Source organism: Hirundo rustica, chromosome 3, assembly GCF_015227805.2.
Source record: "Hirundo rustica isolate bHirRus1 chromosome 3, bHirRus1.pri.v3, whole genome shotgun sequence".
Lineage (NCBI taxonomy): Eukaryota > Metazoa > Chordata > Aves > Passeriformes > Hirundinidae > Hirundo > Hirundo rustica.
In genome coordinates, this window is record NC_053452.1 from 64,702,974 (window position 1) to 64,775,062 (window position 72,089).

Consider the following 72,089-nt stretch of genomic DNA (forward strand, 5'->3'; position numbering starts at 1 on the left):
CTTATGAACTTCATTTGAAAAGACTTTGCAGTTTGGTTCATCTTGAACAGAACAGAATTAGCCTCTGATAAGATTGCAGCTGCCCAGAATGTGCTGATATAAAAGATCCATAATTTGGTGTGTCTGAATGAAATCAGGCCACTCTGTGTAACTCCAGCTTTGGAGCTGAATGGGGTTGAAGGGCAAAGAGGATCAAGTATTGTGAAGGAGGAAATCTTAAAGGACAGGTCTAGTAACCATGAAGCTTTGGGAAAATGGTTGTTTTAGTGCTTAACAGAGAAGGTGAATCACAGGAAGAGGTGTGTTTGGGGGACGTCCAGGACATGTAATTTTTTTATTTTTTAATTTGTACCAGGATGAGAGTGCCACTAATTCGATTGCACTCTTTGCCTCTGTCTTAAGTAGAATAAGCTGTCCACAACACACAGATTTGTTTGTATATGTTCACCTTGTGTGTGAGTTCCTGGGCAGGGTTAATTGGGAATAATCAGACCACCTATCGTTCTGACTTCCCATATAATTTAATTAGGTTTTCTTTTTCTCTTGTACGTCAGAAGCCTTTTATGGTCTAAGACCTTTGATGCAAGAAAAGAAATCCGTGATTGCTAAGGCATGCTTTGGAATTTCCTAGTGTGTTCATTCCAGCGGTGCAATTTTATCCCATTTACTAACAAAGGGTCTTTAGCCTGGGTTTGAGCAGCTACACAGCACAGAGGTATGTTTGTATGTAGCTGTTACTGTTTTCAAGTCTTCCAGTGTTAGATGTCAATAAATGGGTTTCAATCCCGGCACCATTCCTACCTCTGAGCCCAACAGACCAGAAATTTGGAGAAAAGCCTTTGCTTTAACTAAAATTTCAGAGTCACCTGGTGTGTGTCCAGACCTTACCTTGGTTACTTTCATGACATTTCAGAGGTGCAGAGGTTGAGGACTCTGTAGACATCTGTAAGGTTGATTGTTGGCTGCTCAGAGGAGCTCCAGGTATGGAGCATTATCAGGTACTGCACACCCACAGTTTGTGAGGGCAGACTGGATAGAAAATGGGGCAAGCATCCCTCAGACACGTCAGCAGTACTAGAAAACATCTGCAATGGTTCTTTGTTCAAGTGAAGAGCATTTACTACTCCTTGTGGGAACAGATCATCAGGGAGGAAGTTCTTCATCATAAGGGGCACTTTGAGAAGATTTTTGAATATGCTGTAGTTGATTTTCAGGGTGGTTCTTGGAGGCCCAAGTTAGCCTAATGCTATTCTTCTGAAGTTTATAGAAAGCATATTCAGTGAACTGGGACAACATGATATATTGATTTTGTTCATGTGTTTCTCTTTATGGTGACTGACGCTGGGATTGTGGTGATACAGTGCCAAAGAGCATTAATCTCCTAGTATCTTTTTTGTTCTTGTTCCTTCATGTTAGATCCTAGCTGTAGATATAGCTGGAAAATGGCTGTCAGAATGGAATACGATAGGGAGTTGCTGGAAAGGAGCCATTGCTGTGCCTTGTTACAGATTCAGAGAAAAAACTTTCAAAGAGCATTCATCCAGCATTCCTACAACCCAAGTGTGTGGCACTCCTCATACTGTTTGGAAGAAGGCATCTTCCTACTTCACTTTTTAAACTGACTATAAGGAAATGAAACAAATGGAGGTTACTTTTTAATTTTCCTGGATGGAATCAGAATAAAAAAGTACCTTTTGCTTAGTAAGAGCTATTAAAACTCAGTAAATAAAATAAAGTGCAATGAGGAGTAAAAGGATCTGTTTATTTGTCAGTGATTCGATTGATTTGTTATAAGAAACTGAAATAAAACTGAGAACCCACTTAGAGAGTCAGGGCATTTAATTGTTCAAAAAAATCAACTGTTAATCATGAAATACACACATCCTGTAAAGGACTCTGATTCTATTTGCTGTGTGTGTAGCTCCATCTCTGAGAGCATGAGATAAATTCAAGTGAAAGCAGTGCCTCTGACCGGAGAGTTTTGATCCAGGTGTAAAAAGGCATCCAGAGTTATCATCTGTATCTGTTTCCTTGCTGATGCCTCTCACAGGGATGAGACTGCTCTCTCAGACTGCTGTATGACTGCAGGCTCAGGTAAATAACAGTTTAATTACTCAGTTTTTGGTTTGTTGATCAATGTCATTGATCTAGAACATGATTTCAGTAACTATGTATATCTACCGGGTTGCTAGACATATGCTCATGGGCTGAACTCTGTTCTGTTCACCTAAGATAACAGCATAATATCAATCTGTAATTAATACACTGACTTAGATAAAAAATAAATCCTGTTCCTTGCACTGTTAGGAATCATTCTTTACTTGGAAATTTCATGAGTAATTTTGTAAATCTTGTGTTGAATTATGCTCTCAGAAAGTAAAAAACAAGGTAAAATTTAAATTGCTTCCTAAATTATGCTCTTATGATAATACTGTAGTTAAAAAAATTTATGGAATGACTGGATAGTGTTGAAGGACTTAAATTCATTAATGTTTCATTTAGCAGTTTGGTTATTTCTGGTGTTCGGTTGTTTCATTACACACATGGCAGAATGCAGCTGCAATCTCCTTCCAAAGCAGTATGTTTGTCACTTTGGAAACCTCCTGGGAGCTGTGACTTCAGTATGCTTGGGTATGTGAATGGACAGAGCTGGCTATGGCTGAAGGTCTCTTTTCTTCACACTGCATTTAATGACACATCTATAATCTACTCAAATTTTTCAGAAGTGTCCCTTCTGCTCAGGGTGGCCGTGGAGGCACCGTTACCGACAGGAGGCTGAAATCTGCTTGCATTGTAGCTACTGCACATACAAACTGCTTTGTGCTTTTCACTGACAGGTTCTTCATAAGCCATGGCTCAGAGAAAAGTGCTGCAATTGACAGCTTCTCCCTTAATATTTGAAATACTCCTACAAGCAAAGTAGAAAATTACTCCGAGCTGAGTGAAGATACTTCTGCTGTGTCTGGCATGGCACATGCTCTTTTGAGTACCTTCATTTTGACAGGACATCCAGCTTGGACTGAGTGGTGGTGAAACCTGTTTAAGAATCAATAAATATTCCTAAGTTCAAATTAATGGTCCTTAATTAGTGGATATTTTTTCTTACTCTAAAACTGCTTTGAGCCCCAAAAGGAGGATTTGCCAATAAATAGGTTTTGTGTATGTATACTATATGGTGTATGTATGGTGGCAAGTTGTGTCAGAATATATGACAACAAACTCAGAATCTGCAGACTGATGGGGTTTTATTATTGTTTGCTGTAGAAAACTTCCCATCAAAAGACAGGAAATGCTTTGTTCTGTTTTGCTTTTACTATAAGAATGGATAAGGGTCAAAGGGCACAGATTGGATTTCAGGGAATGGAGCTCTTTTTCTACCTCCTGTGTGCTAGAGAGGCAAGGCCAGTTCTGGGTGGAGGCAAAGCAGTTAATCACCTGCAATAGCAAGCTCTTGACAAAATGACTCTGGATCTCTAATTCAGCTTATCTGTGTTAGAGATGGGGGAGATCAAGTTTGCTGGTGTCAGACAGTGCATCAGAATGTGAGTTTATTATTCTCCAGCCAGGAACAGTAGGATCACCCGTATTGGTGGAGTTCCCTGAGAAACCTGTCTCACCTCTCACCTACCAAGGCTGAAGGTATTATTCCAAGCAACTCAGTTTCAGCTGATGAGGTTCAGTTTTTGATAAGAAACTCTGAAAAATAACTCTGGCCTGGGATGATGTTTGGCTTCTCAAGTTGGATGTGACATGAGCATGAGCATATATCACATAGGATCACATTTAAAAAAAAAAATTAAAAGTTCTGTTCATAAATATTTTTTATATATCTGCCTTATAAATGCAGGCAAAAGAAGTTCACTGGGTATAGGCAACATGAACCACTATCCTGGTAAAGCACTTGTCACAATGCATTTTTTTTTATAACCAACGTGTCCGTATTCCACCCATAGTCATCACAATGCATTAATTTCAAAAATCTGAGTGTGTAAAGACTTTAAAATTGCTGTCTGAAAGCTGACTATAAAGTGACTAGTATGCATGTTTTTTCTCTGTTAGTATGTGTCCATTAAAATATTTTTCCAGAAGAATTCTGCAGAAAAAGAACTTTTTAAAATGGGAGTTGAGATTGTATTTCAAAAATTGTTCTTTTATTTTTGTTAAAAAAAAAAAAGAAGAAGAAAAGCAATCTCCGTCTTTCAAGTTGTTTATAGTAAAAATTCTAAATAATTTTCTAAGCACTGAAAAAAAATTGAACATAAACCCAAGTCTTTCCCTTATTTTAAAACAGAGGTCCACTTGCATGATTTTGAACGGCAGCATATTTTAGACACAGTTCAGGTGCACATCCAAGACGTCTCTGTTTTGGCAAATGGAAGAAATTAGTCAAGTGCTATTCAGCAAAGACTGTGTGGGCACTACGAGGATGCAGTGGCGTTCCCAGCCTCCCAACCTCATCTGGCAGCAGTACCCTCTGGAACCATTACCCTGTCCCATTTGTGAACTGTTCCAGGAGTTCCTTCTCTTCACCACTTTAAAGGGAGTGGGATGTGTCTCATTTCTCTCAGGTGGGTGAAGATTTTGTTAAATGGCTCACAGAGGAAGGATATTTGGCAGCCTTCTTTAAAATATTTTAGAGGTAATGATAACAACTGAGCTCCATCAGTTACTGGCCTTGGAGTAAAGGTTTTTCGTGGGTTTTTTTGCACATGGGTTGTTCTGAATCTCGCTTTACATACAAAATAAGCTTGGTTGAATCCTAATACACACATTTTGTTGAGACAGCTCAAGGTATTAGCAGAAATTCTGAACTGAGCAGGTCAAGATTCACATTTTTTGCTTTTTCTTCAGACAGGGAGAGCAGAGAAGACTGCAGAAGCCATCCTCTTTCCTTCAGCTGACTGAAATGCAGATTTCTTGATTGTGTGCAAAGGATATTGGTATGCTCTACAAATACTTTTATCTTCACTTGGGAGGGGATTCATACACAGATTTCTTATTGTTATGCAATTATGGAAATGAGCCCAAAGGATGCTTAATAGATTACTAAATAGCAGGGCTGAAATTGTGGTAGTAAGAGCACAATATTCTTACTAAGTCCACGCAGTCAGAGCAAAGCAATTATATTAATCCATTTTAAACATGTGCTCTAAAGCATGACATCACTGCACATTTTTGCACCAGGAGAAAGCAATCCTTTCCTGTCCAAAATCAAAGATATAACAGAAGGAACTGTTTCTAAACTGCACATCTGACATTACATGGCTTCATTTTTTGGAAATCATTGCAATAGCATGTTAGTAACTGTGGCAAAAAGGGCTTCAATCGATTTATTTACAGTAGAGATAGAAGTTTTAGTTTTCATAAAGAATTTTTCATATATTATCCAACTTTATAGCCTTGTCTGCTTTCCAGTCCATATTTATGAATTTATTTCAGGCTGCATCTGCTTATACATTTGGAAATAGGTTAATTATGAAGGATTTTATATTAGGAAATTACTTAAGAAAATAAGTCCTAATAAGGATATACCAGATCCTAAAGATGTCGAGGTGCTATCAGATATTTAAGCTCTATGCCCATATTAATTAAATGCTGTAACAGACCCAGAACAAATGAGGATGATCCAGTAAATATTTAGAGGTCATTCCCATGTTTGGTACTGAGCCTTATCTGCTGCAAATACAATGCCAGCAGTATGTCAGCAAGCAAATTCAAAACTAGCCTCCATCCATAAATATGGGCAGGATACATTCTTAAGTGGAAATCTCCCCACGGACTGATCATAAACTATGTTAAGTATACTTAGAAGTAAAATTCCCACCACCGTCCCAGCAAGTGAGTAGAAGGTTTGGATGATGGAATTTGCTCCCTGGATTCTTACACAAGAATAATGTGATTACATCTTAGTAGAAATTGTGAGTGTCCTGGGAACTATTTTAAATCAGATTTTACATGTTGAGGTTACTGAATGGAAAGCCATTTTATGCTATCTAAAGCAGAACAGTTATTCCTCCCAGTTTTGTGTTCAGTCATTCTGCTAGGTGCAATTATGTGCTGGTGAGCTACCACAGCTTTAAATGAAATGCCTTGATACTTTTATAAAATTTTCCAGATTATCAAAAGTTAATTGTAAGTGAACAATTTGCAATTGTTCACTGTTAAACTGACTTCTGCCCTAGATACAGAAACTAAAATTACTCAGATTTACTCAGGTTTAACGCCCTATATTATGCCTGCAGGAAATGATAAGATACAGTGGAATTATTCAAGATGCGGGGTAATCTTTAAGCAAAAATATGGGGGCAGGATATAGGGGCAGGTTTTGTTGTTGTGGTGTTGTTTTTTGGTTTTTTTTTTTTTTTTTAAGCCTGATTCAAAGAGTATGCAGGCATATAATTTGGGGATGCAATGCAATTACCAGAAATAATTTAAAATGGGTTACTTCACTTGACTATGACTCTTTGAAGAATAAATAGTAATTGTTTTAAGTGCATAATTACTTTAATATTGGCTCCTTTCAGCAAGTTGCAGACTTCTAGATTAAGCTCTAAGTCCTGTGCATCTGTCCACTCAAATTCTGTTTATTCTTCAGGCTGTCATAGTTCCATTTTTAAACCCCTTGAAGCCCTTTGATGTGTTCCTGCACTTAAAAAGACTGGTGCAGACGTCCATGCCCGATCTTTGCTATGCTAACTTTTTTTCAACATAACTGAAGTCTGAGAACAAGTTAAAGTCATCATTAAGAAACTCTGTTAACAAGAAATACTGCCTTTTATAAATGTATTTGTGTCCACATAAAAATGGGTTTTTTTGCAAGGCCTTGCTTGTGAAGCTGCAGATATATTTCTGATTTTTAGAAGGAAACCCAGTGTTGGAACTTGGCTGTGTTTCTTTGGAAGGCAGAGACTGAGCTGAGCCGCAGAACAGCATGCTTTGATCTTACAGCTAAGTACCACGCTCTGACCCTGCTGGGGAACAGTGCTTGGGATTGAGGTAGCAGCTCCTTCTTGGACAGTGCCGTGAGTACCATCTTGTGGACTCTAAGCTCCTGACCACCAGTGGCATCAGCTGAGCTCACCTACACCACTGATTGTTTCACTTTTGCCTGATTTGCACAGGTTGGCAGCCATACTTTCAGCTGTCCTCAGCCACCAGAGAGACTTGTCTGGGCTAATACATCCAGAGTGTGTACGGAAATCCCACCTCTATGCAAACACTTAACCAAGTAAATATAGTTAGGGGCTGCCTTAAATTTTCTGTATGCCCTCTCTGTTTTTCAGAATCTCACCTCAGAGATGGCTCTGTAAGCCTCTTTTGACTGGTAAACTGTTGAGATCCTGGCTCCAGGGGAGTCGCATTGCCATGAAGCCAGCAGAGAAGGGCAGTCAAATCCCAAAGCTGAGAGAAAAGACATTCTCATAAGTAGTTCCAAGTTTCTGCCAGATCCCTAAAAACTATACAAATACCAGAGGATTTCAGAGAGTTACTCTGAGGTGAGGGTGAAAAGAAAAAATGCTTTTCCCATGGTTTATTTGGGAGAAAATTCTCTTTACATTTTTCTTCTCCTTGACCACGCTCATGTAATTGATATCTGTTAAGAAATCCACACTGTTTTCATAATGAACAATAAAACATGTTGAGCTCCATGTATTAGCCCAAATCTGATCTGAACCACTAATTTCTAGTTCCCTGCAATTTTCCTGCTCATTTCCATTGTCTTTTACTGCAACAAAAAATGGCAATACACAGAACCTACAGATGCTTTTTCTAAAGCATTTTCTAAGCCTTTATTTATACGAAAAGAGCATTTTTCTGGGGTAGTAAATACTAGTAGACATTAAGATTTCGAGGAAGCATGGAAGCATTTATTCTACTCTTTTCCTTTCAATTTAAAGGTGAATGTTGAATGCAAGTAAGTGTTATTAGCACACCATCAACACAGTTATTGTTTCTTGCCTTTTCCTTGCCTGCCCGTTTCTCAGAGCGGGTTTTACCTTTATGGGAGTTCTGCTAACCCTCTGTTTGGTCCGAAGGTGGCAGCATCTTACTTCCGTAGAAAGTCTCAGTCTTGTTCGGGTGGCTTGATCCTGGCGTAGTTTCTCTACACCAGACACTCTTTTAACTAAGCAAATGAAGGCATATTGTGTGCTTGCTTTCTGAAGAAAGAAGCTTTCAGTGTGAGATACAGCGTCCCCAGAAAGACTGCAAGCTGTTGTCTACGGGTAACCTGCAGTGTATGGTGGAAAAAGCAGTATCACTGAATACTTTGCTATTTGCAATTAAATGCTGTGGCAATACTGTTGCAGAAGCCCTGTGACTGCAGCTGTCACTCGGCCCTGGCAGTGTTACGGCATGCCTGCTGTGACAAAAACTGGGGTTGAGATGCTTTTTTGGGGTCTACTTTCAGCTGCACCATGCCCTCCAAAGCTCTTTGGGTTTTGGCTGCTCGGCATGTGGGTGTGTATGTGCCCCCACTGCCCTGGACAAGGCAATCTGGGCCAGTTACCTGGGCCACTTATACCTGGGTAAAGATTTTACAAACTTCTGTCCGAAGATGGTTTTGGGGTCATACTGGGGTCTGAGACAACACTGGCTCCCCCCACTCCTGTCATAAGCTTTCCTTATGATTCAGGCCACTTCCTTCAGGTCTGTGTGCCCCACTTGCCCAGTTTGGAGGAGAGATAACAGCAGGGTCACTCGCACACCTTTTTTCTGCCCTGCTGTCTTAGGCTGGAGGCTCTGGGGACAGGAAGCATCTTCCTGTCATTTGGCCACAGGCTAGCACTGGGACAGGAGCAAGGCTCCCCATCCAGACAGAGAAGGGCTGTCATTATCACTGGAGCATAAATAATGATTCAACATCCACTTAGCACCATTACAGCCCTGAGTGCAGCTTTCCACTAAGTGGGAGGCAGGGGGGAGGGAGGGGAAGTTTGTACAGCTGTGTGGTGCAGTCTGTGCACAGGGGAGAAGCTAGGTAGCTAATGGTTTCTCAGCCACTCTGGTAATTCTGTATTTGTAACAGCCCAACAGTAAATGAAAGAGATTCTCTAGCTGCAATACATCTTCCTGCTTTTGATTTTCTGATCTTTAAAAAAATCTATTCTTCTCACCCCCTCCCCCATCAAAATGACATCGTTGAAGACCTTCATAATGGTTGAATATATCTGAACGATAACTGCACTGATCATGCCAGCTCAACAAGGCTGAAACACACACAGCTTATGCTTCAAGCTCTGAGTGCAGAAGGAGAGCAAGCGGAGAATGTTTTGTGCCTCTGACCTCTCAAGTGTCATCTTCTTAGCAGCTCAGATCTCTCTTCGAAATTATTCTATTACTCATCTGGCTCCCTGACATCTGCTTTATCATTTCCTGTCCAGGCAGTAATCCAAGTAACCAAAATAAATATTTTTTTGATGAAGAACACCTTGTCTGTAAGCTTGCAGGGATGACAAACCACAGGAAATATTCCTGATTGTGTGAAGCTCCATCTTTGCAACTCGAAAATCCAGCCAAGAGAAGGAAAGTGTTTATAAGAAGTAGTTCTTTGCTGAGCTAAGAGTTTGTGGCATACCACATGTATTCCTACCAGTAACGAGTGGCAACGTCACTGATAGGAATATGCCACCGATTCCCACTCACCATTCTAAATTAGGATTGCACCCTTGGAAACAATAAAGTATGAGAGGATCAATGGTTTGTCTTGGGTGGTGAAGAATTGTCAGAACACTGTCATTGTAACTCAAGCTACAGGCAGTCAGAACATAAACTATACTGATAATTTTTACAGTGCGGTGACAATAACACCAGCTGGGCTCTGGTCTGTTGAGAGAGGCCCTATTGATGATCTCATTTGCTGAGACAAGTATAAATTCATTACTTCACTGGAGTTACTTGGAATATCAGTGAGCTCAGAATTTGGCTGACTATCCATTGCTGATTTCTAAAGCATAGCTTTACAGAATTAGCTTCTTATTCTAAAAATCTAGGACTGTGGCTATGCTATCTACCCCCACTTTGCACTATCTTTTAGTAACAGGATCCACAGATTACCTATTGAAACTAATAGAAAAGATTATATTTTCTCCAAAACTGTGAGGTGTCACCGAGACACACAAAGCAATCACACGCAGACAAGAGATTTTCGCAGAGGTTCCTCTGATCCAGCTCCCAGCTGAAAGAGCGGAGAGAAGAGGAGCCCCCTTTGTTTGTTTTTTTACTTTTTATACATTTGTGGGTCTAGCAGAAGATTGGCTTTTTGGGGTTTCCACCCCTCAGCCTCAGTGGCCAGACGAATTGTCAGTTACAATTGTTTTCAGGTTAGAAATATGCAAACAAAGGACAGAGAATGAAAAACAAAGGATTTGTTTATCTTATTTCTGTGGGAAAGGTAGAAAACTGCTCTAATATTCTACAGTATCTAAAAGATCTGACTCCATTTATGAAAATCAAAAGGCTAATAAAGAAACTCAGGAAAACCAGAGTAACAGTGAGGCAGTCCCAGGAATGCTTTGAGTCACAGAAATTATCCCTTGCAATCACAGATGACCATGCAATGAGCCTTTTGCTTGTGCAGAGCAATCCTGGAGACATACAGCTTTTCCTCCTGTAGACCTTCAAACACTTTATGAAGGCAGTTAAGCGTTATAACTACACATGCAAGACCTATTTAAATATCAATAGACCGCAGTAAATTGAGAATATGAAGTATACTAGCACATACTACTGGTGGCTGAATGCAGGACTGCTCATGATATTCTTGATGGATATGCCAGTAAGTCTTGCTACAATTCGACAGCTTATTGCTGTAAAAGCACACAGCAAATTAGATTCAGCCACAGTCCTGGGTGTGGAAATTGTAGTCAATATTATATGTCACAAACATGGCATATCTTCTAATGGGGATCCAGCAGGCATTGGGTGTATAAATTAAATACAATGTATTAGTCTTGATGATAATTAACCTTTTCAATTTTTTTCAATGTGAGCTCAGGTATAGGTTAACACAGGAAACAAAGGTCTTTGATAAAGTGGAAGAAATTTCTGGAGATTTCCTTGGCAACATACAGAGAGCAATTGACAGTCCCTTGTGACCGCTGTTCCACATGAACAGTTCAAGAGGGGAAGGCCATTTAGGTTTTTCATTGGAAGGATGAAAACTGATTCTGTTTGTTCCCTGTACTTTTATGGTATGTGGTGTCATCTTGCCCCCAAATAAAGGGGTCAGCTTTTCAGATGGGCAACGTTTTACAAAGTAATCATGGCACATGTGAAAATGATGACAGATGCACCACAGGCAATCAGGGAACTGATCTGGCTCACTTAATAATGAAAAAAGTTTTGATGATTCTGTAAACCTCCAAGATATAGGGCACATTTTGAGGTTTTTATTTCTGACCTTTACCACCAACTCTCTTCCTGCTAGCTACAGCAATCCACTGTTCTCGGTGTGTGAATGCAGCTTCTCTTGCTCACAAACTCATGGGATAGCTCTGTGGTCCAGTGCTCCCAGCCAGCAGCAGTCAGCAGAAATGGTTAGTGTGGTTGCATTGCTCAGCACTACACTTGAGCAGAGCTTGTTTGTTGTGTTAAGTGTGGCTGCAGTGGTGCTTGTGTTACACGGCATCACTGGTAGCTTCGGTTTGTGTGACTAACTTGTTCTCGTTTTTTACATTCGGCTCAGGACAATAGAAATCATCTGTAGGAGAGTGCCCAGTGAGACATGCTTAGTGGAGACAGATGATAATTTAACTAATGTTGAATTTAAAACTAGATCTGTTTCTGTCTAAATATGTATCCAAGTTTACGTGTATATATATATTGAAGTCAGTTTTACAAGGGGAATAAAAGTTTGGTCCCTTTTTTTAGATACCTCTGATTGTGGTAGATTCTACTTTTCTTGGTCATATTGATTGCACGTCTAAAGGACCCATGGATGTAGCTGTCCATCTGACATTGAAGCCAGAATATTTGTACAGGAAATTTTACTCAATCTTCCTAAAAAAAATGGTGAGACAGACAAATATGACTTTAAATACCCCAAGAGATTGTACTGCTTTGCTCTATTATGTTCCTCATCTTCTGCCAGCATGTCCACGAGAAGCAGAGAAAGTTTTATATGAAGTATAGTAGTGAGATGAGGGTGCTGGAAAGGAAACTTCACGCTTTAAATTCCACATGTCACCATTTCAGTGCCTGACCTTTGATAAGTCCCACAATGGCTGTGCAACTCAATTTTCTGTCCAGTGGCCTTGCCATTCATCTTCATTAGTTCCTGAAAGACCATGAACACTTTAGAATCTTTGTCTGGAAGAATTTAAGAAACACGTACCATTGTAGTATGGAATATAATAATAATAATAATAATAATAATAATAATAATAATAATAATAATTCATGCTTTATATTTGTTTTTGATTTCTTGTTTTCCTTCTGAACCAAAACCAAACCACTTTCATGTTTTTCCCTCCTCTCTTTTCCTTTCTCCTCAAGCTTTGTCTCGCTCCCTATCATCCAAAATGCCACTATCTCTATTGCTCTTAGAAGCAAAGCATGCATTCTGCTCTTGTTCTACAATTTCTCACATACTCCTATATGGAATTTATCTGGTAGCTAGATGCATTTGATAATCAGTGTGCAGGATTATGGTTTGCCACAACTAAGCTACTATCCATCTGGGGGCAATCAATGTGTTTCTGTACATTTGTTTGCCAATATTGTTTCTATAGATTCCTTTGCTCATACCCAGGTACTCTTTTATGTATATCATAGCTTTGCAATTATCTGAGGCAGAATATGGCAGTATGGCAGTATGGAAGTACCCTTGGAATGCTATTAGAGCACAAAAACTTATTCCCTTGTTGAGTCCTGTGCATGAATAAAAATTCCCTCTTTCAGTGCTCTACTCATATAAAACTGGAATTGGAAAGAACTGCTCTGTGTTCCCTATTGCAAAGCTGATGTTTCCTGATATTACTCTTTCTGTGGCTGTAGTTCTGGCATCCAGGATAGCAGAAACCCAGGGAAGAGTCTGATAAAATCATGGTGTCTGTCCTCAATGTGTTTTTCTGTTAGTAATTAAATTCCTAATTATTTAATATATTTTTTAAACAACTTTAAAGGAGTTTACTTGTGAATGGAAAATTCTGTAAATTCCAGGGAACTGTTGTAAAGTGGTTTTTCTCATAACTGAACAAAGGACTGGACTGTGTTAAAGCTATTCAGGTGAAATTAATGTTATTTGTTCCCTTTTAAAGAAGAAAGAGCTATAATTTTTTTTTTTAATCTACTTTATTTATTTGTAAACAGTGCTAGAGACTGTCAGTCTCCTCTGTGTAATACAAAGGTCTGTAATATAAACTGATAATATCATATTGATACATACAGATTCTACCCATACATATGAAAGCCATCAAATATCTTGGAAGTCTTTACGGTGATCTAAGACATAGAGTGGGTTTTCCAAAAATATCAATAAAGTTCTCTCTGAAATCAAATTGAACCACAGTTACATTTTCCCAGATACTTGTCTATAAAATCTTCTCCTGCACACACAAACAAGAGTTTAACCACCCAAACATGATGGCCACCTCTCTGACAACATAAAACACATGCTGTGCTTCTGGAGAATTTTTTACAAATATATTTGGTTTTGCATGTAGAAGTGTGAGAAATGGTGAAAGTGGCTCACAGATTCCACTTGATTTTTTAAGACAGTAGGGAGCAAGCCATTATGTAGAAGATTAATTACATATTCTCATAAAAATCCAGATGAATGCATAATTTTTGTATATATGGCTATCAGAATATGAGAGAAATCTTGCCCTTTTTTATCACTGAACTGGTGCATTTACAGTGCTGTTTTCTTCAGTGAAACAGGTTTTAGATGTAAAAGGGACCCTTCTCTCTCTTTTTCATTCCATGCATCTGTCATAGAAAATTTTGCATTAATTTTTACTGTTACATAGCTATTGCCTTTATAAAGGCCAAGTGTGTGCTGTTGACTTGCCTAGTTGTACATTGAATTGCAGCTGAATTCTGCATATTGTCAGGAAACAATAAATGAAAAGGCCACAAGCACAAGCAGAAACACATTTCTCATTTTCTGTTTCCTTTTTTTTTTTTTTTTTACAAGAAGTAGCAGAAGAATATTTTTGATAATATAGGAAGAGAAAACTGAGCAAAAAGAAAAAAAAAAAAAGCAAATTAAGTGTAATATATATGATTCCAATGAAAAATTGCTTTCTTTAGATGTACATTTGCTTTGAAATCCATGCTGGGTCTCCTAATACCTGCTGAGCTTAGCTTTAAGCCCTGAAGCTGTGATTTAAAATAATATATATTTGCTCTTTCATCTCTGTGCTCTATTATATCAATTTCCATGAAAACACCTGGAAGGATTCTTAGAGCTCATCATGAACTCTGACTCTAGAGATTTTCATCTTTAGGTCCTGCTGTGAACTGATACAACACATGCCACAGTCTGTCTGTGGTTTCTTTCTAATCTTTGGAAAAAAAGGAAACATATATCACAGGAACCAGTACAAACACATTCACCTGGCTAACAGCCTTCTAGAAATTTGTTTCTTTTTTGAGATTGCAATCTGAACACATTTTTACTTAGAAAACTGATATAAGATGTTGATCTCCAAAGAGTTGGAATTTCTAAATCCAGAAACTTTAAGCATGTTGATCCATCCAAAGTCGAGTATCTAATTTACAAAAGTATTAAACTTTAAAATATCTTTCTTTCTCTTCCTGCTTTTCCTTACTTTTGTCATGGTTATCACAGGGGCCTTTTCTGCTGATGCTGGTAACAAGAACCTGAGGTCCCTCTCTTTATCAGATGCTCACATTTTTCCATTTCAAGGTCTTCATTGGCTGAAAACTCACAAAACCCTTAGAGACTCTTTTGTATGTAAATGAGTATTGATTTCACTCAAATTAGATTAGTCACTAATCTTCTACTGATATTTAATGGGCAAAGACAAAAACATCCTTTAGGTAGCTCTCTGGGTTACATTATGACGATTTTGTACAGAGTTCTTAGTAAAAATATGTCTGGCTATCATCATCAGATGGTATACAATGATATTAGCAGGTAAATGTTTGCAATATAATCCTGAATTTTATAAGGGTGCTTAAATGTAATTTCCAGAAGTCTTGATAAATAGAAAAATTATGCAACATTTCCAATTCATCAACTGCGTCACTGTCCAAGAAAGAACAAAGACTCTTTAAGGCTTCAGTGAGGAGGCTTGTTTCCATTATTATTATTAGTTTTTGTAACGTAACTTCCAGCCTTTTTTATTCTTCTGAATTTTTTAAAAAGGAATTAAACAAAAACATTTCAAATTCAAACTGAGCTGTGGGTTGGCATTATTGGGGCAGTGATACTATCAACCATGAGTCATTCAGCTACCAGTAAAGTAAATTCAAGTTGCTAATTTTGCAGAGTGAGGATTGTCTTTTGAACACAAAAGATGCCCCGGCTCTGTGAAGTTCAGGCTCTTGACTCCAATCATTTGTTAGATATTTTGATGAAACATACTGAAATATGCAGGAAGAATCGGGAGGAGTTTTGAACAATGATGTGCGCATCAGTTTTTCTCAGTGTGTGAAGAAAAGGCCCCTTGGCATTTCCTCCCTCATCCTTCATTAGGAGGAATGTCACCAGCAGGTCAGGGGAGGTGATCCTTCCCCTCTGCTCAGTGCTGCTGAGACACATCTGAAGTGCCGGGTCCAATTTTGGGCTCCCCCATCAAGGAGAAAAAGGGATGTACTGTAGAGACTCCAGAAAAGGCCTAAAGAGATGATGAGGGGACTGATGTATTTGTCATATGAGGAGAGAACTGGGATTCCGCCCAGAGAAGAGAAGGCTCAGTGGGATTGCATCAATGCATATTAGTAAATACCTGAAGGAAGGATGTAAAAAGGATGGAGGCAGGCCCTTTACAGGAATGCCTGGTGAGAGGATCAGAGGCAATGGCTACCTATGAAAACTCAGGATTCCCTCTGAATATCAAGAAACACTTTTTCACTGAGAGGCTGACCAAGCACTCATACCAGTTTCCCAGGGAAGTTGTGGAATCTTCATGCCTGTAAGCCACCTGGACATGGTCTTGGGCAATCAGCTGTGTGCGGTAGTGCTTTGGACTAAATGTCTCCCAAGGGTCCTTTCCAACCTCAGCCATTCTGTGATTCTATGATCCAGATCCAAAATTTGGACTAGAAATGTCATTGGGAGCTGAGAATGAAGGAATGTTTCAGAAAGTCAATAAGGCATTTGGTCTCTGCTCTGCAAGGCAGGGGCGGAGCTGGCCTTGTTTCCTTCCCAGGTGGCATCTACTACCTCTTGCTGCTGCAAATCCAGCAAACTTCTACTGTTGCCCATTTCCTGCCCTGAAAAGCCTCACTCGAGACATGGTGATCCCCAAAGTTTCTCAGCTTTCAAAAGCATTAAAGGACCCTTAGCGTAGTTTAATAATGTCATCAGTTCCTCCATAACTGGTTTCCAAAAAATGCTATGATTAGCCATCTTCCAGGAAACAGAACCTCTCCTTCCCAACTACAGATATTTCCATGATTGAATGTCAGGGAGAGAGCAGGAAAAGATCCTAAAAGCCTACTCTGTTTCCAGATCTATCAAATATAAAGGTGTCCTGTATGGGCAGCCACTGTTGCGTCCATCCTTGACTCATAGGAGGAGCCAACAGTGGCTGTGTGTGATTTTTCTCAGAGGGCAACAAGCCAGGGCCCAGCTTTTAAATCTGATTCTGTAGGAGATCTGTCTTCTCACACTTCTCATTCATAAGTACCAAATGTGAGCACATACACTTGCAGTGCAATGACTTCTAGAACACCAGTATTATCTGAGCTGGGTTTTGGTGGCAATTTTTTCTCTAGACCTTCCTAGACCAACATTATTGAACAAGGAAGATATGGCAAATTTGAGGCTGAATTTCTGTTTTGGGACTTTAAATGAATGTGGTCCCTACGAAAGGTGTGAGCTGGTTACTTAAAATCTTTTTCAGAATGTTTGCTTTAAACCTGGCAAAACCTTAGACTTTTATATAGCCTCACAGACAGTGTTTAATCAAAACTGCATAGTGGCATTATGACTATTACCAAAAATTGAGGAGTGGGGTTTGCTGAGTAGTTTAGAGATGTGAGTCCTATTCAGCCACTTGTCACCATCCCCGTAGCCACAAATCCTCTGATCTGCATGTAGAACTGGTGAGTCTCCAGCGAGTTTTGAAGTAATACAAAGGATATTGTGATATTGCTTTACACAATAATGAAGTACAAACTGAAGAAGAGAAATCTGCCTTTGTTCAGTGAACGTTCAGACCAGTTGTGAAAAGTGGCCATTTCCTATCTTTCTATCACATAGTCTAAGTTAGCAGTCCAAGTTCACTGTAATGGAGTTTTTGAAATGTAAACAGTTGTCTCAAACAGGTAAACACTTTATAGTCTCTATTTTGGAGAAAAAAAAGATACCCCGGCTTCTTCAAATGACCTGCAGGGCACTGGAAACACACTGCTATTTGAATAATTTCAGTATCTTCAGCTGCACTTTCTGATATCTGGAGACAGAGTGCCTGGAAAAAGGAAAAAGCACAAAAGTCTATTGTCGTTGGGACTAACTCCATGTCTTTAGATAGATACTGGGTTAAATAGAAGGGTAAATTCTCATTTTTAGGAACCATTGAGTCAAGCAACATAATCATACAATCTCTACATACAAATTTAAAAGCTGTGCATCTCTCAGGCTATTCCTGCAAATGGCTGTTAGCAGCTGTAGCAAATGACTTAATTCTGGGAACTGCAAGTTCCTGTTTAGTGTCATGAAGCTCAAGCAGCTGCAGAGAGATACTTTGCCTGGAAGTGACATGTTTCTTCAGAGAATGTAGCAGAATAGGGATTTGTTGCTGTTGGAGTTATGGAAGCCTCCTGGTGCTGTCCTGAGAAGAAATCTTGAGCCCCGCCTCCATCAAAACATTGCTTGCTAAGAGTAAAAGCTATTTGTTAACTTTTCTAGATGTTACTGGCTTGAATTCTTATTAATGGCAGATGCTATAGTCATTTGTGATGTGACATATTTTTTCAGATATGTCTTTGCTCTGCATACTGATGTTCTTGGAAAGCCTTTATTTTTATATAATTTTTAGAAAATAATTATGTAAAACATGAAGTTAACCACTGGGGATATAGTGAATTTATTTCAAAGCCTTCAGATCTGTTTATCATTTGGGAAAATATTCTCAAATTGAAACACAGGGAATGCTTTAATCACACACAAGTTACTGGCCTCAAAAAATGGTTGAAATTTGCTGGTGAAAGGGGAGGCGAGATGACCCACTGGTTTATCCTGCCTTCTCATTCTGCTAATTTGCTAATAACATCCATGGGATTACAAGAGTCTTCAGAGATTTACGATGCCCAGGCTATTTGTTGTGCTAGTTCAGAAATGTCCCAGGCTGGAAAAAAATAAATCCAGTTCAGCCTTGATGTCTTCCAAGTACGGTAGGTAATTGCCTAATGTCTTTTGGATTAGTTCAGACCATGTAGTGATTAAAAGAACTTATGTGAAGCTCAAAGTTGTTTTTCCTTCAGTCTAGCAACCAGAAATCACACTAGTGGGCCTAATTCTCTGCTCTGTTATGTTGTAACCCTGCTGGTTTCAATAGAGTCATGCTGGCGTGGAAATAATTTAAAGGACCAGTGAGTGAAACATAGCAGCGGAAACATCAACTATTTAAAAACCTTACAAAATCTAGGAAGATGATTGGCAGCTTCAGGGGATTTTTAAATTATTTTATTTTTTTTATTCCAAGTCATGGATACTCATATTTTGAGAGTTGACATAAAAGTTAACAAAAGCTCAGGTCTGGACTTCTACTCCCTTGGGCATCTGTTTATCTTCCTTTCAGTTCATGGTTGTTCCTTCCTCTGAGGGTATTCTTTGGTGCTTTGTTCAGCACTAGGAGACTCCTGCCATTTCCTTTGCGCAATGTGAACTTGTCTGGACACTACAAATGAGCAAAGAGAGTAATTTTCCTATTTTTATTTGTTTGTATTGACTTTTCTGATTTGAATATTTTTCCATATATTGTTTTTCATCTTCTCACACTCTAGCAAGATATTATCATATATGATAATACAATCTGTTATGAAATGCTTAGGGTTTGCCAGCAATTTTTATTTGACACTTTAATAATGTCTTTAGGAGAGAAGTGGGAATTGCAAAGAACAAAGGATCTGCAGGTGTCCTAAAAATGTATGACATAGGAATTGCGGCACATTTCTCTACTTGAGAGATCACTAATTTTTATTTGAAACAGCACAGTCCTGCATTACCTTTTCCTGAATTAATATGAATAAAATTTCATTTACAGATTGTCTTGTAAATTAACCCTCTATCCTGGATGTGTCTGGTTTATTACTCAAAGTGCACTCCTTGCTACTTCTTCTATTCTCTGTGGGTTTACAAACCTTCTTTAATAAAAATGCAACATATAAATACAATTCTTCTTGCAGTTCACCTTGTCTTCAAACAAGAAAAGGAATGTCAAGAAATTAACTATGAGGTTTTGGCATATGTCTTCTGAATGGCAAGCTAGCTCTCAGCTTCAGTGCTTTGTGCTGTTTGAATTGTGCTGTACAGAGTCACATGCTTTAAACTAACTGCTCCCATGAAAGACTCATAGGAAATAGAAATGTGAAGTTCCTGTGGTGATTTTTTTTTTTTTTTTTCCTGGGAGTTGAGCTGATCCTAAAATAGAGAAATTCCTTATCTCCTCTGTTTTTCATCCTTAGTTTCTTGTCATTTTTATCTACTTCTTTTTAAATCACCAGTAAGATATATATAAATCTAGTGGGTTCCTCACCATTAGGTCTTCTCAGGGGTCATACAAACCCAATCAGTAGAAGGACCACCACTATTTCAAGGAAAAAAAATTATAATTCCAACATTTTGCTAAAACCTATTAATGTAAGCATTCCTTCTCACATGTCACCAACCCTTTGGAGGGGTGATGGCTTTTCATCGGAGTTCCACTGCTGGATTTATAGTATAATTGGAAAAAATGAAGAGCGGTAACAGATTTTTTTCTCTTATTGCTTCTTAACAGCTTTTCCTTTGCTGAACCCCTACAACTTCTTTTCCTCCCTTACATTTTGATTTTCGATAAAGCTGTTACTCGCAATCAGTTCACATCTTTATCTACTTTAATATCAAATATATTCTTTCATTTCTGGGGAAAACAATGCTGTAACTCATTAAGTTAAGCTCCTTAACAGTGGGAAGGATTTTTAAGGTGCATTTAACTCAATTTTTAAAAGATATAATTGTACTTGAACCTTCTAATGGTATTTCTGACAACTTCTATGTTTCTGAACTATATTCTGTAGGAACATGCTTTATAAATAGTTTCTGTCATAATTTTTATCTTAATTATCTATCAGACTGTGATTTGACAGTGAGGCACAAGGCTTTGTCTACTGCAATCACAGATTATAGCAGTCACAACAGTTTAAATTTCTGTTGTTCTAATTCATTATATTATAATTTTCTAATTAACCCATAAGCTGATAGTCATTCATCTTCACTGTTGCTTCTAAGTGTTTTACATAACAAGACTGCAGTCAGGAACCCAATTCTCGGTGTTATAAACCAGTATGCTGTTAGGAGAAGTAATTTTTTTAAGTTGCTTTCTGGAAGCTGCCCATCCATCCCCAGTCTTTTTACAGTGTTGCCTCCAACACTGTGGTCAGCTCTGGTGAGCTGGGCAACCCTTGGCACAGGCAAATAGTTCATAGATGCACGGTCAAGAGCTTAGTCCTATCAACCTAGAACCAAACTCCTTGCCTTCCTGGAAAAGAAAAAGAAGGGGAAATTTCAGAGCAGAGCAGTTTACTCAGATTAAATCAGTATGAGCCAGAATGATTTCTTCTTGGAAAACTGCTGTTTAAAGTTTAAAAAGTTCAGGAAGCAGTCTTCCTTTTGCTGAAAATGCCAATTTAATCTATAATTAGTCTCCTAAATTAGTTAATTTTTAATTTATAGGAGCTTACTGAGTTTAATAGAAATTGTTTTTCATCTAAATCTCTCTGCTCATAGCTGGCTATATGCACATAGTTTTTCTTGTTAGTTGTCACAGTGTCCAATTCGCGCTGACCCGCGCGACCACAGGCTAGCTCAGTGTCTCACTGCGGCAACGTGGTAAGGTCGGAGCGGCAGGCAAAGCGCGCCGCTTCCTCCCTGTGGGAACTTGGATCCCACCGCCAGCGATGGGCACGTAGATGACGTAAGCGACCTCGGCAGCTAATGCAAGGCGGACTCTCTCGAGCAGGATGTAATGTAGGTTTATTGAGGCAGAGGGAGCGCGGGGCTCTGCACGCTGCACCTGCTGCCCAGGAGAGACCCTGAGGGCAGGCGTGCGGCAGTTTTTAAGGGGGGGGGTGGAAACGGGGGTGGTGACAACCGGTCAGCCAGTCACAGGAATCGGGGGGGTTAACTGGGGGTGTGAACCATAGAACTGGGGACCAACCACAAAATGATGGGAGGGGGTCTCCCGGGCCCCAGCCTATCACTCGACACCCCTCCCGGAGTTTTCTAGAAGCCAGGGAAGGGTCTCCGAGTGACAGACAGGGCGACCACGAGGAGAGAGGGGGGGGATTGACAGCGACAGGTGCAGGGAAGGAATGAATGACAGAAAACGTCTGGTTTTACAGTAGACAAAACAACCTAACTCATAAGGGAATACCAATGCAGAACACAGGGGTATACAGTGGACTCAACCATTATAAAAATAACTTTAAAATCTTAAAAAAATAACTTAATAACTTAATAAAAACAATTCTCACACCACCACAGTTAGTATTGTGTGTTTTACATCTATAGAAATGTCTTTCAATCTGAAGGACCCCGCTGTGCTTATGAATACTCATATTCATTGTTGGCCCAAATTGTCTCTTCAGAATAAAGTGGGAGATAAGTCTAACCAAAGTCAAAGTGGTAGGTCTAGAATTATCACAGACAAGAAAAGAACGACTTTCTTCTTTTCCTCATAGAAATGGAATTTGACTATTATATTTGTTAAAAAACACTTTGATGTACTGTTCTTCATGGAACTTGGTATGAATCAATTTTATTTGTGGATCTGTGCTGATTAGAATGAAAATTTCTGTGGGAGAGGGAAAATGAAGTTATGAAAGGCAGCCACAAGGCTTCTAGAAGCTACACTCTTGGTTAACTAGTAGTTAGTGGTAATTTCATGAGTTAGTGAGTGAGGCTGGTAAGGTGTGGGTTATGCGGGTGGTATAATGATATCTTCTGGGCTTGTGAGGCATAACTTCTGTCTGCTCTTTTACTTTTTATGAGGGATACAAAGATAATACTGAAGATAATTCTGTAGGGTTATCTTAATATCCAGATGGAGCCCATGATCCAGAAATGCTATGTAAGTCTAAGGTAGGAACAGATGTAAATAAACATCAGGAAAGAGAGTACAAGCTTGTTCAAGTCTCGGGTGCATGAGGATATATGGAGATACCGAAATCCGAAGGTGGACATGGTGAAGGGTAGTGTGAGGAGGCTGAAGAAATGCCAGGAAAGATGGGGAAATATGGGACTGTTTAGGCTGCAACATATTTTGGAAGTGAAAGAGATGCAGAAGAGTGCTTTTGAGCAGCTAACAACTTCTGAAGGAAGCTTAATGTTGCAAGGAGACCAGGGCTCCTCTTGAATTCCACTAATTCAGAAGAGAAGTGGTATGGACAGTTTCCCTGTTTTAAGAAGGAAGAAGGTTAAAGACACTGAAAGAGGAGACTAGAACTAACCTTACTGTTTCCTAGGAAAAACCTTACTGCCTCAGATGTGAGGTCTCCTCTGTTTTCTATGCCTTGATCAGGCTGTTCCCACCATACTGGTGAAATACTGCTTTATGGTAGCATAGCTTCTGTGCTGTAGGGATTCCATATCCTATACTTATAGTTTAGAGAACCTTAGCTGAGATGACCATGATCATTGCAAAAACAGCGTTCTGTCCTTCTGTCCATTCCTATGGGAAGTGCTGTCAGTTTTGTAAAATTCCCAAGTACAAAATACAGATCATTCCAGGTAAAAAAAGGCCATTATCCAGCAGTAATGGAAACTTCTGAAAACACTGGTATGAAAAATACTGTTCTACCTCTTCAAAAGAATTTAAGAAAAATTTTAATAATTAATATCTTCCAAAAGATATTCTCTATGATTTTCAGATATTCCTTCCCCCTTGGCCCTTATTTATTACTGTTGTGTGAACACAGTCTTTATTCCTTTGAATATGTATATAGGGCTTTACTGCCCTACTGTCAGCCTTTAGGCTATTATAGATATTGTAAAGATTTACCATTTTTCAAGAAGTAAATACTGCCTCCAGGGTGCTTAGTATAGCCTCATTAGTCATTAGATGGGTAGAAGGTTGAAATATTGTTGCTGTTGAAATAAATATTCTATTAGGAGCCTGTGCTCTCTGGCAGGAGGCAAGCAGGCCAGAAATATCCTCTGTAGTTCTTCGTTAGTGTCTTTGATCATGCACTCTTCTGGGAGGATTATTTTCTTTTGAGATGAGAAAGGAAACCATTTCAGAGTGGTACAGCTATGGCAGCAGTGTCTCAGCTATTCTGCTCCTGCTTCTGCAAAGGTCTATTCCTGATGGATACTGGCCCCCAGGACCCATAGTAACTAGCAGACAAGGGCCTTAACAAAAATTCCAAACACATATTCTTAGTTTCAAGGAAACTCCACTGTACCAGGTTTTTGAAGTCTAGGCCTTCCTATAGTTGTTAAATTTCCTCATTATCAGCATGCAGTTGTCCAGGTAGAAGTAACTGAAGGCCTAATTTAGCAATTTAATAAAATATATGTATATCCACACTAATGACTGTCTCCGTTACTCTTTGATAATTGAAGTGCTTTTCCTTGGGATAATGAGTGTTTAGGTGATTGAGAGTCAGAGAGGATGTCTTTCATAGTATCACCATTCACACTGAGCATTTCAAAATCAAGAGAAGGAAATTATGTGTGTAGGTGTTCCTGACACAACAAAAACTTTTTTTAAGTCTTAAGAAATCCCAGAAAATGTTTTCTGCAGTAGAATTGCACAAGTATTGTGGGGTCTTCTGAGAAAGCCTGGGGCATGAGTGCACATGTTCAAAGTCTGCAAACCAGTCTGTGTGTTGGGTCAATGTAGCCCAGAAATTGTTTTTGCCAAACTTTAGGCCTATTTTTAAAAGGTGTTTTACTTTGAATTTATTATGTTATACGAGGAGATTCTTGTATCTCACAATCATCAGAGGAGGTCTACATGCTCACTTGAATGATGGCAGTGACATTCCATTTGTACAAAAACTGGGGACAGGAAAAGTACATGTTCTTTTGCAGAACTCTAATGCACTCTGTATGATATAACCTATTCCATGTAAACAGATACAAGAAGGAAATGAGGATGAGGGCCACGTAAGTTTTGTGAGGAAGAATCCTGAGTAAATTTCTTGCAATATGTTCAGTGACAAAATGAAAATTATAAGGAAAACCAAAGAGAGAATTCAAGGTTTTTCTTCTCCATGAAAAACTTGAAGATTAAAAGCAAAACTCCAAAGTTTTCATGAAAAAGTTCAGGGTTTAGATGTGAGGCATTTATCACAGGAGAAAAAATCATATTTTTGCATGAAACATTGCATCTGGCTTAAAATTGTAATGAATGATAGGGACAAACCACTTGATTCATTAAGTACATAATTCACTTAGAAGACCATCCTGTTCCTGTGTTGCTGACATCCATGGAAACATTGTCTTTCATATCAGCAGGCCTGGACTGAACTGTAAACCACAGAAATAATCTATTTATTTAGGAAATTCTAAATTTTCAAAACACTCAGAAGTTATGTGATATACTGAATACCCTTGTTTCCCACTGACTTACAGAATTAGGAAAAACTGAATTTTATTTCACTCCTCCATTTAGGAATTTTTGATACTATTCTTTGTTACTTATCAGTGGATTTTTTTTTTTTCCTCAAATGCTTTTGTGCTTTGTCTCGCCACCCCTCAAGCACTGGAGGATTTCTGCACAAACTGGGGACAAGACTGGAAGGTATGTGCAGAGACATTGTATTTGGAGCTCCTGAGAGCAAAATTTACATATGGAACAACAACAACAACAACAACAGGCTTTTGGAGGACATCCTATTGTCCCGTTTTCTAAATCAGGGCTGCAATTCCATCTCCTGCTGCAGCACTATGTTTTAAAATGACTCTCATGAACTTACCCTGCTCTGTTCTAGCAGTACTCTGGGTTTGGTCCTGCCAATGTGGTTGCAGAATCTGCCTGGTGTGCTGGCTGGGGAGTCTCTGCTGGCCTGCAGCTTGTCCTGTTTTTACATTCACCCATAATCTACTGCTGTCTGGTTGAATAGTTATCTTCTCCTTTATGTCTGTCCTCATAAGAATGTACATTTCAGGCAGCATGTGTAGTCCGTCTAAAGTTTGTCTCTGCTCACCTAAACAAGCTAAAATAATTTCGTTCTTTTCTTGTAAACAGAACTGTATCAGTACTCTAGATAAAGCCTCACCACTGTTATGCACAACAGACTTAATGCTTCCATATCTTATCTAAAAGTATCTGTTTAGAATAATTTTAAGGACCACGTTAGCATTTTTACGAGCACATTGCTTCAGTGATGCCGTTCTCCTTAAAAGGGAACTACAGCCTTCATTGTAGCCAGGGATAATACACTTCTAACAGAATCGAGGTTTCGGACACTGCCTTTACATTAATTTTCATGGTACTGTCATCTTACAGCTTCTGTTACATCTTTTGACATTACTTAATAGACTTCTGACACAATCACTTTTGTGCTCTTTAATTCAGGAACCACCTTTTTGTTGAGGCCTTTCAGTGCTCCTGTAGCACTATACAAACCCCCAAACAGTCTGGGAAGTAAACATGGCAAGAGTAACACAGCTCTTTGCTGCTGTTGTTTTTTCAACAGTGTCAGAAACAGATGACTGGTCTTGGCTAGAATTCAGAAAGCAAAAGAAAGAACTCCACAATTTATATATTCTGGAACCTAAACACCACCTGAACTTGCTTTAGAACACATAAAAATGCTGCTTAGCAAGGATGAGAAGTCAATTTTCAGAATAAGGAAAAAATGTCAGAGACCACAGCTAAGTAAATACATGGAAAGAAAGACTAGACACTAAAGGAATGGACATAAAAATGTGGAGGTACCTCAAAGGAAACCATAATCAATGAACACAAAGAGACACATTGCTGGAAAAACTTTGCAGTTCCACGAAATCTTAAAAAGCCAAGCCACAAGTCTATGGCTGTAGGAGCTGCTAATTTCATAGCCATGAAAGACATGGCCCTTGAACATATGCCAACAAAGTACAAAAGTCAAGTGTGTATCTTTTTTTTTTTTTTTTTTTTTTTTTTTTAAGAGCAATACTTTCCTCACTGTGAAATGGTACAAGGGAGAAATGACATCTATTTAGGCTCTGGGCATCCTGAGCACACTGGCAAAATGTGCTTTGTAACTCCTGCTGCATAGTGTTATTTTACTAATGAAGTGAATCCCAATGACGCTTTTTAATTGATTGCTTCAGCTTATTTAGGATCCATAATAGTTCAAAAAACTTTAATTCAAACAGCCTACAGGCCAGAAAATAACCATACCTACCTGCTGTGTGCTTATTCAGGACACTGTTTCAGTAGGTCCTACTATGACACAGGAGAACATTTCTCACTTACATTTTCTTACCAGTTGAGGATGCATAGAATTTTAATTAGTTCTTCACTTTTTTGATTAGGGAATTACTCCAGTGGATAGAAGACATTTTGCATATGTCCATAGTAACAACTGAGACCAGCATTAAGTTCAGCTTGTAACTCAGTCTTTCTACTCGTGCACTGAAACATTTAAACCCTTTAAGATGAATTAATAACAATTCCACCATGACTCTTTCCTGACTTCTGTTCCTTCTGCAGTCTGTATTTACTGCCTATTCTCCCTAAAAGAGTAAGAAAGTTGAAGATTGGTTCTTAAAAGACCTTATCAAGCTGATACAAAGAGCCTCTAAAAGGCTAATGGAGGCCTCCTGCTAAGATGCTCACAGTGAAAGTGTCTCTCACCAGCTGATGATGACTGGTCAGGGTAGAACCTCAGTGTCTGTGGAAACTTAACTTGAATTGCTTAGTCAAAAGACTGTGACTTGTAGTAGTGCTTTGTGGCATTTTTTTTAATGCACAGAAATGCTAGATATTATAGATTCAGTCTGTGTTCATTCATTTCTGTGCCAAGATGGAACAGAAATCATCAGTTTTCAGGAGGTAGTCACTTTAACTTTAAACTAATCACTGTAATTTGAAAAGCAGAGTCTGAAAATTGTGAAAATAAATGCTGCAGTACAAATGGCTTCAAGTATATAAAAGTCAGTTCTGCTGTTCAACAAAAGAAATGTGCGCAGGCTCTTTCATCATCTGACTGCTTAAAAAGGCCATGCTCTGTGGCTGAATACTAGTAACATATTGAAGCTCTTGAAGTTGATGTTATGAGGTAAACTAATTATGTCTGGAAACAATACCCAGCTATTTTCAGTTAATATTATCTCCTACTACACTTCAAAGACTGAATCCCAAGCTGACTCAGGATGTATAGCAAGGCCATCTTTGTAGAATTTCTCATTTCTGTCAGAGTAAACACAACGGACTCAGAATGTACTCTCTCTCTGAACTACTTGCCATAGAGTTTGCTATTTGAGAATTTTACAGGGATGTTGGTTGTCTGACTGATGCCTTTATTGTGTGTATGGGACATTGCTTTGAGGGTTGCCCTCCCCTGTGCTGTGCTGCTCTTTGAGGAAACAATGTGACTCCAGGGCAGGTCCCTTTGGCGTCTCCCTGGAGCAGCTGGTGACAGCAGCAGCACCCCTGTGGAAGTGCCTGGGTTTTCACTAAGCTTGCAGAAGGGTCTCTGACCATTGCTGCGCCAGTGGCAACTGCAGTGACAGCAACATCTCCAAATGCTCTGGTGATCTACAAAGTAAACACAAGCTGTTGTATCTGGAGACAGATACTGTATATGTTTGGAGATATATACATGCATATATACATATACATACATACATACATATATATGTATGTATATATGTATGTGTGTATATGTGTGTGTGTGTGTGTATGTATACATACGTATGCAGATGTGGTGGTCCATAGGGGGAGAATGGAATCACAGCAGGTATAGAAATACGCTCAGACCTGTTTCAGATCTTTAACCAGTCTTTGTATTTCTGAACTCCTGAAGTTTTGAGTCAATCATTCTGGTTTTGATCAGGGTCAGCTTAACTAGTTTCTTTATAGAGCACATATGGACCTGTCACTGGACTATTTAACTGACACATTTACAGTAATCACTCCTCTGGCATGCAGCCATTAGCACATAAAACACTAGGTCTGCAAAGTTAACTTTAATAACAATATATTAAAAATGTTCAGCAGACTTCCCCACCTTTTTCCCAAAAAGCAGTCTGTGGGGTATCACATTTGCTCATAATTGGGCACAACAAATGAACAGCAGCCATCTAAAGACACTCTGTAACCTGCTAGAGAGGAATGTTTCTCTCTTTATTGATGGGGCACCTATTTAGCTCTTGTTATTTCATGGAGTGGTGAATTGGACTGGCCAAACTTCACACCCACATTAGTTTAATTTCTGTGTATGCCACATGTGACTGATCATAACTAAAACACAATCACATTCCTTGTTCCAAGGCTCCTGCTGGCACAAAGCTTTTGCAGTCTTGTGTAGGAAAACTTAAAGATATGCTGTTTCCCTTCCAGACGCATTACCTAAATACTTCTGCAGTGTTTGGCAACCTCCAGAGGTGCAATGCTGCCTTTTTCCGGTGGTGTTTAGTGGCTGCTGGAGGGGTCTCCTCCCATTGTGGCTAACATTGTCATACAGGTTCCCCATGTTTCAGCAGAACTGTCATTATTTAGCACAGCAAAGGGATGCTCGATATTTCCATTTCTTTCTCACACACTAAGTACTTGCAAGCTCTCTGTGGAGCAAGAGGAATACAACCTACAGTATGTATAGTTGAATTGCATATTGAATGCTGCTCAATTTTACATCATCAAATGTTTTCATTTTAGATGTTTCCAGTAGTACCAAATTGTGCTTAAGGCTCAACAATGTCAGTAATTTAAGAAAACTTTTACAAGCACTTATTTTGGCAAGACTCTACGTGCAGAAACTAATAATAAAATTTCAGTGGCCTTAATCAACCTGATATATGATGTAATGGTGGAAAATAGCATAAGAAAAATGTTCATACAGAAATGAATTATCAGGCAAATTTTCTTAAAACAAAACTGATGTCAGAGAAATGTCAAATTTTTCTTTAAAATATGCTGAAGCAAACTCACTTCAAACTGCAATCTTGTGCTCATTTCTCAAACGTTTGCCTAACTGGAGAAAGATTAGGCATAAAAAACCCCAAACTTACTAATCAATTATTTTAGTCTTGAATCCTTGTTCAGAAAAAAAAAAAAAAAAAAAAAAAGTATCCCTTTTGCAGCACTACTTGGCAGCCACTTAATTAGTCTGTGATTGAAGATCTGTTATGAGGGGTAATCATTCAAATGCAGTAAGTACCTACTTTTGTATGAGCTGTTTCTGCATTTCTTCTATGCTTTGATGAGCAGTGGAACCGCTGACATTTAAAGTGTCCTTGTTGCCATCAAGTCTAGTATAAGCAGAAATAAAACTCTTTCACACTTGGACTTGTCATTTCTTGTTCCCTACACATTCAGACAGGCTGTAGGCTACGTTTTTGAGGCTTTCTTGGTAAACATAACAGCTATACACTGACTTCTTGAAAACAAGTGCCCTACTTCCCCTAAAGTAAAACAAAATGCAGTTAGCTTAAACTCTGGAGAACATTTAAGGTGCTTGAGATTTAAATTTGCATGTAAGTAAAAAGCTTTCTGACAAAAGATTATTTATTTTCGGTAGTGGTTGTTTCTAGTGCCTGGATGGTTTTACATCTTAAAAATAAGGATGAAATCACACTGCAGAATGATCTGTAGTGATCTGGGGTCCCATCATGTAACATTGAAAGAGGTCATCTGGTACATGAAAAAAAGCCTAACTAAATTAAGTTTGACAGGTCTATTTTATAATTATGCTCTGTGGGGACGAAATAGGACAAGATGGCAAGATGCTGCTCAAAAGAGGAACTACTGGGTTTCCACAAACAACCCATGGCAAAATTAGAATTTGACAAAAAACAGACCCAACTAAAAGATACATCTGTGAAGAATATGAATTCTCTTGCAATATGAAATTCCAAATTTCATATGAACCTGGTAAAGTTTGGTAGATATGTGTGTGTGTGTTCTTTTGACCATTTAATAAAAAGCCACCAAAGCTAAGAGCAACTCTAGATTATGTCTGTGTCACTCTGATCACAAAGTCCTGTTCAGGCTCAGGGTTCAGCCAAGGGAAGTGACTGCTGCCCAGACAAAACCCAATGAATAAAACATGGTGCCTGTGAGGACAGACGGCTTGGACCCTGTTTTGCCACCTGTATTCCCACTTCGGGGGAAAAGCTGTTGAAGGCACACGTAGTGTTTAGCAAGGTGAACAAAAAAAGGTATTTAGAAGGAAAAATTAGGGGGAAACAAAATTCTGAGAAGATCCAGAGATATTTCCTGGTGACTTCAATGAACAGTAACATTGAGAAAGTGGTTTAGCCTTGTCAGAGATATTGAAAGTATGGGCCAAGTCGATACAAACCCATCATATTAACCTATAAAAAACCCTGTTTTCTTGCAGCAAGTGTGCATAGTTTTGTTTTGTTAGCTGGAAAAATGTGTGTCACAGTTCTGAACTGTTTTGCTCCATTGATCTCAACTAATCTTGCCCTGCTGAAATTTTATTCTTGTGAATTTTAGTGGGCCTGAGGTGGCAGACACTGAAAATAGGATATAGATTCAGGGGCAAATTTGCCATCAAGTATGAATAAAACAGCTAATTCTGGGGAAAGAAAAAAAAAAAAATACCATCCATTAAATCATTATTTGACCATTACCCCATCTTATAAAATTTCAAAATAGCAACACTGAGATTTGATCTATCAACTGTTATTGACCATCAGTTTGAATGAAAGCAATCAAACACTAAAGCTGTGAAACTCTGAACAGCTTAGCACATAACATGGCTGGCAGCACAGCTCTAACATGGCTGCATTATTTCTAAAAGAGGCTGGTTAGTTGGTATGGGTATCTCTGCATGACATGGCTTTTGGCCAGAAAAATAACCTTTGCTTAGAAATTACAGTAAGCCTGATTTGTACAAGGGGGGCAAAAAAGAAAAATAGTTCATTAAATAGATGCTTATTTTTTTTGAAGAATACAAGATTTAACTTCAGGTTCTCCTTCAGCATGCCAAGAGGTTTATTTCAAAGACTAGGAGAAGAAAAGTACAGAAAATACACAAAGTGTGTGAACACAGCAGGTCTCTCCAGCATTGTGTGCAGTGCTCAAAATACAAAGAAAACACAAAACAATGAAGAAATAGGGTCTGACTGTCCAGCTTGTCATTCCTGAATTTTAAACAATAACCTGGGGCAAAAGATGAGCAGAGAAGGTCAGCTGGAGAGTTGGAGGGAGCAAAAGGACTGCTGGTTTTGGAGACATCTCCCTTTTGCAAAAGCAGCTGAATAAATTCCGGTGTGCCTCTGACTGAGCAGCAGGAATTTGAGTGGAGTCTCTGAGTGCTGCTGAAGTGCAGTGCTGGCTTTTTGAGCCAACAAAATGCTCATAGCTTGTTCATGTGTGTGAGAGGGGAGCTGAGCTGGCTTGGTCACTGCTGGAGAGGATGGGGGAGCAGAAGGGAGGAGGGGGAGGGACACTGGGGTCTTCTGTGAGGGGGTGTCCGGGGGAAGGGGTGAAGGTGCAGAGTCAGCACTATTGGCTCAATCTCCCACTCCATCAAGGTGACACATATGTCAGACAAACTGGAATTTGGCTAACATGTCCTTCCTTACAGATATTATTCTAGAAAAAAATGAACTTGAAAATGTCCATTATATATATATATATATTTTTTTTCTTTCTTTCTTTCAAATTTTTTTTTTTTTTTTTTCTTTTTTGCAACTGTGTCAAGTGCTGACAGATCAGAGGAGCAATTTTTCTAATACTACAATCCTTTTGGCAGAGTACAGTGTGGACAGTATTCCTATTCTTAGAAATTATTATCCTACTAATCATTGCTAAGTACTTTAAAACAATGTATTATGTGCTAAATACAGGCAGAGAGCTCAGTGGTGCCCAGAAAGGGAGGAATATACAGATTGAATCCTGGAGTTTGCAGTCTAAAACATTATTATTGCTAGATGCAAAGCAATGGGAAAGAAGAAAGGATTGCAGGCTTCACTCCACAATATCAAATTGCTGCAGCTCAAAGCACAACTGCAGCCCACTGAAACCAGTAAGAGTCATTCTGTTCCATCCATTTTCCTGGGATGGGACCCAGGGAATGGCTGAAGAGAGGGAAGCTTCTGAGGCCACTGCTCACTTGGGTGGCCACCTGGCTCCTCGCTTGGCTCCTTGCTTCTCACAGCTCCAGCTCTGCAACAATGGTGCAGAGAACCAGGCCAGCTCTGCCCAGTGCTGGTGAGGGTTTGGGAATTCTGCTGTCTAGGGAAAGAATGTTGTTATGTCTAATGTTTAATGCAGCGCTGGCACCGAGAGGCTGCAGGCAGATTTGTTTACTTGACAGGCTGTGCTAGGTTGACTTTCTAAGGGTAAAAACTTACATTCCTTTGTGGAAAGGCTTCCATAGAAACGGATCAAACAGTTGCATCAGCGCGTGGTTGCTCAGAGCCAACAGGGCCACTCAGGTGTGCCCGGTTGTGTTCTCTGCTTCAGCTTAACAACACCACAGCACAGGTCTGACACAACAACTAGTTTTGATCTCCTCCTGCAAGAGACTCCCGAGGGCACATTTTTCTGCATTAGGGCTGGTTTCTGTCTTTCAGAATTCTATTCCTGACGTTTGAACCTTCATGGAATAAAAAATGCAGTAGCCTTCGTGATTAGCTTTCATATTATTTTTATATTACACGAAAGCAAGTTCTTGTTTCTTCTTGTGGCATGATAATGGTTAAATTATGTCTTAAAGTGAAGAAATGTTTGCAGAGGTTGTTGATGACTCAGATGGTTTCTAGGGCAAACCATTGTTTTAAGAGCAGCATGTGCTTGTTCAGTAGACACCCTCAATGCCATCAAACGAAACTAACAACACTGACCAAAAAAGGTATTTGTCTTGCATTTGAGAAAGCATAAATATTTAAATCAAAGCAGAAACATAGCTGCTGCCTCAAAAGGCCAATGGAAAAATAGCAAGAACCATCATATCTGGAGTTGGGACTTTATAAAACATCTTTAATGCAATAAATATCCTTCCTATTTGTTGAAATGAACTGCATGTGCTATGTCTGTAATTAGGCCAGCAAAGAGAGCTGCTGTTAATGCTTATTTCGATGAAATAAAATCTTGTGCAGTTCTATATATTTTTAGAGATGTGAAAATATTTTGCATATAGACACAAAGATCAACACATACTGATAAAATCCTGTGAAAAACATAATGTGTTTTTTATTGTATGTGTTTGCTCTACACTAATTATTTTCAGTTGTATTTGTGTTCCTGATGCTTAAATGAAAAATTCATATTGAAGGATTTTAACAGTTGGTCTCAGATTAATCTCCTCAAATTTCCTGAAACACCTTAAATTGCAACTGTAATCTCATGCTTCCTATGCTAAATTTATTTTGGACAACAAGCCAATGGAAATATAATTAATTTAAGTCAAATGTAAGTATTTTGTCATATCTAAACAATATAAAGAAGCTGACATCTCAAGAATTTAGTCTGACACAGCATGTAACTATTTGTTATTGGCACCCTTCTTATTAAGAGCAAATAATTTTATTAGTTTGTTTAAGAATTTCAAGCTGCTAAATCTTTCAAAATGAAACCTGCTACTAACAGCATGTCCTAGAAAGTCAAGAAAGTAAAACAAACTTTCTAGTTTTTCATATCTGACACTACTGACATCTAATGTGATTCATGCACAAAGAACAGTGGATGGTGAAGTCCCAGATCCCTTAAAAAATAATTAAAACTTCAATATGCCTTTGAGAAGATGCACAACTCCCATCTATCATTTGACTTTTATTCTTTCCTTTCAAGGGTAAAAGTAGCAACTTTGCTGCTTGCTTGTCATCTTTAAGTGACCTGACTCTAAAGTGCTGTTGCTTTCTGCTTTTTCACAGGACACAATCTCTAAGCTTTTCCTGTCCCTTTTATTGATTAGCTATCAGATTTATTGTGAAGTTGTATCTGTCCCATGTTTCCGTGGCATTTTCTGTTAGGAGAGTTTTGCTGTGGGCAAACCAGCTGTGCAGAAGAACACAGCTCAAGAGACAGATGAAGCAGTGGTGGGTTCATTAGATCCTCCGGGGCATGGGGACTCTCAAAAAGTAAGTGCTCCAAATTTTTTTTTTTTTTTTTTTTTAATAGGGTAATATTGGATTAAGAGCTTTAGTATTTTACTTAGATTTAAATCAGAGATTTCCCTTTCTGTAAGTGGTCCAGGGTGTATGTTCAATTCAAATGCAAAATCTTTTGATGTCAAGGAGTCCTGAGTTAGCTTTAATAATGCGTATAGTGAGAATTTGCTGGTATTTTTTCCCTCAAAGACATGAAAAGTTATACCAAGATAAAAAAAAGATAGTACTCTAATAAGTTGTAATGTCAAAAGCACCTCTTTTTGACCTAGTTATTGAACCTGATCCTCATTTAAATCCAGAGCAAAATTAAATCCATTTTTGGATAGATGTACAGAATAATACCATGTTGAAACTGCTAAGAAATTTATGCAGGAAAATTGAATTATAATCAGGTTGGAATTTGGACATTTGTTTAGACTAGCATTTTTGCTTATCACAGGTACCACTCACTTCCTAGTTCCTTTACTTCATGATTAACTTCTTGGATTGAGCTTTTGACCTAGAAATCATAAATTCCACTGCTTTTAATGGTCTGCATCTCAACACTTGAAGTTCGAGGTACATAACTCACAGTACAGATAAGCAGATAGTAAAAACATTGTTTGAATACTGCTGGTTGTCTCATAGCAAATTTCAATTGAGAGTCCCACGATGCTGTTGTCCATTCTTATTTCATTTTTGAACCAGATCAAACTCACACAAAATAGAATGGAGGGTAATGCATGGGTTTAACAATAATAAGGCAGCAGCCGTGAAAAAGTCATAAAAAATCAGAAGCTAAGGTCCCAGCTGAAGGTAATTTTTTTTTTCTTTAAAAAGCATGTATTCCTAATATGTTTTATGGCTGATATATTGAGTTTTTTCAGGCTCCAGTGTTCAAATCAGTAGCTGGAATGGAGACTGGGTCCTCACCAGGAACTGATGCTAGGAGGGTGGGTGTGCCTGCTTAAAAAGCCACAGATGCCTTGAGGTAATAAGGAAGGACTGGAAATTGTACAGCCATACAACAATTCATTTCTGTTCCTTAGTGTTTATTACAGAAATGTTCAAGCTGGAGACTTGGCACACTCCATGTTAACGATATAACAACTTCCACTATTGTTTTACAACAATAAATACTTCTGATTGCAAAAAGACATATTTTACCAAGAGATTCCATGAGGTATGACCCCATGCACTGCAATATTTCTTGAGAGAAGCATCACACACAGCATCCTGGCAGTTGCTGCAAGTCGTTCATCTCCATGAAAAACATCCAGGTCAGGTGAATTAAAGTGAAAAACCTCCTGGTTTTTTAGAAGAGCCATATGGTTCATTTTGATTTAAGGAACAAAACTAGAAAACATGGTTCCTCTCATTTTATTAACAATCTGGTTTCTGACACTTTGATAAAAATTAGTTATACCATTCCAGGTCAGCAATATTGAGTTCCTTCTGGACATATTCTGAAGTTGGACTTGCCATCTCAGTTGTAGGACAGAAGACATTATTTAACATCTTCTCAGAGAACGCAGTAAATGTGGGCAGAAAAGAGGGAAGAGGTGGAAAGGAGAAAGGGAGGGTAAACAAATACTATTTTACTAAATACTTTTCAGAAGGTTCTGTGATGCAGATGTGGATTAAATTGAAACTGGCCTTCATTTTAACATATGGTTGAGGTTGGAAGTGGATTTTCATACATGGTGCTGTGTTTCTCTCTGTCATCATATTAGTATTTATTGATTTTAATTTACTTCTCCTTTCCAGAGCTAGTGGAGCTTTCCAGGGTTTTCCCTTGCCTGATTGCCTGTTTATGCCTGACCTGCTTCTCCCTTTTGTTTTAAAATATGCTCTCAGAAAATAATTAATAAATGCAGCTCTGCACATCTTTTCTTATCTTCCTTCTAGAAACAAATATGTCCAAAAGCTTGGCAACAGTAGTCCAAAGATAAATCCCCTTGTTTGACAGGACATTACAGCAGTAGCTGCTTTCTAATGGCCAGCTTGATAGAACCATTAATAAGGAAATCCCATGTACCACCGAGAATTCAGGAAAACGTTTTCATCAGAAATGGTGCAGACTGCATTTTACTGAAAAGTATCTCTGTCTTTAATGAAACAGGGACAATATTGAAAACAGCTGGTGTTCCAATTTCTAATAAAAAAAGTGGTTTGGGCATCAAAATCAGAGATAAATATGCAGGTATTTGTATGAACCAGCCTCTTGCAGCGTAACAGAATTGTCACAAACAACATCAAACTCAGTATATCTAGGGAACCTGTGTCAAGAAAATAATAACTCCATTTTAAAATAGCAGATATCACATCTTCATCACTTAAATGTCAAAATATTTGAACTAAGAAAATGTAAATATTAATGGATTAAACTAACCTGCCAAGTTGCACTTGGAGAGTGTTCTATGCAGGAAGATGATGAGTTTCACCAAAGAGAAAGGGCTTGAATTAAGGACATTTTTTTGCTGTTTGTTTGCTTTGTTGGATTTTTTTTTTTTTTTTTTTAATTTGTTTGTTCAAAATTGAAGTTTTGTGCTGTGTATAATCAATTTCTGGTCATATTTCATTGTACTAAAGTACTAGGAAAATTTCTGTCAGCATTAATATTATCGTGCAGAATTTATATGCACAGAAATTTATTCTTAAATAACTACTTTTGATTAATTGTTTCAAATTAGCTTCCTGAGTAGGTGCTGTTACAGGAAATACATGTCTAATTTTGAATGTGGTAGCTATTACACACACTTTACATGTCTTACCCCAGTAAAGACTAACTTTCTATGTAGACAAAAGTATACTTTCTATTTTACAACACTTAAAAGTAAACTTAATGTCAAAATCACAATGTTTGAAGGGCGTAGTAATACCCACCACAAGAGATGGAGTTGAAAGAAACAGAAAAACTTTGGTGTGCATGTGGTCTTCTTCAGATCTCAGATGCCTGAAAGCTTTCCTATATTTGCTTTTCCTACAAACTTTATAGTGTTTCTTGACTTAAAATGACAGGTACAAGACCACTTTTATGTATAAACTCATTTCTTTTCTTCTCTTCATAATGAAAAAAATAACCTCATGTTAGAAGACAATGGTGTTCATTAAATAAGAGTTGTCTTTTTTTGCTTGAAAATTATATTTCATTTCTATGCAACAACCTTATATGTTTTATAGGCTAAGAAAACTGATTGTTCTTAAAAATGTGTTTTTCTGTGGTTTGAAGAATCTGATGTTTAGCCTTTGAAAGTTTCTGGATGTGTTACTTGACCAACTGACCATTGTCAGTTATTTTTTCCTTTTACTGTGCCTTGCAAGAGCCTTGACAAAGTAATAATTCAGAACAGGGGATATAGACCAGATTTAAATACTTAGCATTTTACTTCAGGCATCTGGTTCATCCAGTCATATTTAAATATAATCAAGAAATTCTTGAAATACTTTAAAGTTTATATTTCAGGGGAAAGGCAAAATAAAAATTCCTTTGAAAATAAAACCAAATCAACATTGCCCGTATCTGGACATTATGTCTCCTCCCTGCTTATTCTTGCTTTTCCTGATGCAGAAAGAAATCTATTTGAGGTCGTCTTAGAAAGGTTCCTGTCCTTTCAGCATGACACTGGCCCATGGATTAGAATACTATTGTGAACTTTATTTGTATTTCTGCGGGCATTAAAAAGTACTGATCTGGCAGAAAGTTCAGAAGTGAATTTTATATATCACAACATTCACAATCAAATTTTACTTCTAGGATATAATTCCTTCCTGTGTTTATTTAGGCAATTTAGTGTGATTTCATTCTGCTGATTTTTTTTTTTTTTTTTTTTTAAATTACTGAGCAGCTGTCGATATTAATGAGATATAGTTGTAAATTTCAGCATTGAAGAATAAGAGAATAGGTGTTGAGGATTAATAGCACTTCAGGCGGCCTGTTGAGAGTCACCAGTGTAATAATGTGTTTTGGCAGCACAGCTGTTGACATGGCCCCAGGGCTGTACAGCACCCATCTGTCCTTGGGCAGACTTCCTGTGGAAGGTGGGGGCTTTTGAGGGGGTGGAGTGTGATGTAATATCTGCCTGGCTTCAGCTCCAGGTGCCAATGCTCAAACATTGTTCCTAAGTGAGTAGCACTTATAAAGTGATCTGAATAAACAGTTATGTTCCATCCAAGTGGGAGGTTAGTTGATGGACATCATGCTGCTTCTGAGAAACCACTGTGTGACCCCAGCCAACACAGAAAGTGATGATTTTCCTGTCTCATTTGGTGGACAACTGGCCACACACCACTCTGCTGGGAACCCTTTCCTTTGGAAGCAGCAATGAGTATTAAATGATTTGGAGTTTAAATAAGTTGAAAGGAAAATACTCTGCAAGCCTGGATCAGTTGTCTACAGTCAGTTTCTGATTGGAAGAAAAACATTAGAACAGGAAGGTATCTCTCTTCTGAAAAAAATCAAGGTTTGGTTACAAAACAAATATTTATTTCACTTTCAGATTTGTGATTTTAAATGCTTTGGAAATAAGATTCTTAAAACTCTGTCCTGTCCTGTGAAGAAGAAACACAGAACTGGAGCCTCTCAGGAATACTGATCTGCCAAGGGTACAAATGGATTTATGCAGTATTATTTAACAGCTACTGCCCGGAATATTGTTAGGAGCCATAGATCACAGTTGCAACACTAAAAACTCTGGAATGGAAACAAATTTTCAGTTTTGTTTTCCTCCAGTCTGCAATTGTTTTATTCCGTCGGTGCTGTTTTTTGACAACTCTGTGTAAGCAATGCAAATATTTTGCCTGTGGAGCTCAGAAACATCATATTATGTTCAAGCTTTACCCGGGACACAGCTTTTAGAGATAAGGATCGTCCAGCCTTCCTCCTCCCTCCCTGTCCCCATTACTGGAAGATAGCCCTAATAGCTTTGTACCTTAACATTAGAACTGGAAAGGACTTACTCCACCCACCAAAACATGACAAAGACAGGATATATCTTTAGTACATCTAGATAATCCACTTCTGTTTTAAATAGTCAAATGAAAAGGAATCTTGTGTATGCCCTGGGAGACTATTTCCCAGTTTAACAAGACTGTTTTATTCTGATTGTGATTCTGTGTTTTCCACATTTGGAAATGAGCACAAATGACCATTGTATATTTTAATTGTATTTTTGCCTTAATACTGCCCACAGAACTTTCTGAATTAATTTCTGTTTTAGTCAATTTGCTTTCAAGAGACAGAGATCCAACTGCTAACTTGGTGAAGCATTCCAGTTTATTGTTTTTCTTTTAAATGTACGTTTGCTTCACTTTCTAGCTATGTTACACCACTAGTAACAGATGTCTGTATTTTTTTCTGTTTTGTTCCACATTCTTTGTTTTCCTGTGAAAGAAATCACAAATTAGCCACTATACTTATCATACTTGAATTACAGATTTTTGGGTGTGTAAATCTTTGCAACCTATACCCACAAAGCCTGATCTTTTGAAGTTTTTAAAATAGTTTATTTCTGTCTTTCTACTCCTATTACTGGACTAACTCCTCTGAGCTATAATGGTGACAGGGAGATGTAAATCTCTGAGGAAACTTAAACTCATGGAGTTGCCATATCAAAACAGATCATTGTTGGACCAAGTTCCAGGATCACCTAGTACAGAGGAATGATTATTACTTCTTGTGCCGTGAAATTTTGGAGGTCTAATATGAATTAATTTTTAAACACTTATTAGAGGTTTTTTATACCTTGTGGTAAAGGGGAAAATAAGGATTAAGTGGCATATTTAGATTAATGTTTAGACTGACTGGCAAGTGGAATTCAAGAATTAAATCTACAGCTATATGCAGGACAAAGTCTTGCCTTCATTCATTCATTCATTCCCAGTGTCTTTCTGAGCAAGAGTTTTCCATATGTTCTTCTCTTAGAGATTTTCTTCTGCAGAAAATCTCCAAAAATCTGCATTGAAATTAAAACTAAGTTCTTGGGGGTATGATGAGATTGCTGGAACATGGTGACAGGTTCCTCACAGAAACTGTGGAGTCTTCACCTTTGCAGATGTTGCAAACTTGACCAGATATGGCATTAAGCAACCTTCTATAGCTTTGAAGCTGGCCCTACTTTGTGTGTAATGTTGAACCAGATTATCTCCAGACCTCACTTCTGATTCTGCAGTTCTGCTGTTTCATTTTTTTTATCAGTGATTTCTAGAACAAAATTTGCTAAGTTTCTAATTTCATTGTCTTTAGATACTGCAGTCACACAGTACTGACATCTTGGAGAACTGAAGCCGATGAAGTGCTTACAGTGTCTCATCAGATTTCTGCATCAGATATGGGAGATTGAACACAATGTTTTCCTGGGAACTCTTGTTTCTGGGTAAAATCTTCAGTAAGCACAACATTTATGTTTTTTATTGGCATATTAATGGTAGAATGACTTAAATAAGGAATGAGTGAAAGAATATAATATGCTGCTATATGTTATTCCCAGACTGAAAAGACACAGTCTGGTGAATGACTTTCATGATCTGTTGCCATGGTTAACAGGGATGTCAAAAACAGTGAGAGATCTCACTGACATTTTAAAAGCAGAAATGTTTTCCTGATCTTCAGTTATGAGAAAGTACAAAGAAGTAAGAAGTTTGTGGCAACATTAAAGAGATTTTGTTTCAATTTCCTAAATTTAGAAGTAAAATAGAGAAGACCTTTGGTTCATTAAATGAACTGACAGGTTTTATGGGTCAGCCATTACCATGGGTAAATCTGAGTCACTCAGGACCAATGCAAAGTAGTCTAGAAGTTTACTTCAGTCATGTTCTCATAGCTCTAGGAGGAAGGATCTCAGGACCTCTCCAAAAATACCCAATTAAGCAGTAAAAAACTTTGGAAAGTGACTGTTAGAAGACAAAATCCCTGTGCTGTTTCCATACCCCCAACACATACAGTTCTGAGTTTTCTATGCTTTATATTTAAATTTTGCTAGGTTGCAAAAACTTTGCTTAGGTGTGTTTTTTTCTTGTTGTTTGTTTGTTTGTTTTTCCCTTTGGATCTTCCCATTTCTTCAGTCGGTCTATTCACCTACTTTGGTGGCCTTCATGAAACTCCAAACCTCCTTCTAAAGCAAATGGAATAGTCATTAACCAAAAACTGATGTAAAGGTCTGCTTGGTACTTACAGCTAAAAGAAGATGTATATAATGGAGTGTATGAAAGACAATAATCTATGCCAACAAAACTGTCTGATGGTGGACTCTTTGTTTCTTTTCAGGTTGCCATAAGGTTATTCAGGACCGTGGGTTCTGGAAATCAAGTTTCAGAACATTAACTTACTTAGTAGTTGTTTTGTGATAGTGGACAAATATTTGTTTATTGACCAGGACTGGAATTAGAGGTAAGAATTCCATTTCCTAACCTGTCATGGAACATCTTAGCAAGACAGAAGAAAAATATCTCTACTGCCATCACAGGAAAATAAAGTTGAAGTTGTACTCCTTACTGTTAGTCTTTTCAAAATAGGAATTGCTTTTAAACACTCCTTTGGACCTTCTCTAATCCTAGGAGAGAGAGAAAGAAATTACTTCCCAGTAGAAGTAATTGCATAGGAAATAGGTCCTCGAGAAAAGGTTGTTTGCTCAGCTTTAAAATAAATCTTTGGTTTTGTTTCACTGAGGAATGGCTGATTTGTTCCTCCATGTTCCCACAGGGACATAACTTGTGCTGGATTGCAGAAAGTATTTTTCATTTCTATAGGTAGTGAAGGTCTCTGCAGGATGAAGGGCAGAGCTACTAATCAGATTTTTGTGGGAGGACTATTGTACTTTCTGAGGAGCCTTGATGAAATCAATAGGGAATTTCACATATATCTGCACTTCTACAGAAATATCAATTACTGCATAAGGAATACGTACCATAAGGCTATCTACAGCTACATCTACAGAAACATTAATTAAAAGCTTATACATTTAAAATTATGCATATAATGTAGTAATGGAAAGTAGCCTCCTCTGTGAGGAAACTGATGACCATTGGGATCAAGACAGAAAGGCAAAAATCAATATACTCCTTATCTAAGAATAATGCAAACATTGATGTTTTCAATCTGTTACTAAATTATCAGTATAATTTAACTAAATGACTCTTTTATGGCTGCCTGTACTTGATAGAAGCTTGCTTTTGAGGTTAGTAGACCATCCTACATGAGATAAGCAATGTAGGATGCAGTTTGCTATGGGAAAAGCCCCCACTGGCTTTCCTCATCTGACAACAAATTCTTAAGAACAATGTCAATGACTCTAGACCTGCTGCTCCCTAAAAATCTACCTATTTTGTCTCAGACGGTGGGTTCAGGTCTGCGATTAAGCCCCATTTGTTTCAGGCACCAATATTGGACAAACCTTGTGGGCTAGAAGGCTGAGTTTTTCTAGAGGCTGCTGCACACACGAACCTGCACCTCCCCAATTCTTCTGACAAACGTGCCAAGATGTTGTTATTCAACATCTGGAAGTTACCTTGGCCAGGCTCCTTTTTAGCCTGGGAAGGGTCCATGGGTCCTTCCTACGGTCTGAGATGTCATCAAGGGTGGCCAGATGTAGGACAAATATTCTTCTGCTGGCAAATAGGATGCAGAAAATTTCTTAAGACAGAGCCAACACAGTCTTTGAGTATTTTCTGGCTTCTCTTCATTCATTTGCCACCCCACTGTGAGTTCACGCACATTTAAGTTTGCTGTCCTCATTCCTGACCCCTCAGGTTGTTACTTTTACCAATGATTGCTGCAGTTTTCATCACCCATCATTAGGCTGAAGTTCTACAGTCAGCAACAATTTCACTGGGTTTTAATCAGTGTTTCTGAAAGCATTATAGCATTTAAAAGCAAATATAGCCTATCACATATATATATATATATATATATATATACATCACATGCATATCCTAGGTGTTCTTTTAATATGCAAAAATATTTGTTTTATATATATATATAATTGCTAACCTTTAAATTAACTTCAGTGTCACTACACTTACAAACTAGATTCCTTATTGTGATTTTTTTTCTGCTTAATCTGGGAGTGTGTCCTTTAATAATATGGCTTCGCCCTTAATGACTGCAGTCATCCTAAACTCATGCCAGAAAAAACATTGTACTGCAGTGCTCTATCATGTGTTACATTCATTATCTGACCAAAAGGGCTGCACTCCTCCACACAATTACACAGAGGCTGAGCACAAAAATGTGTAAATGTGTAATAGGAATGTGCTTTGAGGGTTAGTCTCTTTAAACAAACACCGGCATTATCTCTCTCTCTCTCTTTTTTTTTTTTTTTTTTTTTTTTCCCCACAATCTTGATCTCCTCTTAAAACAGATCAACATCTAGCGGAGAATATCCATAGCAGCTATCATAATAAATTCTCTCCTAAAACAGTGAGGCAGACTTCAAGATCTGCTCCGAATCTGGATAAAAGCAGGAGACAACAACAGTCAACAATGGTAAAGCATAAAACAAACAAATTAAAACTATACAGTAAAGGAAGTAATAATATCACAAATGGACTACAAATGCTTGCTGCTTTTTAGATTTTAAATATATTAAATAAATTAGAAAAGCATATTTTGTTTTTCTATCCTGAACATTTGTAGCTGATTTTCTGTGTTGAAGTTGTTTTTTATTTAGTTGAATAGGATCTGTGTTTTCCTAGGGATGTCCAATGTCTTGGCAAGGACACAAAGGTCTGTAGGGCAGGAAAGCTGAGGAACTGGGACTGTGGGCTGACAGATATATGCACGCTTATGTTGAAAAATGCAGTGACTGGAGACCATCTGTGCAATGGGATCCCTTGGTGTTGTACAGATGAAGTAAAGACATCTCTCTAAGCTCAGCATCATATAAATGTTTTGAGCTCCAAGTGTAAAGAAATCAGCAATAACGGAGTCAGAGAGTAGTTAGTGAATCCAAAGGCACATTTCTCTCTCTATCTGAACTTGGTAGCTCTGTGCAAGCTGAATGAAGGTATCTTTCATGTTTGCAATTGCCCTGAGTATTCAATCACCAGTCTGCAGGTCTGCAAAGCAGTTGCAATTAAATCTTTCAACCCTCTCAAAGGAAGCTAGCTATCTTCATAGCTGAAACTAAATAAGCTCTGTTTGGCTAAGATCTGTCCTGACTGATATCATTGGTGCCACTAAGGTTTCTTGCAATGCTCGTCCAATGGAGAGATTCAATCCACCTTCCATAAAATACATTTGTGCTAGTAAGTTGCACAGTAACAAGGAGTATTTCTGTTTATTGAAACTATCTCTGGTTTTGGTGTGGGAAGGTTTGTTCATTTGCATAGGGAGTCTGCTGTGCTGGTTGGCCCAGGTGCCAAAGAGAGGTTCAAGGAACATTTGATTCACTAGTATCAATATTGCAATATACTCCAATTAAAACAAACAAACAAACAAATAAATAAACCTAAAAAACAACCTTCTCATGGAGGACAAACCAGTTCTCATTCTGAGCAGAATGATGTCAGCATGCTGGTGGTAGAATTCATCCTGATATATGACCCAGGATCAGTTTGCATGTATTTCATCATCTTTCAGTGTTTAGTAAGTATTCCCACAGTACATTTATCAGTGAAATATGGAATCTTATCACAAGTTGCAAATATGTGCTCAACATGCCCACAGTCCTTTGGAGGATGAGCAATTGCCTGACACCTCACAAAACCCAGCAGCAGACAGCATTTGGAGTTCCTGGGCAGTACAGATCCATGGAAGAATAGATTCCTGCCCCAGTTTCACTCTTTGCACACCCCAACAACAAAAGGTTGTAATTTTAGGGTTGAGTGAAAGCTGTGTGACTTAGATGAGAGCTGCACAAAAGTGTGTTGTAAATTTGTGGAAATGAACTTCAAGACATGTTGGCATGTTGAGCTCTTGAATGAAAATTGTGTTTTACTGCATGCTCTGGGAGAGCCTTAGAGTAGAGCAGTCAATCTCAATTAATGTGAAAAGAATCTGGCCATGTGTGTATTGAAAAAGGTTTGCTTTCTGCCATCAAAGTGCTTCCCAGCTGGATGTTGTTAATAAATAATTGTCTGGTTTCACTTACTGCCTTAAAGTTCAAAATATTCACATTTTATGGGCAGTCCAATGAAGTAAAGAGCAGAAAGATTAGAAAAGCTGAGTTACCATTCCTGGATATTGCAAGACATTTTATGCAACATGATGATATGGGAGATAATTGCTACAGTCATACACAAAAAGTTTAAGTTCAGCAACTTCTGCCTATACTACAGGAGCCTTTCTTTAAAATTTTCTTTAAGGGTAATTTTGGGAGTTGAGACTTTCATCTTTATCAAATATTTCTTGGTATGTCTTTTTCTAAAATTATCTCATAGCTATCTGTTAAACATTTTATTTGGGGACTATCATATTCATGTAAACAAACTATTATACTTTTATTTAGTTGATACTTATGCAAATGAAGTATTATATTTTACTTTGTTGCATTTTATTTAATTGAAGGCCAATAGTACATGATACACGTAATCTATGTTTCCTTTAACCAGAATAAAATCCAATCAGGAAAAGGGAAGTAATGTAATTAGCATTAGTCTGCTTCATTACATTTTACACATACAAACAGACATTGTATTTATTTTCTAGAATGTGTTTGTTGTGAAAAATATTTTCATCACAGTTAGGATATCCAAAGATGCCTAAAGGACTTGGATGCTCAAATCCTGTTTGCTTTTCCCCATTTGCTTCTGATCACTGAATTTTTCTAGTGAAGAAATGTCTGGGAAGCATTTAACAGAGGTCTCACCTCAGAAATGTTATGCTAATTTGTGTCTGCTCTGAGACTCCAGGAGTTCAGGACATGGAATGAATTTGCACGTGTTTAATGTTTCCGCGGTTTTATTCTGAAAGTCTTGAGCAATTCCTCCTTAGTATGCTGGGGCTTTCCTTCTGGGGAGCTGGCTTTCTAAAAGGATATTTAAGAGCAGTCGTTAAGAGTCATCCTGAATCCACATTTGCACCTCAGTATCTAAGGTGGCAATTAAAAGTCAAAGCCCAGTTTTATCAGCTGAAATCAGAACTCTGAATGGTTTTCATTTCAGAATTCATTTAAATCAGGTCCAGCCTTGGGCATTTGAGCTATAAACACTTCTTCATTTGCAGCCTGACTGATCTTTTGAGCTGATGAAAAAGCCTTATGAAAGACAGGCCTCAGCTTAGCTAAAAAGTCAAGCAAAATGCCTGCCTTTAAGGTGGCTTTATCATATGGCACTGTCATTGCTAAGGCTTCTGTGCCAAAATGACAAAATACTGTTTCTTGCACAGATATAGATTGGTTAGCATGCTTATCTCAATAAGATGTGCTGGGAACCTTCCAGTAAAAGCTGAGAGGATGGTAAGAATAACATCAAGCAGCAGCAATTGCCCCCAACCCTGCCCATCACTCCCCTCTCCTGCAAATCTTCTGATGTTTTAAAAATGTGTGATGTAATTTCTGATGAAATATTGTTATTTTTCTATAGCCTGAAGGTGTAGGTCTTTCCACAGAGTTGTCTAGCCTAATTTAGACAATACATTTGAAGGCAGTGAGACATAGGTACCTGATTGTTGAAGGAGAGGGCCCTGAAAATGGAGTTCTGAGGACGTAAGTGAGAGCAAAAAATGTGTCAAAGAATAGCAAGTAATGATATGAGGCTTAATTTGTTAAAGTGTAGGTCTTACGATCTCACTTATCACTGCAGGACACATGGACACAGCAGGTTGTTCCTCACCAGCAGGGACACGTTGGAGATTAAAGATCTTGAGTCAGGGCTGCAGCTCAGAACTGCACTGCATAGCCTGAATATTCCTTAACAATGAGATTCATCACAGGCAGCAAACAGCTTAAGTTAATTAATAGGGATGTGTTCCTAGGTAATGATTTGAAATCCTGAGTTAGGCACCTGAGTGGAAATGAGAGGGTTCATAGAATCACAGAACAACCCATCTTGCAATGACCTCAAAAGATCATCTTGTCCCACTTTTTGCAGGAAAGGAACCCTGGATAAGATTATGTAGCACCTTGTCCAGCTTTATCTTTAAAACCTTTGGTGGTGGTACCTCCAACAAATCACTGGGGGAGTTATTCCTGTTGACTCATCTCTCTGGAGATGGAAACTGCACTCAGATAAAGAGGGGAGACTTGATGTTGTTACCACTTTTATGATGGTGCTCCAATCATCAAGGCACTTAGCCATGACGTCAGAAATTCAGGCTAAATGCTTTTCATGGAAGCACAGCAGCCTTGGAATAGGAGACATGTCTACCACGGTATTGTACAAAATCACGGAATAAGGTGATTTGGAAGGTACCCACAAGGGTCATTGAGTCCAGCTCCTGGCCCTGCACAGCACCATTCCCAAGAGTCACACCATGACTCACGCCTGAGAGTATTGTCCAAACACTTCTTGAACTCTGTCAGGCTTGGCGCCGTGACCACTTCCCTGGGTGAGGACACTTTTTTCTAATATCCAACCTAAACCTTGTTCACAACACAACTTCAGGCCATTCCCTCTGGTCCTGTCACTGTCACCACAGAGAAGAGATCAGTACCTGCCCCTCCTCTTCCCCTCATGAGGAAGTAATAACTGCAATGAAATCACCTCTCCAACTTCCCAAGGCTGAACAGACCAATTGGCCTCAGCCCCTCCTCATACCATTTCCCCTCAAGAATTGTTGTTGTTCATTTTTGAGTATTGTATCAATCCCTGGCAGGGAAAGCTTATCCATGATCTCATAGTCTTGATAAGCACACTCCATAGAGAGGGACTATTTTCCTCTGGGTGCAGCTTTTGTATGAAGCATATTGCCTTGTCAGTCCCAAGCCACACAGGGCACTATGGGGCTCTTCTGGCCTCTGCAGAGGCACAGCCCTGTCTGAAGCTTCTCATGCCTCTGCAGACCTCCCTGGGCAAGAAAATGTTATTTACCTACACAGACTGAGGCACAGCTTTCTCGCTCAGTTTAAATTTTAGATTCCAGTGTCCCATTTTGTATCAGGCCCACAGAATGTAGTAATCCACTAGAAGAGATAGCATGGCTAGTTTAAAATACACAGATAATAAATAAATACCTTCTTTGAAAAAGATGAAACATTTCCTTCCTATATATGCTCATATAACATATATTTTACCTATACATGTAAAATACACATTCACTGAATTAGGTCTGCAATCGTTTATACCCTTCTGGTAACAAAGCGTTATTGCTTGGTGAGATTACTTTTCCTGATAGCCAAATACGTGTTTTTGAAGAATTGACAAGGAATTTATCTATTATTCTGGATGAAATATCCTGGCAATTCAAGGCAGAAAAATTCCTGTCTTGCAGAAAAGAACACAGTTCTGCCTCTGTCAAGAAGCAAGACAAAAATTAATGGCTGATTTCAGCAATAAGCTCCCAAAATTTTTCAAAGAGACTTTATTTTACTAAATATTTATCTCAGAAATATGCAGCTAAATACCAATTTCTTCTCTGCAACAAATGGGAAATTTTATCTGCTTCCTGGTTTTATTTTTCTTCCCCCTAAATTTTCCTATCACAAACATTTGGTGTGTGAAATGAGGTCTGATCTATTTGTGTTCATTCTGACTAATTTCAATAGCTTTATCATTGCTCTTTATTTAAAAAAAAAAAAAAATCAGGAATTTACAGAGCTGTGAGCTAAAAGAAGGGTCATTTCTTTGTGGTTTAGTATATGAAATGAGCGATGATTTTAACTCAGCTCCTTGTTAAGAAAAATTGCTGTCTTTGAAAGCAAGTAAAAAACCTGGCATCTTTTACAAAAAACATATTTAACTTTGGAATCAGGGAATGAAAGAAAAATGATGTTCATATATGCACATTTAATCCTTCTCCTGCATCAGTGTCAGTTTGTAACAGCCATGTTATGTAGAACATTTGACAGTTTTGAAAATATTCATTACTGATTAATGTAAATTTTAATAATCAGTTCCAGTTTATCCACAGCCCTTTTGTTATCAAAAGTGTTGCCGATAAAAAATGAGAAACAGAAGCACATTATGTATGGCCCTGAATTTAATAGTGCACATTTTGAATGGAGGTCAGTCACCTCAGTATTTAAAAATCAGACCAATATAGAAGGATAAGACATTTATAAAACAGCTACAAAGTAGATAATTAATTCATCAAAGTTATGGGTAACTGATTAATATCAATCTGCTTATTTTAAATATTAGCAAGAAATTATAAACATGACGCAGACAGTAATGGAACTGAATCTATCTGGAAGAAATTCCTAAGTAACAGTTCATGGTGAGGCAATGATTTTTTTTACTTGACAGGGAGCAAAGCTACAGTCTGATTTACAGACTCGATCTGGTTGAACAGTGAAAGATGTTTACTCCTCAGGATAATGTACTGAATGTATGCCAATAATAATTCCAAATGTAACTCTAGGTAATTTAATTTGGTCAAATATCTTACTCAATCTGATCTTGCCCATTTTCATCTTCCTCAGACATGTCTCTAACAACATACACCTGTGAAAATGTTTGTAACATCTACACTCATTAATCAATATATGCACCATCATCTCATATTAGTAAACTGCTCCAGCCAAATTTAGTTTATAGAAATGAATGGAATTGTAGTGTTACCAAATGTGTTCTACCCAAAACAGTGCCTGTTCCTATGGTTTAATCAGTAACCCCCTCCCACATATTTTGAAAAAGACAATTTTCCTTTAAGAAGGGTACGCTGAAAACAGTGGCAAATCCTTCAACATGCCACATGATATTGTGCGTTTATTCCTTGATCCTGTTCTTGAAAGGCTTCTAAGTCAGTTGCTGGCCACATGGGCTATGCTAAACAGCTGAGTTTGAAGAGTTACTGATGTTAAACCTAGACGGAGTAAATACAATCTCTTTTTATCTATAACAACCAACTGATGAATGCACCTGTTCATTTTTTGATCAATGCAAGCATCTTGGTGTGTTACTTTGTTGTTTTTAAAGTCATTTGCTCTAGGTTTTTTTCCCTTCTTCTCAAAGTATCCATGCCATTTTTCTTGTGTCCAGAGGCATTTCTTGGGCTACTTCTGTACTTTCCAAGCGAGAAACCTGAAGAAAATGATGGATAGAATTGGACTCACCACTGACAGGGTTCCCAGCAGTCATGTGTCCCTTCCCTTGTCTCCAGTTCTCTTCTGGTAGAAATGGATGCAGATCAGGGTGTGGTGCATTAATTTCCCCTGTGGGCCCCTTGACCCCTGCCTGGCCCTTTAACTTTCACAGTGCTCACCAGCTATTCTCCTTGTGTTTCTTTCCTCACAAACCACTTCCCAGCTGGGGATGGGTAACAGCTGTGGTTAGGGCAGAACTATATGGGACAGCTGCTGCCAGCTCTGAATGTGTGTTGAGCTGTGGCTCCATCCTGATGCCAGCCCTTGGAGTGGTGGAGAACACCAGGGGGACTCCAGTGGGATACCAGCTGTGGAGATTTCTATTTCTCTAACACAACAGACAAACACAAAACAACCCTCTCAAACAAGTAGTTGGTACCTCTATCTTTCCCACTACGTATGGCAGAAATGACAGCAATGTCTGTCCTTCAGACTGTATTTCCAGCAACACATCCATATTTGTTCCTTCTCTTCTTTCAAAGTACAAGAGTAGGCAGCCTTCAGCCCTCACTTGTGGAAGGCAAAAATACAGTGACAAGAAATCTTGAGTCAGCAGTTGTGACTTACTGCAAAGCAGCCCTCAGGACAGCTAAATAGTAGCTGACAGGACAGTCCTGAATCAGACCTCTTAAAGAAAGTGGTTTTTTCACCAAGTACCAGCTTAAAGAAAATGTTATACTTGATTAATCATGGTTTAATGTTCTACCAAAGCACACAACTTACTTCTCAAAGCTACTTTTCTCAGTTTCTTTGCTGTAACCATATGCAGAAATTGTGACATACAGGTTCAGTATTCCTATAAACTCTTAAGCCTTATCAAACAGCATTAAATTGAGCCATAGCATATTCCAAATGCTACATGAATAAGCAGGCTCCCTCTTGCAAGCAGAATGTTACATGGGTATTGCAGAATCTGGGAAGTGGGAAACGTTTAACATCAGCTGAAAGACATTGCAGTGGCAGGCCTTGCTGGAGCTGAGCAAGGGATCCCACGTTGGGTTGTATCTGACTGCAGGTATACAGGTTTGCAGTATGATTTTTAGACATTTTGAATTAGAAAGCATGGTCTAAACAGGAGAAAAGCTTGTAGAAATGTGAAAGAATTATCTGTCAGGGGTTGTTAAAATGTGTTTCTGCAAGTTCACCCACCTAAAGAATGGAGATTACCCACTGCATTTGAAACAGTCTCACCTGTGCACAACACCAAATCCTTTGTCCTTGTGTTACTCAGTGGAATTTATCCCTAAACCCTTTCTATGTGTGTTGCCAGGGGATCCAGATAGCATCCTTACTGCTGTTCTGCAAACATCACTGAGGCATCTCAGGGCTGCCTGGGGCAAGATCTCCTTCCTTTGTCCCCAAGGCTAGATGGTCTATTTTCCCTGAGATTTCCCTGAACATTACTGATCCCTTATGATCTCAGAAAAACCTCTGGTCCCTGAAGCAAATTTTATTACCTCAAAGATGAAGTTGAAATAGGGTAAGTTTTTTCAACACTGAAGACAGACTGTGATTTGTAGGACACTTGGCCTTATGTGGGAGCCGACTTCTCAATTCACAGGGAAGCACAAGTTCCAGGAGGAAAACATAAAAGTGTAAAAAAGGGGCCATGAAATAAAATCATGTTCTGTTTAGAGACAGAACAAAAAGTTTGGCTTAGTCTCTGAAACACAGGCATAGCTTGCTATTTCCTCTGAACCAGTAAAGTTTATATGTGCCTGTGGTGAAGACAGTAATTTAGAAGTTTTCTGTCTTGGCCAACTGCAGGGAGCAGAACAACTTCTTGAGAAACTGGTTGTGCCTGAGGCACTCAAGTTCCTCTCCTTCCCCCAAAACAACTTTTATGTGAAGACTGGGATTTTGAAAACCATGCAGAGCTGGCCTGACTTTCCTCCTAAATGTCACAGGAAATGCTGGAATCTACTTCTTCTGTGGTTAGCCGGCGACACATACAAGGTTTGGAAACTATATAACAGCACAGATTTGTACATGAATCAGAACCAAATGCAGTTGTTCTGAGAAGAGTCTCAAAGGTTGGAATGATCTTGTATGTGAGAGCTGAGCATCACTTAGGGTAGGTGCAGCCCCTCTCTTATTCCCAAGAGGACAAAAGAGCTGGCAGTCTCTTTCATGCATTGTGGATCAGATCATGACCGCACTGACGCTAATGGGAGTCATGCTACTGGCTGAGATCTAGCCAGGATCTTAGCTTCTGTGACTCTATGCCATCCAAAATTGGAGATACTCTGAAGATTCTCTCCGGTTTATTGTCCAGACTTCCATGTAAAGACTTTGTTCTGTTCCATTCTCAGCACATATGCATTTTTCTATGGTTTTTAAGATTTCCTAAAATTGCATCACTTTGTAAACACAAAGTATCATCTGTATATGTATTTGTGTTTTCATAGTCTATTCTGTTAGCTTCTGGAAAGGATTTTGTAAAATAGTATGAGAATTACAAACAGGATAAAAAAATTTAGGAATTTGAGGAGAAATATTCTGTTGAAGGATATTTTCATTTTTTGGTTGTGGTTCACCTGAAAATCACTCATTCTGAGAAGACCACCCAACATGAATTAAAACAGAAGTCTAGAAGGGACTCCATATTCATCAGGTCGAGAGTCTCAGACTCCTGATACAGGTGAAAGATATGTATGTGAGTTGGACTGAAATGCAGGTATCAGTCAGGTTTCCTGAGGAATGACTGTTAAAAAGAGAAGCAAAAAGTAGAGAAAAAAGATCTTTCTTCCTCCCTAATGGTATGCTTCATTGAGGAGCCAATGAGAAACTGAGGTTTTGATTTTTCTCATTAGTTTGTTGTAAATTATTATAAGTCATTGGAGAGATCTTTCTGGTTCTTCAGGGACAAATGTCATCTGTGACACTTATGATCCAAAGCTGGAGAGTGATTCTTCATCAGGAACTGTAGTGGTTGGGCAAAGATTAATGGATTCAAACTGAAACATGGGAAATTGAGTTTTGATATACAGAAGAAATTCTCTACTGTGAAGGTGGTGAGGCACTGGAACAGATTGTCCAGAGGCTGTGGATGCCTCGTTCCTGGCAGTATTCAAGGCTAGGCTGGATGGGGCCCTGAGCAACCTGGTCTAGTGGAAGGAGGGGGATTGGAACTATATGGCAGAGTGGTTGGAACTAGATGGTCTTTAAAGCCCTTTCCAACCTTAACCATTCTATAATTCTGTGAGAAATAATTGCTTTGGTTGAGGGAGACACACAGAATTTTTCAAGGAGTAGAGTTGTTTGCAAACTGCCAGCAGCTCAGGTGAATAAGGTCTGATCTTACTCTCCAGAAAGTTGTGGTCATTTTTCAAGAACAAGCATTTGTATAAAAAATATATGTGCATGAATATATGGCACCCGGCCACATACAAAGGGATGGAGTGCACATTATGCAGAAGTGCCTGAAAACGTGTCTGTTGCTGCACACATCTCACGGATCTGTGCTGAAACTAGAATGTGAAAGGAGACAAGGACTGTTTATTTCTTATTGTTTATTTAATTGGACACAAGAGATGTTCAATGTCTTTCTCTTGCACAAATTTCAGTAATAATTGCAAACAAATCAAGGAAAAGTGTAGTCTATTGCAGGCTTCTTTCGGTCACCTCTACCTCAAAAGATTATAGAAAAATTGTGTCAGGTAATAGACCATCCAATAGTTTCAGTCTTCTCAGCTGTCAAGGTTTTATTACTTATGTTTTTAATAGCGTGAGATCAAAGACTTCCAGGTGAAAATATAGTGAGTTAATACAACCTGTAATTCACCAAGAATCTGAGTAAGTTAATTAAATGCAGAAATGATATAGAAATGTTTGTCAGTATTATGCAGAAGTAAAATAACATTTGAAAGAAAGTAATGAAATGTGTCTCAGTGCTCTTTATATGCATATTTAAAAGAGTCCTAACTGAAAATTAATTTTCAGAGAGAAGGTGAGAGAAAATGCTGAAATGTGTTGGCTGAATATTCTGAATGAGAATAATCCTCCTTAGGTTCTGTATTTTATTCTTATTGATCTCACTTGCTGCAAAGATGTAAGCTGATGCTGCCAATTGGGTCCCTCAAGCACTTCCTTTCCTGTTGCCTTTTTTGGATCCTGGAATTTGAAGCATTAATGATTGTGTAAAGCATGCTGAGGAAAGTTACAGTTAGACTATAGATCAAGCCACATACCTCTGAAATGCATTAAACAGTTGCTCTTTTGCTTTTGCTAAAAAGAGAGAAATCCTCATTTGGAAAAATTGTGGTACAGTTGAGAATTTTAAATTATAAGCACTAATTTAGTCAGGGAAATTACTTGTTCTGCTGCAATTATGTTATATGTATCAGCTTCCCTTTTCCTACCAGAACCCCTCCACTAATCTTTGCAGAGATACTCACTCCTTTTCAAATTTTTTTTTCCCCCCTTCCTTTCCCAGTGTCCCTAGAAATGGCTGCTGAGGAAAACCAGTGGTGGGTTGTGTGTCAGTGTGCATGAAGAAGGGTGCCAGAGTACAGTATTGGTGCCAGTGTGCAGGCAGCTGCTTCTGACTGGGAGACAGGGGAATGCAGGGGCTATAGAAGTGTGATTATGGCTTCCTCCCTTTCTCCTTCTCTTCTCACACCATCAAACCTCCCCATCTCAGTATCTGCTGCTTTTTTCTTGGTTTCCCTCTCACGTCTTTATTCTGCTCTTCTCCAGCTGGTCTCAGGGTCCTGTGTCTGCTTTTCCTATCCTGGTTTTGTTTTACTTCACCTTGCCAACAAGCTACCCAGTTATAACTGTGCAGTCTCTATGAGCCACAAAGAAAAATTTAGTAATGATTATACTAAGACTTTTTTGTTTACTGTATCTCCTGAAGAATTTTAAGATGTGTGGGAAGACATTGAGGACTCTTTGATTCAATGGTAAAAAGGGAACCATTTTTTTAACCCAGGAATTTGATATAAGTTGTTCTCATAATACACATGCAGAAAGAATAAATTTTTTGCATCATTGGACAACCTGTGAGTTTCTCTCTAATTTCCTGTCGATTGCTTTAGAGAGATATACTGAGGATTCCCATCATAACATAACCTAGTAGAGAAACTATAAGCTGGATGACACCATCAAGGATCCTTAAAAAAAATTAGGCATGTTTAAAGAATGTCAAAAAGTCCACTTGCATGTTAAGAGACCATGATGAGGTCTCTTTTTCCATAGAAAGCACTGAAATCTCAGGATCCCACATCCTTTACTGTGTCAAGTCACAGCTGGTCTCTGGACTACTTGCACAGCTCGGAAGTTAATCTAACCAGTTTAGCATATCCTTGCCTTCTGTGTCACAGGCAACGGTGACACTATTTTAAAACTTGTGCAATTAGAAAAGGAACTGAAAATCAACTTGTGACCAGGCTGGTTGTATTGCTCCTTGCTAAAACTTTCAAGATGTGTGGAGAATAAATTTAGAAATGCTATATATATAAGTTGTGCTTAAAATCCTTTGCAAGCCTAAAAGGATGTTTGGAGTTACAATTTAAAAACAGTGGGATTTAGTACAGCAGGTTTTGGCAAATGGATCATGGCAGTTCCTACAGCTGACGAATTAATGCAGACCCGACAGACTAACATGTACCATGTGTTTATTTTGGCAGCAAATATGGAAAAATCATTTGGAGAAAATTTGTATTATTCAACTGATTTCTATTTTTGTTTTGTTTTGTGTTTTTTACTTCCTTTAATTGAAATCACAAAGGTAAGGTTCAGAAAATCTTCCTGATTGGTACCATATTTCTCATGGTATGTGAAACTAGCGATACCATTACATGATTTTTTATGTATTAGGCTATTTGATCACAGTAATTATTTCAACTACTAATATGAAACAAGAGCCCCCACAACTCAGCTTGTGGGCAGATAGATGTCAGACCAGAAGAGGTACTGCAGTGTTTCATGGTTTAACATTCATTTGCAATGTGAAGTTTCTGAGCATCTGATTTATGAAAATCCATACATATCTATTTTCAACATAGTTTATGAAAGAATAATCCTGTTTTTCACTGAAGTATTATCAAACTGTTTAACTTAATGTTATGGAAAGTAAAATACGCTAATAATAAATTGTTTATTGTAAGTCATAGGTTTACACATTTCATTATACTCGTCTGCACAAGTTACGGCCCTGCATGACTTAAAGGATGAAAAGGACAAAAACCAATACCATGCCTGGATGGAATTTGCATGTTCGCTGAGTCTTTTTTGAACCATGTAAACCCTTGTCACACACTGATTTTTGTACTCAGAAAATGCTGAAAAAACACCCTGTCTGTTTTCATTGGACATTGGACTGTGTTTTTTTCCTTTTTGACTAATTTTCCTTTTTTCTTTCTTTCCCTTCCTTTTCCTTCCCCACTCTCTCCCTCCCTTCTTCCATTCACCCATTATAAAAAATTAAGTGAGATATAAATGTAATATCCCTAGCAACATCAGTTCTCTCTTTTCTATAGATTGGGGCAGAGCAGTACTTTGTACCTCTCCAAAATGCCTCAATTCTTTTGTGACCATGTCTACATACCACAGAAGCTACAAGGCTATTCTTGTGCACGAGTGTTTAAATTAAACTGGACGTGTTTCAGGAAAAAAATAAAAATGTTCCAACCCAATTGTGAGAATGAGCTAATTTTATGGATGGCATTCTATGAATTTGTACCAGATCTGTTAGGCAGGAAGTAGATTTCATGTCATTAATGTTTTTTGGTCCTTAGATTTCTGACAGATGGTATCTTGTTGGGTTTCCCAACCCTGTTAGGCTTCTTGGTTTTTTTTTTTTTTTTCTTCCTTTTTTAAAAAAGTTCTGATTACAAACAGTGAATAAATAACTAGTCTTTTCCATCTGCATGGAATTTAAAATTAGATTTCATTAGTGGTTGGGAAAGTATGCTCTGGAAACTTTGAGAGAAGTGAGTGGAGGATAGTGACCGTCAGTGACCATCAGCCCTGAATTCTCTTTGTTGTGTCCTCTTTCCTCTAAGCCCTTCAGCTGGCAACGTATATAGAGGCACTGTCATGCACATTCATTTAGATTCCCATATCTGTGTCCTTCTTTTCCCACCTTCAAGGATGGAGAGGGTTTCTAGTGTCCTTCCTTTTCCTGGGAATACCTGATGGAATGAAGGGCCAGCAGTGGATGCTTAGGGAAAGATTCTGAAAAGTTAGTGGATTGTAAAGCAGGCTTTTGCCCCGCAGCTTTCACCTCACCAGCCACTCTTAGATCAGGATGTTCATTCCAATGTCTACTTGCTTTTGTAATATCCTTGTTGTTTTATTTCTTTCTTGAGTTGAGTCTCATGAGTGGGAAGTAAGTTGTTGTCAGGTAAAATGAAACACTCACCTGACTGTGACACCATGTTTAGAATAACCAGATCCATGAAGAGCAAGAAGAATCAAGTCATGGTGACATCAAATATTTCACTTGAGTTGAGTTTGAAGCAGAGAGCCATCCACGACAGAAATGCAGATCACTCTGATTACCAAATAGCCTTTCCTGAACATGATGATGGCTGCTTGAGAGCTATCCCTGTGCCAGGAGATGTCTAAAGCCATGAATTTCAGAAGGCTGCTTTCAGTCAAACCTTTCACAGCCTTGTAACAATCTTGCTTAATTTAATTTCCTTTTGTTTAATATAATTTCCCCTCCCTTAATTTAATTTCCTATGTTGTGTTTTAATAGAAGAGGAAAAGTAAAAATTGAAACAAAATATCAAGAACAGGGATGAAAGGATGACATATCAAAACATATATCCATGTGTCATGGGTTGGCACAATTTGGTTTTTAGTTAGGGAGGAAAATGAAATGTTTTTCCCTGTCAGGACCTTGGAATTGTTTTAGAAAGGACAGGGACCTATCAGAAGACTAGTTTGGGATATTGGCATCTGTTTTGACCACTGACGATGTCAAATGTGACTTTGGGCAGTACCCATATATAAACCCTTCCGGCGGGTCAGCCTCTTCCTTCCAGGCAGCCACAAGGTAACATTGTGAGTAGCCGAGGAGGGCCCGGCTCAGGCCCCGCTGCCCTTGGGCGGCCGGGCCAGGCCCAGCCAGGCCTCCAGGAGCCGCTGCCCGCACGGGGAGCAGCCCGGGCCGGCTGAGGCCTTTTATCCTGGCTGCCGGCGCGGGAGAGGGGAGGCTGCATCTTGGCAGTGCTGTCCATGTGCCCTGGGCTGGGGTGGAGGGGGCTGAGCCATGGCTCAGCTTGATCGCTCTGGCAGCAGAGAAAGAAAACCTGCAGGTTTGTAACAGCTCTGAGCTGAGCCACCCTAAATGAGACGGGGTAGGGGAGGGGGTGGAAAGGGGGACATCCACCAGCCTACCCCATCAGCACAGCTGTCTTTACAGCTCTGCAGCCTGGGGCAGAGAGCACATGGCCACTGCAGGCCTGGGCAGATTTCACCCTTTCCTGGCAACATGAAGCTTCTAAGGCCTAACCCTTCCCTGAGAGAGAGGAGAAAGAGACAGAGTGGACGTAGAAAAGACACTGTGTGAAGTCAGTGGACCAGAAGTGAAAGAACTGATAATATTATTGGATAGAGAGATTGAGGAAGTGGACATTTTTAACCAGACTTCTCTGGAGTAAACTATGGAGAAATGGACTGTTCCTTGTAACATCTTGTTGCTGTTTGGGGGAATGCTGGTTCTAGTCAGAACTGGGGATTGATATGATTGAGATTTAATTTGGAGAACTTTAAAGCCCTTGCTCCTGGGTTAAAAGGAAGTCTCAGCCTTTGAGACAAAGATGATTTTAGACTAGAGGAAGCATTCTTAAACAGTACCCCAGATACACTGAGAGGCCCATAAGTAGCCAAGGGAAAGGCTGCTAATGGATAGAACAGCACAATCTGCAAAAACTCCAGGCGTTTGCAGATTTGTGACATTGAGAGCCACTAGACCCTTGTAGTCTTGTGGCGAGTGTCTCCATGAGTCTCTAGAGAGACTCCTCTCATAAAATAATGAAAGATTATGTTTAAATGGTGAAACTGACTGAAAATCACAGGTTGTGTCTCTCTATGTTGTTTTGTAGGAAATTTAAGGGTTTGTAGGGGGAGAGGAGATTGTTTTGAAGTTTCATCCTGTTTTGTTTTTCTTTTCTCAACTTTTCCATTCTTTTAGTGTGTGTTAATAAAACTGTTTGTTTATTTTTAAGTTTGAGCCTGTCTTGCTTTTCTCCTAATCTTTCTCTCACAAAAAGAGAATATACACTAAGACCACTACACTAAATTTGGCAACTGGAATTCAGCGTACGTGAAACCACTACACCATGCCCTTAAGATTTAGGTAAGCTATAACTGACATATTTGGTAAGACTGGACAGAAAAATGCCATTTTTCACATCTCTATTTCCCTGTCTCTGGCTATGGATTTAGACAGCTCAATACCAAGCTCTCTCCTTAATGGAGATATGAAAGAGATGCAATTGTCTCATCCTGTAAATAACTATAGCTTTATCTCTGACTAATGAATTAGTGTCATGGATGCATACTGAAAAGAAAAAAGTGGTCTTGAAAAGTTTGTGCCTAACTTACTGTCATGGCTCCTCTGGTGGGTGTTGGGACAGTGCTGGTCACAAAAAAGTGGGAAAATTTTTATGTGTCCCTTTCAGCGATGCTCTGAGAGGGAAAACCATACCAAAACCAGCCAAAGCATATTCTAATTTGCTAACACAGTAAAACAATAGTTATAAGGACAAAATCAAACCAGACCAAAACAAGTCTCTCACTTCATTATTTCCTATAGGTATTAGAAAATGTTTAGACTTCAACAGAAGGATAAACACAGTAAGATATTTCATATATCTTAAAATATCTGATTTTAGAAAGGATCTTTTATTCCTCAGGTTCCAACAGATTAGCAATAATAAAAAGCAAAAAATTAGTTCTGGTCACTAATTGGTTTTCAGCTGTTCATTTTCCCATCCCCTTTGGCTTGTTTAGCCCATGCATTGGTACATCATTAAAATACTCTTAAATATCAATTAACAGCTGTCTGTAGTGAATGCTTGAAACATTACAAGTATCAGGGGCTGTTTCTGAGGCCTTATTGCCTGTGACCATTAAGGCTTATGGGAGTGCTTAGAGGAATTTTTGTCTTTAATTTTTATTTTGTAGCCTGGCCACAACACTGGCCAATTAATTGAGGCTCATAAAAATTAAGACCTCTTTAAGGTCTTGGTTGGAATTATTTGGGGAAATCTCATTAAGACCACTCTTCTTCTGCTGAAATTAAACCTGCTTCACCAACTTAGGCCAGTTTTTTTCCTTAAGAAGTAGTTAATCTGAAAAATACATTCTTACTCCCTGGCTTAAGTATTTTTCAAACAGTTTGGGGAGAGGAAATACAGTGCTGTGAAAAAAAAAATGGCAACAATAAGTATCAGTGCTCTTATGTTCAGGAAATTGTTCTTGTCTCTGGAAAGGTGGATGACAATTCACAATGCAGTTTGAAGGATACAGATGATTCAATAATTAAAAGGACTGTGATTATAGAAAAAAACCCCTACTTGTGCTGCCATTTGTACAAAAAATAATTGGCAGAGGAAAGGTATGTCTTGGCATTAAAGAGTTCTTTGTAATAAATATGTAAGTTTTTTTCTAGGAATAACTGTATAACTGACTGCACAAATAAAGGTTCAAAAGTCTGAGATGAGTGGAAAATATAAGGAACTATTGAGATAACTTCTGAGCATATGTTCATGCGTGTTTCTCCTGATAATATCTTTATGCTGTTACAGATGGAGAGGAGCATCTGCTAAGCACACAAGAAGCAAAAAAAGTCTGGTGTTGACAAGCTCACCCAAGAACAATTAAGGATAAATTATTGCTTTAACAACATAGCCCCAAATGAGGGGCAGGGCAGAATTACATCACCTAAAGAGGAGCATCTGCAAAATTTCTTAGAGCAGAGCTCCTGAGGGTATTTCTCCCTGGGTAGGAAGACTGATACCAGCGTTTTGCTTGTGACTTGGTGGTCCAGCTTCCCTGGAACAGGCAAGTCTGGGTGAGTCGTGTCCCAAGAAAGTGAAGAACCTGTTTTTCTGAATGGCTGTTGTGAAAATGTGTGAATGGCAGCAGCTGGTTTGCCCAGGCACAGCAGGTCCGTAGCTAGCAGAAGATTATATGACAATTTGACAGCCTACTCATAACCTTTTATGTGTACAAACATTGCAGAGGGCCATATTTTCAGCTGATACCAGTCTACACATTTATATATCTCCATTCATCATCTTAGTCTTGCATTCAGTGTAGATTGTCTTGATACTTTTGTTTTCATTTCCAGAGTTTAGTGCATTGTTTGTAGCCAGATCTGATGTGTCCTTCCAGTTTTTCCTCTTTTACTACCTTACCTTTCAGTTGACTTTTCAGCTGAAGAATATGCTGGAACAAGCAGACCTGAATTGCAAGTGGGTTTGAGCAGCCTGGAAACACCAGTAACATCTGGTCTGCAATTAAGTAGTGTTTGAACTTGTCCATGGACATCAAGTCTTACTTTTCTAACTCAGGCTGGTTGCCACATGACCCACACATGAGTGGCTTAAAAAAAGAAATAAGAACAGAAGGGCTAAATGGAATATTTTCTTGAAAATCTTTAGGAACTGTAGTGATGTGACATGACTGCCAAAAAAGCTTTATTAAATAGCCATTACAATTTAAAAAGAAAGTTCTTTTAAGAGTCTTGGCCCCAGTCAAATTTGTGGACTTGGCATACATTCTAGAAATTCTAGGTTTCTTTAATTTTCCTCTGTAACCATTGTTTGACTTCAGAGCCAAAGGCCTGTCTTCTTGTTCAAAAATAAGTAGCTTCAACTTCTATCTGAAGAGTCACCAAAGGATTTGTCTACTGTTTGGCAATTTTAAGCCCTTTGGAAAATTCCATAAAATGCGGTTCTTCTCTGCCACGTCTTCAGCATAAAATAGATGAAATATGAAAATACCAAATTTTATTTGGTAATATTAACTGTTGCCACAATAATGCTCCCAGTCGGACTTCATATAATATTGAGGTGATCCCTTGCTGTAAATGATTATTTCTTTATGTAAATAATAAAATTATTTTAACAATCAAATATTTCTGAGCACAGCCTTCATAGCCTATAGAAGGGTTGAAGGTTTTCTGTGCAATCTCTGCTTTACTCAGCTTTTTTTTTTTTCCCCCTTTTATTAAGGATGAACTCAAAGTTCAAATTTATCATCATGAAACCTGATGGTAGGCACCTCAAATGAAGCCTTTTTCCATTGCTATGCTTAAAACAGTTAGAAAAAAATGTTTTGAAAGCTCTTCACTTGGGAAGCTAACAGATCAGCTTGGGTAACCTTACTCTGGAAGATTTTTATAGTATTTCTGCCTCCAGCTGTCCACCTCATGCTTATGCCAAAACCTATTAAATGATGCTCCTTTTTTTGGCTGAACTGGTTGACGCCAATTCATGTTTTTCCTACTCCTTATTTGACAGTAGGATGATAAATTCTGGTAGGGTGGCAGAGCAAACAGCTAGGGACTTTATCGTCTTAAATTGCTGCAGTGTATAAAATTCTCCAGACTTGCAAATACTATATTTCTCTCACAAAGCCTCCCTCATCTGCTGCAGAAAGAGGGTGCTATCTACCCAGTCAGTTAAATAGCATTTACTTTTCAGAAATTCCTTGAATAATGAATTTTTTAGCTTGAAGCAAATTTCTGGGTTATTTGTTTGTTTTGATTCATAAAAAGGAGAAATCAGCAAAGTACCAGACCTGCCTGAGTAGCAACAATACTTGCTAGTGTGATACGAAAGTTCACATCAGGGTCCTGCATGTGTTGAACAGTAGAAGCAGGAAATCCTTCCTAAAACACATCTGATGGATTTCTGCTAGCTGAACGAAACCAGCTCCCAGTGTAACCTAACCTTTCCAAACTCTGTGAATTGCTATGAAACTATATTCCAAAAAATGTATTGCAATTACACGTTGACATGACTCCACAGGAAGCCTTTTTTTTTTTTTTTTTTTTTTTCTTCTCCATTAAGAATTCTGATCCAGAAGCAGAAACTGGTTTAATTTGGCAACAAGTTTTTCCTGCCACTATTCACTCTATTCTGTCATCCCATGATCTCAGCTCCTCAGGAAGACAGGGCATGGTGCAATTTGTCGGAACAAAGCAACGTGGATTTCAATTTTCCAGGCTAAAATTCATAGCAGTTCAGTAGTTCCTACATGAGAGGTGACTGTAGAAGAGGTGAGAATGGCACTACTTAGCTTAGCATTAGAAAACAGTAAAACTCCTAAAATAAGCTGCTCCCTGACTTGTGTGGGAACACAAGTAAACACAGGGCTAAGTATTGAAAGTTTGGCACCTTAATTCTGTTTTGATGCTCCACAGGCTTTGATTGGCCCAGTGCAGAAAAGCTAACTTGCAATGGTTTTATTTACCTAGACCTAACTTACTCTTTGTTCACAGCAAAACAAAGACATGATTGCAGCACTAACTAGAGCATAAGCCCTCTGGGCACCAAGCATACCACACGTCATCTGCAGCCAGTGTTCACATCTAGCCTAGGATGTTTTCATTGCTATCACTATCTCTGGGAGTTTAGTTTTGATTGAGTTGCTTCATAATAGAGTTGCCAAGTATGGCAAAACAAAGGCATTATGTTGCTCAGACCTGTCCTAAGAAAATTTAATCTAGTCCTGACAGCATCATTGTGTGGGATTCATCTCGCCTAATTTTAGCTATTTAATAGTTAGGCAGCAAGCTGAACTAGTTAACAGTCACTGGAGGGGTATGGCCATGTCCAGAGAATGGTTTCTCCTGGCCTGTGTCTGCAGTGAATCATTTTCTGTAGGCAGCCATCTCTTCCTGTTGACTGTTGAGAAGTCTAGATGACCAGCTTAGATGATGACTGTAACTTTCTGGTAGCAGCAGCTGGGTAAGAGGAATCACTCCAAATAATTTTTATCTAGGCAAGGCAACAGTCCCATCTCAAGGTACATTGTATGCAGCCAACGCTTGTCACGCAATGTCTACGGAAATAGCTGCAGGAGCAGTGAACACAATGAGTGTGATACTCTCTTCAAGCCTGGCCAGAGAACAGGGAGTGTCTTATATGATCATTCTCCTTGTTTGGTATAATTAACCTTAAACTGTCTTTTCCAAATGGGTCATAATAAAGCACACACAAAAGGGAATTGTATCACTGCTCTTCATTTATGCTTATACAGAGCTTTGCAAGCCACAGAGAGCTAAATACTCATTTAGACCATCAAGAATCACAGTTCTGGGACTTGTGCATCTTGTCATTCTAGCTGTAAATAAGAAAAGGGCAGTTCTTGTTTCAGGGAATTAAAGCAATTTGAAAATAGATGTCTAAAATATTCTGGAGGTGACCAAGCTAAGTGGACCAGTGGTATTGAGCAGTTTCATACCAAGCCTAAATTTAATGTTAGGTGTTTAATGCCAGGCTGGCTCAATTATAGTGATTCACAATGGTTTTTTGTAACACATAAAGAAAGAACCAACCTAATATTTGGAGAAGCCTGACTTCTCCAAACTTGTTAGACATGTAGTTTATTTCGGTTCTGACGAGATGAGGGAAAAAAGCCATGCTAACAACCCCCCACTCTTGCATATAATGCTTCTGTTCAGCAACAAGCAATAATTTCTCCATTGCTTCAGTGATCTTTTGTTGTGCTTTCCTTTTCCCATCCAGCTAACTCAGATGCTGAACAGGGGAAAGTTGAATTCTTTGTTGGCTCTGAGCATTTTTTCATCAAATCTTTGTAATACATGAAAGGATTTAGTTTGAAAACACCAATTTATTTGGTCAGCTAACAAAGATGTCTTTTTTCACTACCTTTTCTTGGAATTGCTACTTAGGAAAAAAAATCACAGAGGGGGGTTAATTTTTTAAATAAAAGCTGCTACTTGCAAGAGACCTTTACAAGCTTAAAAAATGGAAAGAAATATTGAAACTTTTGATACTCAGACAATGTCTTCACATGAAAACCATTGTACATCACAGAAATGCCATGTAGTCTTTGTGTTGTGATAATCTACTGCACAAAACTAAGCATTCATAGAAGTAACCATTTATACAAAAGTTTGCTATTTCATCTGGCAATATAGTTGTTATAATAACAGGATATCTGAGACATGAGAGACTTTAAGAAAAGTGTAGACAAAAAGAACTTTAAAGCAGCCAGTGTCTGTTTCCACTAAGCTACTAAATCACCTCTTATTTCAGACGAAGTTTAAGTTTAAGTTTCCATCCAAATTCTAATCCAATGGCTTTAAGCTAAGCTAGTATCTGCTGCAGAACTGGATCTGCTTTTGGATTAAGGTTCCAGCAATGCTTTTTTCTTAATCGTGCCAAGCCACTTGGAAGACTGTGTGCATACAGATGCAGGGCACACAGAACACTCTCTCTTCTGCTTCAGGTTTATATGTCCTTTTATCTTACTTCTTGTGCTGGTGACACAAGATCTATGGATGAAATAATCTGTTTTAGAGAATGCATTATCATTGTAATGCTATAGTGTTTTAGTAGAATAATGGCACACTAAAATGATTCGTACATAAGTACTTAGTTAAACACTGCCAGACTACACACCCAAAGGGTTGATATTTACTATACCTAATAGGCACTTATTCTTGGGCCTTCGGTTCAATGCTCCCTCTCTATGGTGAAGTATGAGGGACATTTCTAAAGGTTAATTTTAGGTGAAGCAAATTGATTTCTAGAGGTGTCTCCATCAACAATAAGAACAGTCTGTATTGCTGCAAGCCTTAACCAGAATGAATCTAATTCAAAAGGCATTTTCAACTCACACTTTGCAAAATGTGAACCCTCTCTGAAAAGGAAACAGGAGATCTGATTTCCCAGGATTTGAAGAATTCTGAGGTGCTTAATGATATTTTTCCTTCAGTTTTCCCCAGCACATGCTCCAGTCACACAGCCTGAGTCACAGCAACAAAGACAGAGACTGGGAGAATGAAGAACTATCCACGGTAGGAGAAAATCAGGGTCAAGAACATTTAAGGAACCTGAACATGCACAAGTCCATGGGACCGGATAAGATGCATCTGTGGGTTCTGAAGGATCTGTCAAACGAAGTGCTTAGGCCACTATCTATCATGTTTTGAAAACTCATGGTAGTCCAGTGAAGTTCCACTGAAAAGGGAAAACAACCTCCATTTTTACAAAGGGAAATAAAGAAGTCCAAGAAAACAGCAGGCTGCTCAGTCTCATTTCGGTGCCTGGCAAAACCATTGAGTGTCTCCTCCTCAAAATGGGGCCAGCAGATTGAGGGAGGTGATTCTTCCCCTCAATTCAACTCTCATGATACTCCCACCAGTGCTTGCATCCAGCTCTGGGGCACCCAGCATAAGAAGGATGTGAACCTGTTGGAGTGTTGGGAGTTTTTCAGTCTGGAGAAGAGAAGACGCCAGGGAGATCTTGTAGCAGCCTACCAGTGTGTAAAGGGGGCCTGCAAGGGAACTGGAGAGGAACTTTTTATAAGGACATGTAGTGATGGGGAAAGGGGTCTATCTAATGGCTCCAGACCGAGAGTAGGTTTGAGTTAGCTATAAGGAAAATGTTCTTTACTGTGAGGTGAGGCAATGGAACATGTTGCCCAGAGAAACTGCGAATGCCACGTCCCTGGCAGTGTTCAAGACTAAGTTGGATGGGGCTGTGGGAAACCTGCTCTAACAGAAGGCATCACTGCTCATGGTACAGGCCTTGTAACTAGATAATCATTAAGATTCCTTCCAACCCAAACCTCTATGTTTATGTGATTGATCTGCTTATCTGTATAAGAACAAAATCTTAGAGTCCAGTGCAATGACTATCTCTAGAAATAAAAGAGATGACTGAAGCAGTAGAACTAAGGACTTAGATGTAAACATTATTTCTGCTCAATGAAATATTCAGGGGTTTTGTTTTGGTCCTCTACCTTATAAGAATTTTACTGATATTCACTACATAATATTTGATGAAATTGTTCTCCAGGGGCTGAAAACAGTTGATATCAATGTGTACCTTTACCATCCATCTATAAAAGAGAAAGTTCCTAAATTAGGAATGTTCTTCCAAACTCCTTTAGAATCAAAACCTTTTATTCTTAGATGGGAACATTAGCTTCCCCACCTGGTAGGAAGAAAAGAGAGCTTGCAGAGCTTGTAGCATCTTTGAAGAATAAACCTAGGCAAATAAGGACATGCCTTGTTCTTTCAGGCTATGTGCATGCAAACAGAAACAGTGGCAGGTGGATGATAACATTGCCATGGATGGATGATTCCAATTCCAGTATATATGTACATTGTGGTTGTAAATAGGATCCAACTTACAAAGTTTTATTAAATGTGGAATCTCCCTATCAAGCAATAGATTTCCCTGATCCCTCTAACTCTATTTTGAAGCAAATAAACTTTAGTTATAAAAAATTCAGGACAAAAACTTTTGATCTGTATTTCTCTTTGCTTTCATGGTGGCACAGAGAAGATCTATACAGTCAGGATAATGTATCTCTCAGGGGGCTGATCAAGCCACTGCAAAACTGCTGCCCATAAATCCAGTCATTTACGTAATTCATAATATTCTGCAATGCTTAAAAAGTAAAGTTGACTGTGGAGCACCAGGATTTCTAAAACAGTTTGACATACTGGATCATGGATTTTCCTGTGTCATTTTACCCCTTTCAGTGCAATACCATATGTCCCTGAACAATTTTGTAATGTGGCACATATGTTTGCTTTTCTTGATGAAAACCAACAAGGTAGCAAATTATCTGCAGCACTGAAACACAAACTGTATTTTTGTTTTTGCTTCTGAGTTTAGATTAATTATATATATTATATATAGATAGTTTATTGTTGTATATGTGTATATACATATATACATTATACCTATATATACACCTATATATACATATATATGCACACACACATACATACATACATATATATTTTAATGGTTAATTGCTCTCCACAGAATGTCCACATTTCTTAAAGGTTTTGAACAACTCTTTGGTGATGGAACATTCTTAAATGTTCCTCAATAAGAAATGTCACAATATAATCTATTTAATTTTAAGCTAGAGATGGTATTTACAAAAAATATAATCTAAATATAGTGTTCTGCAAAACATTATGAAAAAACAAACTTAAGATCTAATTCTTCCTGGCCAGCAGAATTATGTCAGAAGTTAATTTGGCCAAAATAGAAATATGGGTCTCAGCTGTTAACATGGAAATGGATTTAAATGTTTACTGATGAAACTCTTACCAGGCTTAAGATTAACAGGAAAAACTGAATACAATGAGGAATGGCTAAAAGTGACCCAAACCATGACTCTCTCCACCTCCACGTGCGTAAGCATGTGCTTTTGTGGTTTTATGTGAAAATAACTATATAGCTTTGGTCTTTGGACTTTTGGTAGCAAATGTTTTAATCTTGATGTGGACCAACTAAGTATGTAACTACATACAGAGCAGTAACATAGCTGTGATATTTTTCAAAGCAGAAAAGGTTTATTAAAGATACAGATGGTCTGCTTAAGTCCTCTGCTGTGTTGCAGTATGCTTTATTGACCATTTCAATTTTCACAGGGTTTTTTCATTGCTTATGGCATACTTCTTACTGTTTATACTTTTACCAAAATTCCTGGTAATTACAAAAAATGGTACAGATATTCTATTAAGGGTCATTTGGAAAAAAATAAGCAAGTTAAATACATGAACTTAAACCATATTGCATGTCTGTGTGGACAGTTGATCTGGTAATTAAGATATCCTTCATTCAATTTAACATAAGTCACTTCCAAGCCAAATACAAATAAATCGTATTGAAGTCACAAGTTCAGCAGGAAGAGATTCATAAGGAGATTAGGGCAGAGCAGCATGTCCACATAGATTGCCTATTCAGCATAATTTGTATCATGCCTGGAATTTACAGTTACAAGTACAAATATAATCCCAGCTGATCGAAATACTTCCCTTTCCCTACTCTGAATAATCAGGTAAAAGAAAAGTTAATATAAAAATTCTAATTCGTTTCCTAACTCTTTAATGTTTTTGAAAGTGCTTTTGCTATGCAGCTTCCAAACACTGTAGCCCATTGCCTGCCCCAAGCACTGCAAAAAGATGGAATTAAAACAGAATTTTCAGAATATTTACAGAGTTAAATCAGAATGTAAATGCTGTTTAGCAGTGTTTCGGGGTTTTTTGCAGGTTTTTGTTTGTTTTGTTTGTTTTGTGTGTTTTGGTGTGTGTTTGAGCAGATAATGAACCCTTCCAGGCTGGCTAGCTCTGTGTGTAATTTAGCAGGATGTGTGGATGCTGCAGTGTGGATTTCTCCTGAGGCCCATTACTTCCTGGTCTCTGCTATCAGATCAGATTTATGATATGCGTAAAGAGGAATTTGGGTGCATTTAAGGTTTACTGCTTATTGACCACTAAAATTGCTAAAGTGATTTCTAGCAGCGGAGAACATTATAATGGAGATCAGGATTTCACAGGGCCTTTTTATCTCAGGAAGTGTTGATCTTTCTTAAGACCTACCAGCTTTCTGGTTCTCTCTGTGGCACAGCAAAGACCTTTCCTGTCTCCAGCAGGACTTTTTAGTTGAAACTCACACCCAAAGACACTACAAAAGCATAAAACCGTTTACTAAGATACGTTAATACTAAAGTAAAAGAAATCAAAAGGTGCAGCTGAATTCTTTCTGCTTTAAATTCAGCAGTCCTCAGAGGCTGCCTGTCAGGCTAAATGGAGACATATACTGGAGTTATATCACAACTTTTTGTGTTTGTTTCATACTTTCTTCAAAAAGGCACAATGCCCACCTTTTTTCAGTCCAGAAATGGGCAATTGGACTTTCTACTCTTGTAAAGGAGAACTTTTTTTCTGCTCTCATTTGTTTATTTTTAGCTTCAATGCCTTTCACTAATTTACCTTCACTAATCTTTCACAGATTTATGTTTTTAATATCTTTGTGCCATTTTGGTATCACATCCATGTGTACACTATACTGAATTCAGGGTTAAAAACAAAATTCTTAAAAATTATTTCATGTTCATGCACTGACAGACCCCTACTTTCTGAACATTACTTTTATGAAATGAAGTCTGAATACATAGTATATTTTGAATAGTTTTCCATTTAACTACATCTTCATGGCATATATCAAAACCTTGGGTTGGGGAAGTGATTTAGACTCAGATGAGCACCAAAATACCTAAATGCTTTGAGTTTTCAAAACTGGGCAGAAAAACAAGTTTTCCAGTCTATTTCTGCTTTAGTTTGGCCTGGAAATACTGCATCATTAGCACTGGAACAATTGTTCATTCCTCCATCTTATCAATGGGCAGGCACTTGCCAAAACTAGCCCTGGCCAGGCCTAGATAATTCTGCAGCACTGTAAAGGGAAGTAAAGAGTATGTACACTAAAAGTAATAAAAAAGTGAGGGAAAGCCCTTTGAGGATGGAAATATGAATGCATTTTTAGTATCAGTGGGCAACATTTCCAATAGCAGCCAAACAACTTCAAAATGTAATCAAGGTGATTTTGAAAGTTACCTGGTACCAGGAAAGTTACAGTCTTTCTGTTGTTTCTGAGTTCTGAGTAATGTGCTATTTGCATTTTGCTTCAGAAAGCAGAGAGCAACAAGTAGAAAGCTAAGCATCAATTCAAACTAAAAGTTATTTTGCTCAGGTTAAGGTCTAATTTTTGGAAACTATTCAGTCTGTTGAAAACAAGACACCTACTCTAATTTAAAAATTGGCTAACATTGCTGTTAGAGTTAAAAAAAATACAGTAAAAAATGGGTGAATGGATCAAAAATCAGCTCATTCCCACTTGAATTAGGTTTCCTCTGGTATTGCATAAGCTAATACCATGGCTATATTTTTTCCCCTAAATGAGTTTGGGATGGTTGGTTTCATCAGCAAGAGATTCTAGTTCTGGATGAGTATGTTTTAATGAGATCTTACATCAGGAGTTTTCCTCTTGGGTATACTGGCAAGAGTCAAAATCTGTGTCCTCAAAAGGCTGGCTTATGGCTGGATCATGAAAATAACAGAAATAGTACCAGTTCCTTGGTTATAAGATTTAGTCTTCCACTAGTTATACTCCACCATGTAAAGGGAATTCAAAATAAACACTGGTTTTACTGTAGCTGTGATGGTTCAGAAGCTGTTTCACAGCCAAACAAGTTATGGTAGAGAGGCTGAACATACACGTATATACCCAGAGACAGAGACTTTTCTATCCATATTTACTCCATGTTAGCCATTA

General features: G+C 38.4%; 1 long non-coding RNA gene across 3 annotated transcripts; it reads right to left on the minus strand.

Moving 5' to 3' along the window:
* Positions 1 to 39,882: 39,882 nt before the first annotated feature.
* LOC120750925 (uncharacterized) lies at positions 39,883 to 50,900 on the minus strand. Of its 3 annotated transcripts, none has more exons than XR_005700205.1 (5): positions 50,761 to 50,900; positions 43,117 to 43,216; positions 42,021 to 42,162; positions 41,785 to 41,907; positions 39,883 to 39,995 (listed from the first exon to the last, which is right to left on the minus strand). It is a non-coding gene; the product is annotated as an uncharacterized LOC120750925 (long non-coding RNA). The 3 variants fall into 3 exon arrangements; XR_005700206.1 differs by having other exon boundaries at positions 43,117 to 43,213; positions 50,761 to 50,825; XR_005700207.1 differs by lacking the exon at positions 50,761 to 50,900 and adding an exon at positions 46,417 to 46,566.
* Between the last annotated feature and the right edge of the window lie 21,189 nt (positions 50,901 to 72,089).